The sequence below is a fragment of the Copadichromis virginalis genome, unplaced genomic scaffold, assembly GCF_057382275.1.
Source record: "Copadichromis virginalis isolate Kocher_CV1m ecotype Utaka unplaced genomic scaffold, C_Virginalis_male_GT1.1 unmapped_scaffold_1, whole genome shotgun sequence".
NCBI lineage: Eukaryota > Metazoa > Chordata > Actinopteri > Cichliformes > Cichlidae > Copadichromis > Copadichromis virginalis.
The window spans coordinates 9,824,834-9,885,781 of NW_028188589.1; the positions used below are offsets into that span (position 1 = coordinate 9,824,834).

A 60,948-nucleotide genomic window follows, 5' to 3' on the forward strand; every position below is an offset into this window, starting at 1 on the left:
AGAGGTGTAAATATTACAGCACTGTGTCAGAGTCACTGAGGCTGGAACACAGAAAAAGGAAGTAGATGTATTTATTTTTAGACTTTATTGCCTGGAACCACTTTAAAAAATACGCTTTGGGTCACAATTAACTGCAGAAAACCAGGAATCCACATATGAACATTATCTGTGCAGAGATTTATGCTTCTGAAGGTAAACAGTGAAAACTTGCAGCACTAAATGCACAGATAGCCAGGCGTTTCACATTTTGGGACCATCTGCCAGTTTTCATTTCTTAGGTATTGAAGAGCAGAAATGATTGAATTTTATTTACATGCTTAAAAATGTTTGCTTTTGAATATTATTTGAAGAATTACCCACACACTCAGGCACTGTGGGCCTGTTTCCCTTTGCACAACCGAGTGTTGGAAACGGGCCTTTTCTCTTTAAACTCTGAGGGGCTGTAACTTTGGCTTCTATTGGCAGATTTGCATGATTGACCCTCTTTTTAAAATAGTTTTAGCCCAGAGAATCAAGCTAACATCACTGTTTTTACGTCAGCTCACGTCACACGAGCTGTTTCAAGAAAAGTCATCCTGTCACACAGCAATGCCTACATGAATCACACCACTCTGCTTAAATAATAATAATAATGTTTAGTGAAGCAGGTGAAGCAAAGGGCTGCTTTTAATAGGCTGGGAGACCCAGGTGTGCTGCTTTAGCTGGTGAGCCTCTCATGCTAGCCTCCATCTATAAGCTGGGATCACAGGAGCACTGCAGTCCTGACTAGATCAAGGATTGTTATTCATGCAGGTGACAAAAGTTTACATTCACAGAGTCATAGGATTGAGCCTGGTTTGAAAAGCAGCTGTTTAATGCAGCTGCTTAGAGTTCACACACAGTAGAAGAATCAGACTTGAGTCACATTTCAAACACTGGAAAAATACTCAGCAAGTAACAATGAAAACAGCACAGACTCAGTATATCCTGTTCAGTCCTGTGTTTGATATGAATGTGCTGTTCAGAGAGGATCTCATGTCCTCTTTTACAAAGCCTTTGTTTCATGATGTTTGTGTATAAATGAATGTAGGTGTGTTTCTAAGTGTGAAGGAGCCCTGGGAGAAAAGACTGAAGCTTGTGCCAAAGAACAAACAGGAAAGAAAGATCAGCATTAATGAAGACGAGCACAGAAGGAGCCCAAGCACGTGTTGCTTTTTCAGATTTCTCTAAAAGTGTGTGTTCATTTGTTCCATCCTTCACAACAAACAACAGCTGACAGACACACATGCACTCTGTGTCACTTCACAGGGGCTGATGAAAGTGGACACAGTAAAGGGAGAGCTGGACCTGCTCTACACATCCTGCACTCTGTTAACAGACTTTATTCTGCAGCATCAACAGATAAAAATATATGAAGATATAGAAACGTTTAACATTGTGACTGTTCACGTTAGTGAAGCTGTTACTTTGCTGCCAGGTGGGAAAAGAAGCCTAAAGCTGAGTCTGATTAAACATCTGCTGCACCAGAGAGTTTCATGGCCCTGCTTTATCCTGTGCTTGCTGACCACCTCGTCCTGAAACCTCTTCATCATCCTCACAGTTGTGTGAAGAAAGAGGGAAGCAGGTGGAAACCATCTGTGCTGCTGTGTTCACTTGTGTGTGTGCGTCTATGGTCATATCTAATGTGTACCTACAGACAAACACAAACACCTGGCATTGCACAAGAGTCTCTATGGAGCAACCTGCAGATGTCAGAGATGTGATTAGAGGGTAAAGTGGACTAGTGAGAGCATCTATGTTGTTGTTGTCTGCTGGGGGACAGCATCAGCTCCAGAGATGCATCAGGATCAGCAAACTAATCTGCAAGGCTGCAAGTGTCACTGAAGGAGTTTGAGTCAGTGAGGGACTCAAACTCACACAGCTGGTCAAGAAGGCTCAGCAGCTGCTGTATTTCCTGAGGAGGCTGAGGAAATTTGGTATGTTGGCCAAGATCCTCAGCAGGTTCTACAGCTGCACTGTGGAGAGCAGCCTGACCAGCTGCATCACTGCATGGTACGGCAGCACTACTGCAAACCGCAAACGCCTGCAGAGAGTGATAACAACTGTGGAGAAGATCATCAGGACCCCGCTGCCCTCTCTGCAGAGCAGCTACCATCACAGAGTCCAGAGGAGAGACACACCTCTGCCCTCGAGACGAAGGTTCAGAAGTGTGAAATGTAGAACATCCAGACTCAACAACTCCATCTTCCCCACTGCTATCAGACTCCTGAACAGCTGACCGACCTCAAACTGCAGTTTGCACATCAGGTCACTTTGCACACTAAGTTCATTTTGCACATTAAACTCCATGTACATCCATGTACATCGACATCTGCAGACCACACGTGTCTTCAGTTACTTATTTGTACTTATTTGCAGTTATTTATCTTTTTATTTTATTTTTTTAAGTTATTTTTTATCCTTATTTTATCTTTTGATTTATTCTTATCTTGTTCTTTTAACCATTATCTAACTTGGCATTGTGCACGGTGTGTTTAGATTCAGTTTAAATTCAGGGACATGGAGCCCCTGTTGATCCTCTACCTAATCACACGAGCCACGGTGTGAGAACGGGTGTGGGTCACAATCAGCCAAGGTTTTGGGTGAACCCATTGTGAGATCTAGCCCCACCCCATCATGTGATTTCCTGTGATCAAATGTCCCAGGATGTGAGTGGGCGTTAAGACGTCCATGTCCCTCTTCAAGCAACTTAAAGAAGTCCAGACGCTTTTCTTTCCAAGCTCCTTCGACAACATCATTCATAGAACAGCTTCCAGCTTCTTTTGCTCGGCTACAGTTTGGATGGATTTGCAGATGCAACAAGACTAAAATGGTTAGGGTCAGGAGGTCAAAGGTCAGAGCTCCTGTGGGTCTGAGGGCGGCCTCACGCTGGAGAAGGATGAAGGAGTCTGACCTGAGCCAGTGTTGGACATGAACACATCAGCACTGCTGTCAGTGAGCCTAACGACAGCCGTTAGCATCATTTCAGTGTTTCAGTCATAAAAACACTTCCTGTCTCTGTGGTGGTTACAGTGACATCATGCAGTTTGTGCTTTGACCTCCAGAGGGCGACAAATCAGCACAGACAGAGAGCTCCATTCAAACTTTGCTGCCATCAGGAATAATTCTTCAAATATAATCATCAGTGTTTGAGCAGTTATGATATCAGGGACAATCTAGACATGTGTGACAATACTGAACATGTCACATGACACACCTCAAACATCATGTGATCCACTCTCAGTCTGCACTTTCATTCATGACTTCAACAGGTTGAAATGAGCTTTGAAGAAACATTCAGTGAAATAAATCTTTCATGGATTCATGTGAGCAGCAGATGAACTTTGTACCAACAACATCTTCAATAACAGAGTCTGAATGAAGCTCAGGTGTTGATGCTGCTCACTGATTGGACGCTTGGTTTCAGCTCTGCTCTCAGTCTTTACTGCACAGGTGAAGGTAGAAAGTGTGACTGGATCTATAGACTGGAAACAGAGAAACATGCTGAACATTTGAAGCTTTGCAGCAGAAATGTTCATGTTACAAATACAGCAGAGCTGATCTGGGATCAGTGTGTTCACACCTGCAGCTACAACAAGGTTTCATGTCTCCACACGTCAGCATGTGAACTTTACTCTGACTCAGTCTGAGCAGTCAGACGGCATATTTTTAAAGTTAACACATCAGCACACACAGAGCTGAGCCCCTCCCACCTGTGCTGAGTTTCAGGTGGAGTCCCGCCTCCTTCCAGGAAGCAGCTCACCTGTGTGTCCGTGTTTAGTGTCCAGGTGTGGAGTGGAGCTTGTTGTTGGTGTGTGAAGAAACTGTAAGTTTGCTTTGTTTCCTCCTTTAACAGTTTGTCTTTAGGAACTTTACTGTTTGTTCAGCTCGTGTTTGATTTCTTCACACAACAAACTGTGTGTGTTTGTATTTCCGGTCTCTCCATTAAAGTCAGTGTGTAATGTTTCCTGGCTAACATCAGCTGTGTGCAGCTTAGTTCAGCACAAATCTGCCGCTCCATAGTTCACGGTAACGGACTCACAGCTGGACCAACGAGGCCGAGTGTGTCCGCCACTCTGAGCTACGTTCGTGTTTGTGTACTTGTAGTTTGTACTTTGAGTTCACTCAGAGCCCACAGAGGACGCAGCGTACGTGATGACGTCACAGCCCTTTACCTCCTTTACTGTCACCGTGATTAATATTTACACACGAGACACCTGCAGAGCTCTGACGCTGAGCTAGCCACACAGCTGCTAACACTAAGCTAAAGCTAAGCTAACGCTAAGCTAACACTAAGCTAGCGCTAAGCTAGCGCTAAGCTAGCCAAGAACCCAGAGTGAGTTAAAGCTGAGTAAACACTGACCCCAGACCAGCACCGTGATAAAGTGAGCTGCTGCTGCTGAACTTGAACAGGTAACAAAGTGATGAGCAGTCAGGCTGCAGGTTTCTACCTGTTCATGTTTCTACAGTAGAATCACTTTGAAGTGTCTTTGTGCTGTTTCATCTTTGATTTGTGTTCATAAACACTCAGAGAAACATCACGTGACCTCATCAGGATCTGTGTTGGTGTGTGGGGCTGTACCTCAGCTTTATGTTGTTACATGCTCATTTGTTCATTTCACACAGTAACATCAAAGTAATGTTATGAGGAGTAATGAAGTAACGTACTCCATTACTTTTAATCAAAGTGTTCTGTGTAATATGTGTAATAATGACTGTTTTGAGTAATGACCAACACTGATCACAACACAGAGGAAATGCCTCCAACATGCACAAACATTTGAGCCACAACATGCAGTTAATGTGCACAAATGTCTTTGATATGCTGCTCAGTGATGGTGGTGACTGTCAGAGCAGAGCTACTGAGAATCAATAAGTAATATCAATGATGGGATCAGAATCACTAAATTCTTCTCATCCCTGTCAGTATCATACATGTGCTGTATAATGTGATAAATGTAGAGGTGCTGGCTGTTCTCTCACTCTGCTGTTTAGCTGTAAAGGACGCCTCCCTGCCTTTGTCTCATTCATGACCTTTAATAGTCTCTTCTAACATGCAGAGATCTGTATGATCTGTTTCATAGAGTCTAACCAGCCTGTACAGGTAACAACAACAGTCACTGCATCACTGACACACAAACGTCATCTCTGTCAATAACAACATTCATACATGGAATAAAAACACATCAGTGGATCATTGCTGGAGCTGATGTTTGTGCTCCTGGTGCAAAGGCTCTCAGTTTCCTCCTTGAAATAACATCAGTGGTGGGTCAGCGACATGCTTTCTTTCCCTCTCAGGTTTAAATATCTGGGACTCTCCACCGTTTGGTTTTAGAGCTGAAGAAGCTTCTCAGATGAAACGTCTTCCAGAAACTTAAAGACGTCTCTTTTCTCTCCAAGCTCCTTAGATCACATGACCTGGATGACTGAACCTACAGACATATTGACCTGGTTTCATGGTCACATGACAGGTCAGAGGTCAGCGACTGTAACTCAGTTCCTCCTGTTAATGTGAACTCACTGAGTGTTTGTGGTTTACCTCTCAGACTGACTGAAGATGATGATGGAGGAAGAGGAGGACAGAGCAGAGTCTGCAGGGTCCAGCTGTCCGTCTGTGAGGAGTGACTGGTCCAAAGATCTAAATCCAGACTTCAGTGGTGAACCTGGAGCAACGAGGTCAGAGAGCTGAACTCACTGAGTAACAGAAATAATTCTGCACTGACATTATAATCAGTGTTGACTCTGGTTGATTGTCTGACTGTGTTTGTGAGCTGAGAGGAAATGAAAATGAGTTTGTAACAAAAATCAGTTTTGTCCAGTTTTCCTGTAAAAAGCTGAACTCTAATCTAAGAGGATGTTACTGACAGGAAACAGCTGCATTATCTGCAGTCTGTGTGATCACAGCTGCTTCAATCATGTTTGTGTCTGCAGAGGTCAGAGGTCACAGTCTGCAGGGTCCAGCTGTCCGTCTGTGAGGAGTGACCGGTCCAAAGGAAACCCTCCACTCTTCAGTGGTGAACCTGGAGCAACGAGGTCAGAGAGCTGTGATGACTCCTTTACATGTTTGTGTTTCCTGGATAAATATGACCTGAAACATCCTCAGATTGTTACAAAGATTCATTAAAAAGAAAAGAATGAAAGAGAAAAGATCCAAATGTTCGACTTGGTCATTTGCTGTTTGAGGACAGTGATGCTCATATCTGTGGGGAAAGTGTGACCTGAGTGGGTTCATGTTTGTCTTTAAAGAACAGAGCTGCTCTGATTCTCTTTGTGTCTGATCTGTTAAACAGTCTGAGAGGTCACACAGAGACCCAGCAGCTAAAGCCTGGATCATACTGGCTGCTGTTACTCCATCAGGACAACACTGAACCACAGTGGTGTGGATGTAGTGGATAAATCCCACCATACTGATGCTCAGAGTTAACCACAGGGAACAAAACCAGATGTTACCTTCAGATTGTGACCTTTGGAGTGGACGATGCAGATTTCAATAGAGAATAAATGTTGTTGTTTTTCAGCTGTGAAGAAAGAATCTAATTTTCTGAACTTAAGAATTTATGATGCTGGAAACAACATGGAGACTATAACACAACATTTCCACTGTGTTCATAGAATGAATGTAAAACTGTCAGACATTCATTAAATATGCAAAATGTCTACAGAAGCATCAGAGGGTCAGACGTGAAGCACTCAGTGATTTTGATCAAATGACTCATCAGTTATTGATCTGTACTACACTGATCTACCACGTTAGTAAAGCTGGTGTTCTGGTGGTGGAGGGAGACTCGGATCATGTTCTGGTTTTGGAGCAGTGATCTGCTGATGGTTCAGTTTGATGAGCTTCTTCAAAATCATCCCTGACATCACCACTGAAAGGACGTCCATGAAAACAGACTGAAAATTACTGATATGTTCACAATCTGAGAGTTTAAAACTTGACAGACTTGATTCAGATGAAGTTATTTGAGCAGAAACTCCTGGATCTTTATCCTGTGTTGATCTAATCCTTCATGGTTCCTCCACAGAGTGGACCAGCAGAGCTCAGAGGTTCCCAGTGGTCAGTCTGCCCAGCAGCATCAAACACAGCTGGACTCCATATTTATGGTCTGTACATGTACAACAACTACTGTTACATCTGTTCTGTTCACAGTCGTCTCCATGCTGCTCTTTGTAGACCAGTGGATCGTCAGTGTGTCCAACATGGATCTGATGTTTGGCTCCATGATTTCAGTCTGATTGGCTCATTCATAAATATTCTGTTCCAGCTGCTGGAGGACAACATCATCACTTTTGTGAAGAACGAGCTGAAGAAGATCCAGAAGGTTCTGAGTCCAGATTACCCAGAATGCTTAGAGAGTCAGAGGAGCAGCAGCAGAGAGGCGTTTGTGAAGATCACAGTGGACTTCCTGAGGAGAATGAAGCAGGAGGAGCTGGCTGACCGTCTGCAGAGACGTAAGAGGATTTATCTAAAGATTTAAGCTGCTGGATAAATGAACATTTTCCAGAGATGGAAGATGGAGCAACATGTTTTAAAGATTAGTTCTTTTTGGAATTGAGTGTTTATTTTTCTTCTCATTCAGAACTTCAAGCTGCAGTTTGTCATCGTAACCTTAAATCCACCCTGAAGAAGAAGTTCCAGTGTGTGTTTGAGGGCATCGCTAAAGCAGGAAACCCAACCCTCCTGAATCAGATCTACACAGAGCTCTACATCACAGAGGGAGGGACTGCAGAGGTCAATGAGGAACATGAGGTCAGACAGATTGAAACCGCATCCAGGAAACCAGACAGACCAGAAACAACCATCAGACAAGAAGACATCTTTAAAGCCTCACCTGGAAGAGATGAACCAATCAGAACAGTGCTGACAAAGGGAGTGGCTGGCATTGGGAAAACAGTCTTAACACAGAAATACAGCCTGGACTGGGCTGAAGACAAAGCCAACCAGGACATCCAGTTCATATTTCCATTCACTTTCAGAGAGCTGAATGTGCTGAAAGAGGAAAAGTTCAGCTTGGTGGGACTTGTTCATCACTTCTTTACTGAAACCAAAGAAGCAGGAATCTGCAGCTTTGAAGACTTCCAGGTTGTGTTCATCTTTGATGGTCTGGATGAGTGTCGACTTCCTCTGGACTTCCACAAAACTACAATCCTAACTGACCCTAGAAAGTCCACCTCAGTGGATGTGCTGCTGATAAACCTCATCAGGGGGAAACTGCTTCCCTCTGCTCGCCTCTGGATAACCACACGACCTGCAGCAGCCAATCAGATCCCTCCTGACTGTGTTGGCATGGTGACAGAGGTCAGAGGGTTCACTGACCCACAGAAGGAGGAGTACTTCAGGAAGAGATTCAGAGATGAGGAGCAGGCCAGCAGGATCATCTCCCACATCAAGACATCACGAAGCCTCCACATCATGTGTCACATCCCAGTCTTCTGCTGGATCACTGCTACAGTTCTGGAGGATGTGCTGGAAACCAGAGAGGGAGGACAGCTGCCCAACACCCTGACTGAGATGTACATCCACTTCCTGGTGGTTCAGGCCAAAGTGAAGAAGGTCAAGTATGATGGAGGAGCTGAGACAGATCCACACTGGAGTCCAGAGAGCAGGAAGATGATGGAGTCTCTGGGAAAACTGGCTTTTGATCAGCTGCAGAAAGGAAACCTGATCTTCTATGAATCAGACCTGACAGAGTGTGGCATCGATATCAGAGCAGCCTCAGTGTACTCAGGAGTGTTCACACAGATCTTTAAAGAGGAGAGAGGACTGTACCAGGACAAGGTGTTCTGCTTCATCCATCTGAGTGTTCAGGAGTTTCTGGCTGCTCTTCATGTCCATCTGACCTTCATCAACTCTGGACTCAATCTGCTGGAAGAACAACAAACAACCTCCAAGAAATCTAAACTATTTAACAAACTAAAACGTCAATCTCTCCACCAGAGTGCTGTGAACAAGGCCTTACGGAGTCCAAATGGACACCTGGACCTGTTCCTCCGCTTCCTCCTGGGTCTTTCACTGCAGACCAATCAGACTCTCCTACGAGGTCTGCTGACACAGACAGGAAGCAGCTCACTGACCAATCAGGAAACAGTCCAGTACATCAAGAAGAAGCTCAGTGAGAATCTGTCTGCAGAGAAAAGCATCAATCTGATCCACTGTCTGAATGAACTGGATGATCGTTCTCTAGTGGAGGAGATCCAACAGTCCCTGAGATCAGGACGTCTCTCCACAGATAAACTGTCTCCTGCTCAGTGGTCAGCTCTGGTCTTCGTCTTACTGTCATCAGAAGAAGATCTGGATGTGTTTGACCTGAAGAAATACTCTGCTTCAGAGGAGGCTCTTCTGAGGCTGCTGCCAGTGGTCAAAGCCTCCAACAAAGCTCTGTGAGTACATTTGTACTCATGTCTTTACTTTTAACATCCAACTGTGTCAGTAATTTATTGCATGGTGGGTCCTGCATTAAAGAAAGCATTTGAATTACTCAGTGAATCCTGGCAGCCAGAGAAACATCCTTAGTTCCACTTTAAACTAAACTCTGCTTCGGTCTTCCACAGTGTGTTTGTTGTTTCTTTGTTGTTGTTGGCCTGCTCTCTCCTCTCACTCCAATCTGGTTGCAGCAGATGTTTGTCCCTCCCTGAACCTGCAGACTTGGGTGCAGCACCTCAGTTCATCTTCAGTCTGAAACCAGCTGTTGTAGCTATATCCCCTCAAGCACACCTTCCCTGGTTATCTCTGCTGTGGTTGCTATAAAATTTAATCTTGATTTTAAAAAAAAAGAACAAAAAACTTCAAGTCAGACTTGATGCCATTTGTTGGCAGCATGGTGCCTGTTTGTCTTTGATGATAAACTGCAGCACAGTCTAAAGCAAACCTTCTGACTTTATTGACTTTATGCATGTATATATTCTTCCTGTTCACCTTGGACACACAACAGCTCTCTGTTTGTTGTGATTGGATCTAGAACAGCCAACATATCCTAATCTAGATGATTTCTAAGGTGGTATCTGGGAGGAAAAGTTAAAATCAGCTTGGATGGCCTGTATTGTATGATGGCCTTGTTTGCACCACATTGATGGCCATGCAGGGTGGTTCACTCCTTGGGCAAGAAGACCGAGGAGTGAGCCACCCTTGGTCAAAGCTTGGTCATTCAGCTCACTGTTTTCCCCTTGTTGGTTGATGATAGTATTTTTTTTACCTGACTTATAGTCATCATTGTCTTCAAATTAACTCACACACTGCTGACTGCTGTAGCTTACCTGGCTGAGCAGGTGACCCATGCACTGAAGGTTAGAGTCGTGACTCCAGGGCCTGGTTTGAGTCTGCCCAAGACCATTTCCTGTGTTATTCTCCTCACTTCTCCCTCCCTTCCTGTCTTCTTTGTCCTGTACAGTGAAGACAAAAGGCCTCGAGTTCTGAAAACTCTTCCCCTTCATCATCTTCCATCTCTCTCATCTAAAATCTCCAGTATTCTCTGAGTAGAGAATCTTTTCACAATCTTGAATGATAAGGATCCAAGTGGGTAAAGTTATTTATTTGTTGTGTTCCTATTTGCAGCTGGGATAGATTAAGAAAAACTATCGGCTGCCCAAATTACATCCAGTTTAGAAGACAAACATTGAGTGAAGTGTTTGTTTCATCATCCTTCACAACTCATCAACCAGGTGTCACAAACTGCAGCAGGACAGTACAAAGCATGTCATACTGGATGGCTGCAACAACCAGAGTTTTACCTACCTTTGGTATTTCTTGACAGCATGAGCGTAATATTTACTGAACAGAGTCGTCTTCTGTAATCTTTTCAGATTCAGATTCAGATTCAGAACACTGTATTTATTTTCAAGGGGCAATTAGGATACTGAGCTTTCCAACCGTACATACAATACACAAACATCACATTGGGGAGACAGGTCAGGCTAGGTAGCTGGCCGGTCGGCCGCTAGAGCAGCGACCCGGAACCGAACAGCAGAAAATGCACAACATCAGGAAAGATGAGGAGAAAAAAGAACTCCTCCCAAACTGAGCTCCAACAGGGAGATCAGTTTGAGAACAGACAAAAAAAATGACCTTAGTGCAGAGCACATGAAAACTCTTAATGCGCCATAGAAACACATGACAAGCAACAGGGATGGGTAAAAGGTGAGAGACAGCCGGTGTAGACAGCGCATCCGGGCCTGCAGCATTTGCGCTGGTCCCCTCGACCCACCGTCTGCACCGGGAGGGGATAAGCATGCTTAGGATGGGAAGGAAAGTCTAAACACCGTCTGTTATCAGGGTGAGATTTGTTCAGCTCCAGCCTTGAGACCACAGCTGGCGCTGGTATGTTAGCCGCATGAGATGATGGTGGCTTTCTTTGGTGCGAACAACTGCATGTCAATTTCACAGCTGATCTAACAGTCCGTCAGTCATCTCTCAATCTCCCGTTGGAGAGCCACGAGCTTCTCCCAGAGGTTATCGGTTTTGTGCTCAAAGAGCAAAGTCTGAAAACTCACGACCGCCATGAGCTTCTTCAAGATCTTATCCGTGCTGCGTTCAATGAGCCCATTTTGAGAAGTCACGACCCGTCCCATTGTTTCAGTCACAGCGGGCAGCCTTGTGGGGGTTTGAACAGCTGATTCCGCTTTCTTTAATCTTCAATAAGCCAGGGCCAAGCCAGCTCAGATCAGCAAGAACCCTTTGCTGCTGTGAATGTCCGTGCTGCTATATTTCAGGATCAGGCTCTAAATGTACAAATGGATCTGAGAAGATTTCCAATCATGTTTCTACTAGATTTACAGTTTGTTTTCATGTCTTCTGACTCAGATGGTGGAGAAGGTGGCGCTTACAAGGAGTAAGTGCTGCTATAGAAGAAGAGTTGTGTTTTAATGAAGCTATTTACTTAACCAATAATTGTATTGCATGCTGGCATTAAAAATGTTTCATTTGACTGATTTAATTGTTTGTTTGTTTTCTTCCAGACTGAGTGGCTGTAACCTCTCAGAGAGAAGCTGTGATGCTCTGTCCTCAGTTCTCAACTCCCAGTCCTCTAGTCTGAAAGAGCTGGACCTGAGTAACAATGACCTGCGGGATTCAGGAGTGAAGCTTCTGTCTGCTGCACTGCAGAGTCCACATTGTACACTGGAAACTCTCAGGTCAGGATCCAAACATATCATTAAATGATATTATTGTATAAACAACCAAGCTTTATAGAATTGGCAGGTGAACTTTTCTTTATCTTTGGATTGCTTAGGAGATTCTTAATTACTGTCTGAACATTTTTTTACAGTCACATATTTTGTTTTAATGGTAAAACAGAATTATAGTTCAGTTCAATGAGCAGGTAGCTGTGAGATTCATAATAATGAGGTATATTTGTATTAGAGATGACTAAACTTGAACAGTAGCTGTGAGTTACTTTGTTTACTCATGTGTGCTGATGTTGTGAGTAATTTAAAGCTGAAGTAAACTTGTAATTAGTTTGATAGAGTTTCTGAAGTAAGTGTACTTGGAGACATTTATGTGTTTTCTAAAGTCCAGGAGCAGGAGGCTGTGTGTAGCATAGAGGAACCCAGACCTCAGCTTTGTCTCCTGGTTTCTGTTGCTGCTGTTAGTTTCCCCTCATCGTTCCCTTCATCAGTCTCCTCACTGTAACAAATCAAAGTGTTACTGTATAGATTCACGTCTGAATGTTGCCATGTGCTATTAAAACTGAAAGCGATGTTTCATACACCCACGTGGTTCAGTCACACAGTAACTGATGGTAAATAATGTTTGTGTTGAGCACATCGTACAGGTCAGCTGCTCCACACAGATCTCAGGTTTACATGCTGGAACAGTTTGTGATCATGAAGGATAAACCTCACTTCCTCTTTGTTTCATACAGATGTGACATGAACAATAACACATTCATGAAATCCTTTTAGGAACACAAACACTATTGTAGCTGGATAATATATTTAAATGTAGGACAATGTAGGGGATCATAAACGACAGTAATAACTAACCACCACCTCACCATTTGGGTATGTAGCTGCATGTTGACGGACAAAGTGTGGACTTTATACAAGTTTTTAAATTGTGTTGATCGGCCGCGTAAAACCAGAGTTATGATAAAATATCTGCAATGTTTGGTTTTCTTCCTGAATAGTATTGTTGTTTATAACAACGATAGTATTCAGTATTTATTGCAACAAACTTTGTTTGCAAAACTCAGTAACTTTTTTGAAGAAATAACTATATAATTAATTGCCCAACATTGGTCATTATATCCTGTATTTTGCAGACAGAGTTACAGACTCTCTCCCAGACCACAGACTCATAATACAAGTCAGAGCTTTATAAAAATAGAAAAAATAAAGTTGTGTTTTCAAAATTGGAGTTCAAGTTATTTTTACTTCCAATAGTGTTAACATGCTACAGGTCATGAACAAGGTTGTTTTTAATTTTCATTGTAAGTGGGCTAAAGAATCAGAATCAGAAAGGGGTTTATTGCCAAATGTTGAGCAGGTTTACAACATTAGGAAATTGCTGCGGTGCTTCAGTGCAAACATAGTGTCATAAATTGCGCTTAAATAGACATGAAAAAATTAAAAGTAAGAATAAGAATTAAAAGTGCTACGTAGAAAGATATGTGCATGAGATATACATGAGAATAAGAATTAGTTAATTAAAAGTAGTCTAACATAAATGTAAATGCTGTAATTTGATTACTTTAATAAACCATGTAACTTGGATGGATAAGATGCTGGCGTGACCACAGTGCACACGTCTGCTGTTGCTCACAGTGGTCCAAGGGACGCTCAGGGAGTTTGTGTGTTCGCTCAGACACATGAAACATTAGAGGGAACATTGGCGGTGACTGGCAGGGAAAAGGGGAATGATAAGACTTACTGTAAATATAATTATGTATGTATTGAAAAAGGAACAACTAAAATGTTCCAGCTGAAAAATGAAATCAGTTTCAGTTTATGAGCTCTGTTTGTTTTCTTTACAATTCCAACCTTTTATTTTGAAATGAGCTGCTCATTCCTGTTTAGAGTTGATGAGCTGATGTGGGTGAGAGGACTCAGGCAGCCTGACAGAGTTGATGTCCTGGGGCCTGTTCTTCGTACCTTGCTAAGTAAGTTAGCTGGATTTGATTGTTGACAATTTCGCGTGATCTTGGATCATTCGGTTCCCCGAAGCTCATCCGGGACTTGCTGTCATAGCAACAGAGCCGTAAGCGTAAACCTGCTCGGGAGCAGGTTTACTTTATGTAAACAGGATTAGATCGCGGCCACGCAGGTATGTCCACTTCATTTATACGAAAGCAACAGCGATATTCCACCACTGTTTCACCATAAATAAATAACATCAATGTAACTAAAGATAATGCAGCACTTGATCCTTTTATTGATGTCACACAGATACATACAGGTCATTCCCTAAAAAAGGGAAATGTACTATTAACATTCTATTACATGTATGTGATTATTGCAGATGTAATTCATATTTCAGAGTAGCAATTGTAAATTACTTCGTGTAATCAAGATGAGAGACCACGGCTATAAAAGCGAAGGTGGATTTGGGAAGTCTGTCGCAGCCATGTCCTGTCCGTTTACGCGAGCAGCCCATTGCGGAAGGTGCAAGATTGATAAGGAGAGTCCTCAGAATTCAGCGTATATTGCGGGACAGACAGGATCCTTTAGCTCAGCGCGACAGTGTGCTCATTGAGAGATATCGATATTCCCGTGAGGGTATTATTCACTTAACCAACTTGTTGACGAGGGGGTGCAGGACCACCGCCTGTCTTTTTTTTGCTCTGCCCTTTTCTTGGTTGCTGTTATGAACAAACAAACAGATTATTTCAGGGTCTCTTTCCAAGAGACGAAAAGCAATACAAGAGATAAATATTACCATTCTGTAGAATATTCTTATATTTCACTTTTACTTGTTCCCATGTTCTAGTGGGTCCTGTTGTGGCTCTAATGTGAAAGGGGATATAATATAACATATTTTAATATAATGTAATATAATATTGGATAATATAGTGTAATATAATAAATCTATAAATAAATAATAAAGTGACTGAATAGTGGTATTGTCATGCGCTTTGGGTGCCTTGGAAAGCGCTATATAAACCCAATCCATTATTATTATTATTATTATTATTATTATTATTATTATTATTATTATTATTAAATTACTTACGAGTTTAATTTGTCAGCAACTTTCTGCCAGCCCTCTCTCCTTGCTTTTGCAGCCTTTGCAGTGTTCCCTTGCGTTTTAATTAAACTCTGAAACTCCTGAAATCCCTCACTCAAGAGTTCTTGCTCTGCTGCCGGAAAATACCGAGCGCGCCCCTTCGACATTTTCGCCGACCAATCAGCGGGTTGCCGATCAATGTTTCTACTATCGATGCGTAGCCCTTTTTACGACACCCAGTGATGTCACATTACTGCGTCCAGCTGTACTAATCATCAACAACAGGTGTGTTCGGGGAACCGGATTAGCGAGCTCACGGTTAGCGCGATGGTTTGGTCTTGGATGTAGTAAGCGACGTACGAAGACCGGGCCCCTGGTCTTCCCTGCTTGTCCTGATATACATAAACATGAGTATCCTTGCAGGTCAGATCTCATCAGTCACAACTGTTAGTGCAGTTCTCCTCTAGATTGTAGTGCTTGTTAAACTAGGATGATTTTAGGAGCCTGGACCGCAGATCTAAGGGAAGATATGACTTGGAAAGACTAAACCAACCTATTAGAGGTGTTCGCACTAACATAGATAAATACTCAGATTTACACCTTTAGTGTCTCACAAAGGGTTGAAAAGTGAATGTGCACAGAGAGGTTGGTGGTGAGACGGGCACTTCCAGCACTGTAGATGTGTTCCAGCTCAGGCAGGCTGCAACCCCTGCAAGTTACAAGTACGAATTTTGACCCTATTTTTCTTCCTTTCATCTGATTGGTCAATGTCATGTCAATCACAAATGTAACTATCCAATCAGAGAACAGATGGGTTTGGCTGTCGGAGGGGCACTTTTTTGACCTGACGTTCCCGTCACAAGTGTCTTCTAAGTGAAGCTACCAGGTTCAGGTCCAGCTCTGTTTATCTGGAGCTGCAGTAAATGATCCGTCCTCACAAAGCAACACAGACACCAGATATGCAAACACAGCATCATACAACACAACCAAGAGATCCAAAGAATCATCTCTGCATTTCTGTGGCTGATGCTGCTGGAACGAAGCTGTTTGAAACCTTGTTGTTCTGCACTTTGGGACCTGAAGAGGAACCTGAACCTATGTGCAGAGGGTTCAACTCTGAGGATTCCTGTTCAGTTTTTTATTTCACACGGCAAAACTTGACAACTTTATGATAAATGTACGACTTCAATGTGAAAAATTCATTTTTTTCTCTTGTTTGTTTGAAGCTGCTTCCTGTTGGCTTCAGCTGTTTGGAGTTTCCATTTTCTAAACTTCTACATTCTGAACCTTCTTCAGCTCTGAACAGATGATGAAACACTGAATGATTTCAAGCTCACACTTTGTCTAATAAACTTACATCTTTCATTCTTCATACAGATTGTTTGGCTGTGGTGTGTCAGAGATCAGCTGTGATTATCTGGCAGCAGCGCTGAAGTCCAACCCCTCGTATCCCAGAGTGCTGGACCTGAGTGGAACCTACAACAACCTGCAGGATTCAGGAGTGAAGCAGCTGTGTGTTCTTCTGGAGAATCCACGATGTCGATTTGAAACTATGAGGTCAGTCACATGTTTTAGTTGTGCTGAGATGAATATGATGTGAAAGTTGTGCTGACACTGTGGATCAGTAGGCCCACACACCTCTATACAGGAAGTCTGGTTCTACTCTTTGTAGAACTTCTGATCCCTGATCCTCTGAGTCTGACTCAGTAGATAATGCAGAGTTCTGAGCTGATGTGGGTGAGAGGACTCAGGCAGCCTGACAGAGTTGATGTCCAGGTCTTCCCTGCTTGTCCTGATACACATAAACATGAGTTTCCTTGCAGGTCAGATCTCATCAGTCACACCTGTTAGTGCAGCTCTCCTCTAGATTGTAGTGCTTGTTAAACTAGGATGATTTTAGGAGCCTGTACCGCAGATCTAAGGGAAGATATGACTTGGAAAGACTAAACCAACCTATTAGAGGTGTTTGCCCTAACATAGATAAATACTCAGATTTACACCTTTAGTGTCTCACAAAGGGTTGAAAAGTGAATGTGCACAGAGAGGTTGGTGGTGAGACGGGCACTTCCAGCACTGTAGATGTGATCCAGCTCAGTGTTCGTGGAAATAATCCGGAGAGCAGGATTCCTTGATGAATGTTACATCTTCTTAAAGTTATAATCCACAGGGAAAACTGTGAAACTGTCGATCTGATATCTAGTCAACCAATCAGGTGTTTACATGCCCTTCACTGATCTCCAGCCCCACCTTATTATCAGTTTCTCTCTTTTACATCTGAATTATCTTCACTTCACATTTCAGTCAGTTCAGATTTCATTAGCACGTTCACTTTAGCATAATCCATTTTAATCCAAACACCTTTGTCTTTAAACTCTGTTTGTCAGTCACAGTATATCCAGTACAATCCTCTTTTTCACTGCGTCACACACATTCAGAGATCAGAGTGTCCTGTGTGTGCTCTCATTCACTCACACTCACTCTCATATGGCTGAAGTCTGTTTGTACACAGGCTAATCTGGGACTCTCCTCCATTTGACCCTAGAAATAAAGAAGCTTCTTGGATGAGAGGTGAAAGGCGAAACGTCTTCAAAAAATTTAAAGAAGTCCAGATGCCTTTTTTTCTAAGCTCTTTAGATAACTGCGATCCTTCACAAACTCCTCATCAGTGGGACTCTCAGAGCTACCAGCCCTTTGCTACAATCACAAAGCTCTTCATTGAAATCAATGATATCAAAGCTGGAATCAAGCTATAGCCATATACACTGGTAAAGACTTCTTATCTTGAAATAATATGCTGAAGTGGCAATGCAGAAATTGAAAATAGGTGGACGTGCTACCTATGCTATTAGTAGAATGGACATTGGCCTGCTGGCTAAGGAAGGCCCTGTCTCACATAGAGGTGAGAGAGGCCCCCCTCGAAGCCCCCTCTTTTATCGGGGCTTACTTAGGGTCATATCGGGGACCACACAGTTAGAAGTCTTTTTTTTTTCTTTTATTTTTCTTTGTCAAAATAAAGCTTATTTGTGTAGCTGTTTTATACAGCTTTAATGTTAATATTAACATTTGCTTATGTATGTTTAGGGAGTGGTCTGATGGTACATGTCGTTGTCACATTAATAATATTCAAATAGTAAGGGTATGCTTAAAGATATGGTAAAAATCATATCATATAATGTAAATGGCCTGTCGAATCCAATTAAACGTAATAAAATTTTAACTAAAATGAAGAAAGAACAAGTACAAATAGTGTATCTACAGGAAACCCATCTAGACTGTAAGGAGCATGAAAAACTGAAAAGAATGGGTTATACAACAGTTTTCTCCTCTTCCTATAAAACTGGACGAAGGAGAGGAGTGGCTATCCTGTTATCAAGCAAATTACTCTTTGAAAAAATATCTGAGATAAGTGATAAAGAGGGACGTTATATTTTGGTAAGAGGAAACATTGAGGGGAACCCAGACACGTTGTTAAATATATATGCACCCCCTGGAAGCGATATTTATTTCTTTAAGAAAATTATAGATGTGATGGTAACAGAGACAGTAGGTTTCCTAATTTGCGGAGGAGATTTAAATATACATCTACAACCAAAGCTAGATATTTCCAATAGAAAAGCACAGAATACTAAAACATTAATTAAGAATATAAATACATTGATGAAGGAGGTGGGACTAATTGATATATGGAGAGACTTGCATCCCTACCAAAGGGATTATACTTATTTTTCCTCACCGCACTCGTTATACACAAGAATAGATTATTTCACAAGTTTTGGGAAAAATAAAGATAAAATAAACACTTGTGCAATTGGAGCAATAGAGTTAAGCGATCATGCACCAGTATACCTGTCTGTTGATTTAAACGTGCAACCAAAACTCAATAATTGGAAATTAAATTCAAGCTTACTGAATGATCCTCACTTTAAAGGACAAATTAAGAAAGAGATTCACTTCTATATGGAAACTAATGACAATGGTGAGGTGTCTCGTCCTATACTGTGGGATGCCTTAAAAGCTGTCCTGAGAGGGAAAATTATAGCAATATCCTCTTATAAGAAAAAGATGAGAAATAAGAAATTAGAAGAGCTACAAAATAAGAATTAGAGAAAAGGCATGAAAGAAAAACATCTCAGGATATATTGGAGGAAATTAGGAAAACAAGAAATGAAATAAATGATTTGACCACATATGAAACTTAAAAAAGATTAATGTTTCTTAAACAAAGGTATATAAATACCTTTGTAAATACAAGATAATGTACGACGGACATTACAAATTATTAATCATATTCAAAAGAATAAAATAGAAGCAATGGTAATCAGTATCGATGCAGAAAAATCATTCGATTCAGTTAATTGGAACTTTCTTTACCGAGTCTTGCATACATTTGGCTTTCACGAAAATATAATTAAGACAATACAGGCACTTTATGATAACCCTACGGCAAGGATTAAAATTAATGGCTACCTATCAAATAGTATTAAGCTGCAAAGAGGAACAAGGCAGGGCTGTGCGTGCTCACCATTATTATTTGCGTTATATCTGGAACCATTGGCTCAATATATAAGACAAAATAAAGAAGTAGAAGGTATTAATATCCATGAAAAGGAGCATAAATTAGCCTGCTATGCAGATGATATTTTAATATTTTTGGGTCAACCATCAAACTCTTTACCTAAATTAATGCAATCATTTGAATACTTTGGTCGACTATCTGGATATAGGGTTAATATGAGTAAAACACAATTGCTTAAGTACAACTATATTCCATCAGAAGAAATTAAAAATAAGTATCAATTAGCATGGCAAACAGAGTACTTTAAATATCTAGGAGTCATAATACCTAAGGATCTTACAGAACTATTAGAACAAAATTATTTACCAATACAGAAAAAAATTAAGGAACATATAGCGAGATGGAATCTAATTCCATATTTAAGTTTATATTCGAGAATAGACTCAATTAAAATTAATATTCTTCCTAAATTATTATATTTATTTCAAACATTACCAATAGAAATTAACCAGAAACAGTTTAATGAATGGGATAAAATTTTGTCAAGATACATATGGCAAGGAAAAAGGCCCCGAATTAGATTTAAAACCCTACAACTTAACAAAGGAAAAGGGGGGTGGGGCTTACCTTCTCTTAGGGTATATTATTGGGCAGCACAATTAAGGCCTATGATATGCTGATGTAATCCTTCATATGACGCTCAATGGAAAGTTATTGAGGAGAGTCTGACCTCCATCCCCATATAAGCTATTATAGCAGACAGAAGCTTGCAAAATTTAATAAAAACTATTGAAAATCCATGGATCAAGTTGACTTTTAAAATTTGGGAAACAGTAATAAAAGAATATAAACTAGAAGAGGATATAGCAGTTCTTAAGTGGTGTGCATATGACACACATTTTGCTCCAAATAAATTGGACAACAGATTCAAAGATTGGACATATAAAGGATTAACAGCTTTATGTATGGTAATGGAGGAAGGCAGACTAATTAGTTTTGATAAAATGAAAGATAAATATTCATTAGAAACACAGGATTTTTATAGATGTCTACAGATGAGGCATTTTGTCAATAAAACGATAAAAGCTAAGGCTGAACTGAGTAAACAGCTGATAGACGTATTTAAAAGGGCAGTTCAAATAAAAATAGAGGTATTATAGGTGACCTCTATAAAGGATTAACAAATATGAAATTACACTCAACCTTGTATATCAAAACAAAATGGGAAATGGAGGGAGGAATAGAGATAAAGGAGGAAGAATGGACAACAATATGGGCATATCAATGGAAATGTAGCAGCTCACAGAGCTGGCGGGAATTTGGGTGGAAATGCCTGATAAGATATTTTATTACACCTCTCCAAAAATCTCACTATGAAGGTAACCCTCCCGCTTGCTGGAGAAATTGTGGAAATACAAATGCAAATCACTATCATATTTTCTGGGACTGTCATGTTATTAAAACTTATTGGAAGGGAATACATGCAGCAATACAAGAGACATTTGGAAGATATTTACCTTTGGAAAGTAAAACTCTACGTTTTGGACTTATGCCAGAAGGATGGACAAAGAACGATAAATACTTGTTTAATATTTTACTGGCAGCAGGCAAAAAAGCCATCACAAAAAAATGGCTTTCTTCAGAGAGCCCAGCTATGAACACGTGGATGAACATCACACTGGACATTTACAGAATGGAGAAAATGACAGCAGATGTGAACTACAAGAGGGAGCTGTTTGTATCACGATGGAAGAAATGGATGGACTACATTAGAAAACGCAGGCCAGTTTTTGCTTTTGCATTAGATTTTGACTTTGTTAACTACTAGAAGACTAGAGGAAAAATTAGTTACATTAATGGAAACAAAAACACACTCCCTATATTTATTTATTTATTTTTCTTTCCTTTTTCTTTTTCCTTATGCATTTTTTATTTATGTTGTTTGTTGTTTCCTGTTTTGCTTCTTTGTCTTTTCTTCTTCTTCTTCTGTCATTCTTATTGTATGGATATTTTAGTTGTTTAAATATAGAAAAAAAAGAAAAAAATATATGTACTGAAAGATAGCTGAAGTTGATGGTATTGTATAGTGATTCTAAAATGTCAATAAAAATAAAGAAGCGGGAATGAAATGAGTCCAAGTCTTCTGCTGATTCAGCATCACATTCATCTTTGCTCCTTGTTCTGCATCCCCACCATGGACTTCATTCCTTTCCAAGCCAGCCTTGAGTGTCCTTTATTCAGCTCATCCTCTGCTTTACTTTTACACCTGATTTTAGCTGCTTTTCTTCTCTCCCTCATAACAAGACAGCTTCTTCTGCCTGAGAACATGTTGGAGTGATTTACTAATCCAGGGCTGATTTTTGGGGAAAATAGTTCCCATTTTCAAAGTAATCCCCATTTTTCCCAGAATGAAATGTAAGTAGAAATAAATGATCTAAGTGAGAACATGAGCCTTTAAAAAGGCTCTTCTGAGGCTGCTGCCAGTGGTCAAAGCCTCCAACAAAGCTCTGTAAGTACATATGTGATCATAGCTTTAGCTTTTAAATGTTTATTCTAGTTAACACAGATCAGGTGGAACAACTCAAATAAAATATCAAAAATATTAAGTGGTCATCGGTACTCAGTTTGTTCAATACTGAATACAATGGAGCACAAATTGTCCACGTTTCTGAAATATTTCTGGGTGTAACTGTCACCAAAGTGCAATTTAGACCTGGCCTGTGGTTGTTATCTAAGTGATAATCATCAATTCTACTAAAACAAATACAAAATAAAGAAATTTGACACATTTTGTTGATATCAAAAGAACACTGAACAATTCAGTGTTGTTTTACTGCTGTTCTCTCTTCACTTCTTCTCCTCTGATTCTCTCCACATGTTGCTCTGCATCAGTGCTCAGTTTCCTGACAAAACAAGATGAAATATTGCTAAATATAATAGTATCTCATTACGCTTCAACATAAGTGTTTTATTTTTGTAATTGTTTATCTGTTATTTTTCAGACTGAGTCACTGTGACCTGTCAGAGAGAAGCTGTGAAGCTCTGGCCTCAGGTCTCAGCTCTCAGACCTCTAATCTGAGACAGCTGGACCTGAGTAACATCAACCTGAAGGATTCAGGCGTGAAGCTTCTGTCTGAAGGACTGAAGAGTCCACACTGTACACTGGAAACTCTCAGGTGAGATCAAGCATTTTTCTTTCATCAACTGACAGAATTAGCAGATTAATAATAAGGCAGTCCTCTAATAAGAGGAGAAGTGGAGGTGTTTTGAAGGGCAACGTACTCTTATGTTAACAAGACAGGAAGTAGTTCCTGGGAACTGCTTCCTTTGTTGTTGTCTAAGTAGAAACATGATGGTGAAACAGTGATGAGTTTGCAGAGGTGGATCCACAGCACACAACACAACAATGCTGTTGCGTGCTGAAAGCAGACTTCTCACAGATTCTGAGGCTGCAGGTTTCATCACTGTCCAACCAAAATTCACTGAACCAGCAGTAAATGAACGTCCAAAACTACACTTCATGTTTAAAAAACAGATGATCAGGGGGATTTGTGTTTACATCTTTTTTGTGTAATCTGTTCACCTGCTGTTTCAGCTGTTTGGTGGTTGTTGAGATGGTTTTGTGAACTTTTAGCTGAGATTCTGACGTTTCTGTAGATACCACACATGTCTAATTACTTTGTACAGCATGAATGGCCATAACGAGGTTTTTAACAGTAAGAAAAGTTGTAAAACTTCAGAAAATATAGTTAAAAGTCCAAAACCTTCTACGTCTGGTGGCTTGTGGTAAGGAGCAGATCAAACGAGTAAAGAATTACGTTATAATTATAAATGGCTTCAACAGCACATTCAGGTCTGTGAGACTCATTCAGACACTGAGCCGTGGCTCTGTGCTATGTAACGCTAAGTTATTTAAGGACTAGTTTATGTCAATGGATGAATTTACTGACTGACGCGCAGAAGAAATAGTTCTTTATGGAGCCCAGATGGTGTGAATGATGAGACCAAAAACTGCAATGTCTTGTACCAAAAATATATTGAATAAATAGGGGAAAGGGGAAATGGAACAAAATAATTAACACAACACACAACGTAAATGTCCACAATTAAATAATAAATCAGTGCTGTGATTTTTCTGTGCAAGAGTCCTTTTTTTGGTCCTTTTCTTTTTAAAGTTCACTTTTAAGGTATTCCTCCTTAGGGTCCAGCTTCATACAAGGGGGAAATATGTCCGTAATCCAAAGACGGCTAAGTGGGGGAAAAGAAAGAATGGTCCTACCGGCTCGCCACTTCAATATGAAGAAGATCAATTCAAAGAGGGAAAAAAAACCTGACCTGTAGGTCAGAAAAATGTCCATTAGCACATCAAGTTCAATTCAGTTTACCGGTAAAAAAATATGCTCTTCTGCAAGTCTAGGTAACAATGCAAATCATAAATCATCATCAATCAATGTAAAACAATTAAATCATTAATCATCTTGGCTACGTAGCTTAATCTATACAGTCCAGTAGCGTTCGCTACAAACAATACAAAAACAACAATAAAGGAAAACAACTGTCTAACAGACAGCATAGCCGAATTCAAGGCAACACATAACAATAATCTTTCAATCGCACTTTGTTTCAAAGTAAGCCCATTAACATGCTTAAGTAAATAAAAGTGTTCAAAAACAGCGGTTTTTGAACCGGAGTTCTGCTTGCGGTGGGAGCGCTGCCGCACAAAGTCATTTTTTAATCGCGAAAACGATCGGCTGGTTACTGACAACCAAAGGTTGAAAGATATTAAGGACACCGCTGAGTTTAAAGTTTAAAGATGAATTGAGGGGAGAAAACGCTTTGTTTTCCAACACCGTTCTAAATGCCATAAGCTCACAGCCACAGCAGGAGTCGAACCCGGAAGTATCCCTCCACAGCCGGTTTTCAGAGTTGCCGCGACGTGGGAGGAGCCAATCAGAAGAGGGACCTCAAATCAGCTGACGTGGGTCATGTGACAGGGAGTAGTTGATATGGGTTACAGCTACATGCACATATTTCTGCATCTCTGCCATTCAGACAAACTTTATATATAGTTTATTTTATGTAGTATTCAATACTGAACTGTACATTTAGTCTTTTTAAAGGCAGCAAGTTTTATTCAGTGTTTTCATAAAAGCCTTATTTCTATCCATTTACTGCTATTAGGAAGAACACGTGAGGTTTAAGACCTGGACCAGTTTGAAACCTTTTGTCCTCCACAGTGGAAAATGGGTGGAAATAAAAATGGGTCTCACTTTAGCCAGCTCCTAATTTTATCAGTTCTACTCTCAGCGTCTCCTGTATATCTCCTGTATAAATGTTGCACTCAGCTTTGTGGTCTCCAATATCACTGAAATGCAGCCAGATGCTGCTCATTTTGCCTTTTCACTCTTTCCTGACACGCTTGCATTTCAGTACAGCTCCCATTTCTCTGTGTACTAGTCTCTACCACTACCCTTGCTGTCTATGGGACATTTCCGTCCTCTTTCACATAATGGTATGATCCCAGTCTGTCTCTTAAAGTGTTTGGCCACATGGTTTGCTCATCAGAATAAAACCTCAGCCGTGCTCACATTGATTATCAGCAAGCCTGAAAATTCATCAATATTTGACATATGAAATTATCTCAATGGCTGGTTTTGGCCCACGGGCCATATGTTTGACACCCCTGGTTTACACAGTTTGGTATTCAATGTACAAGTGAGTTAGCTCTCAGCTAACTAGCAGACAAGCTAACTGCTGGGACTGCATCTTTCTAACCAGAGCGTCAGACACTCAGACTGGTTTCCTTTGTGGATGATGATGTGTTCTCACACTGATCCTTCATGCTGATGCTGCCATCCACCCACTGCTCCTGGATTCATCATCATCATCTCCATCAGCCCTCACAATACTCCACCTTCATCAGCTTCATGTTCAGCAGCCTGGATGGACAGTAATTCTTTCCATGGGTTATGGTGGGACATTGAGAGCTGAAGTCAAACAGCAGTGAGAATGAAAGACTGATTCATTTCTATTTAGTCTTGTGATGTGCAGCTTTGTTCAGAGCATTAAGGCCCAGCAAAGATCACTGAGGTCATAGAGTCCTGATGAAACCTGTGTGCTTATAGAAACTGAGACCAGATGAACCAGAATAGAAGGACATTAAAATGAAGTGTCAGCTACACAAAGGCAAAGCTATTCAGTTGTTGCTGTGAGTTATTTAAATGGAGGATGGAGTCAGACTTTAAGCTGCTGGACTCAGTCACTATATCCTGTTGTCCTCATAGAACCTGGACACACAGACTCACCTGTGACACAGTGACACACAGTGTGGGCTACACACACATTAGAAAGTGGATCAGTCACACTTGTGCAATCATTTGTTGTGCTGGGAAACCATGAACACTTTGAATCACATTAATGGCTTTGTTACAGCAACATTCAATCATGAGTTCAAAAGTAGTGTATTGTGTACTTATTTTAATAGTACTGCAGTATGAGAAGTGCAACAATCAGTGTGCAGAAACAGATCAGGTGCTTTCTAACAGCAGTGTTCCCTTTAACACAGCAGCAGTTCAAATATTTCTGTCAGTCTGAGCTGAAACATGAATCTAATCAAATATCAAATCAAAGTTCTTTGCCTCTGCCAGGACGTTAACATTTGATCTAGTTTTTTACAAAGTTCCCTCAGCGTCCAGAGCCACCAACATACCTTTGATCAACAGCAAGTGAACATTTATAAATGTGTGTTTGCAGAACAGGAAGCAGCAGAACTATTGTTCTGTTATCAGGCAGCAGCACAAACGCTCATCAGCTCATTTACTGTGCAGGACTTTGAGTGTGTGAAGTGTGTGTTTGTGCTGGATTTCCTTTGGAGAATCTCAGTCAGAAACAAGACAAAGAAAAACTCTTTCAACAGTCCAGGTTGAGTTGACAACATGAACTGCATTTATCTTCCTCTGACTGACATGTTCTTCCTCCTCTGCACCGAGCCAGCTGCTAAGACTCACAAGCTCATTGACATTTTCTGATGATAAAGAAACTCTCTTCTTCTGCACAATATGAGCAGCAACAGAGAAGAAGCTTTCACAGGTACAGATGTTGCAGCTGTGGCCAAGTACAGTGGGGCAAAAAAGTATTTAGTCAGCCACCGATTGTGCAAGTTCCCCCACTTAAACTTATGACAGAGGTCAGTAATTTGCACCAGAGGTACACGTCAACTGTGAGAGACAGAATGTGAAAAAAAAAATCCATGAATCCACATGTTAGGATTTGTAAAGAATTTATTCATAAATCAGGGTGGAAAATAAGTATTTGGTCAATAACAAAAATACAACTCAATACTTTGCAACATAACCTTTGTTGGCAATAACAGAGGTCAAACGTTTACTATAGGTCTTTACCAGGTTTGCACACACAGTAGCTGGTATTTTGGCCCATTCCTCCATGCAGATCTTCTCGAGAGCAGTGATGTTTTGGGGCTGTCGCCGAGCAACACGGACTTTCAACTCCCGCCACAGATTTTCTATGGGGTTGAGGTCTGGAGACTGGCAAGGCCACTCCAGGACTTTCAAATGCTTCTTACGGAGCCACTCCTTTGTTGCCCGGGCGGTGTGTTTTGGATCATTGTCATGTTGGAAGACCCAGCCTCGTTTCATCTTCAAAGTTCTCACTGATGGAAGGAGGTTTTGGCTCAAAATCTCACGATACACGGCCCCATTCATTCTGTCCTTAACACGGATCAGTCGTCCTGTCCCCTTGGCAGAAAAACAGCCCCATAGCATGATGTTTCCACCCCCATGCTTCACAGTAGGTATGGTGTTCTTGGGATGCAACTCAGTATTCTTCTTCCTCCAAACACGACGAGTTGAGTTTATACCAAAAAGTTCTACTTTGGTTTCATCTGACCACATGACATTCTCCCAATCCTCTGCTGTATCATCCATGTGCTCTCTGGCAAACTTCAGACGGGCCTGGACATGCACTGGCTTCAGCAGCGGAACACGTCTGGCACTGCGGGATTTGATTCCCTGCCGTTGTAGTGTGTTACTGATGGTGACCTTTGTTACTTTGGTCCCAGCTCTCTGCAGGTCATTCACCAGGTCCCCCCGTGTGGTTCTGGGATCTTTGCTCACCGTTCTCATGATCATTTTGACCCCACGGGATGAGATCTTGCGTGGAGCCCCAGATCGAGGGAGATTATCAGTGGTCTTGTATGTCTTCCATTTTCTGATGATTGCTCCCACAGTTGATTTTTTCACACCAAGCTGCTTGCCTATTGTAGATTCACTCTTCCCAGTCTGGTGCAGGTCTACAATACTTTTCCTGGTGTCCTTCGAAAGCTCTTTGGTCTTGGCCATGGCGGAGTTTGGAGTCTGACTGTTTGAGGCTGTGGACAGGTGTCTTTTATACAGATGATGAGTTCAAACAGGTGCCATTCATACAGGTAACGAGTGGGGGACAGAAAAGCTTCTTACAGAAGACGTTACAGGTCTGTGAGAGCCAGAGATTTTCCTTGTTTGAGGTGACCAAATACTTATTTTCCACCCTGATTTACAGATAAATTCTTTACAAATCCTACCATGTGAATTCATGGATTTTTTTTTCACATTCTGTCTCTCACAGTTGAAGTGTACCTCTGGTGCAAATTACTGACCTCTGTCATCATTTTAAGTGGGGGAACTTGCACAATCGGTGGCTGACTAAATACTTTTTTGCCCCACTGTACATGTGCTGCATGTTGGAGCAGCACTCTAATGGACAGGCCTCTGTACTGATGGTGGGCTCTGCTCTGTATCCACCACACTGTTCTCAGCTGAGTCTTCCTCCTGTTCACACTCTGATGAAGCACCAACAGGGCCAACTTCTTCTCTGGTGGCTCGGATGTTGTTGCTTCCACAGGTTTCCCTCCAACAACCCTCTGTTCCTGCAGTGAGTTCAGTAAGATCTGGGTAAACACTTGAGCTCCTTGAATCTGGCTCCAGCAGCAGTTTTCACATATACAATGTTGGCATTTTGCTTGCGTGTCTCAAGGTCTGTTCTGAATGTAGACTTGAATTTGACCACGTAGGCGGGGTCATCATCTGAGCTCTCCATCACCTGAGAGAGATGACAAAACACAGAATCACAGAGCATGAAACCAACGTTTCTCCTCCCAGAAGTTCAGTCACAGACCTGCAACAGAAACAAGAGTCAAAGATTCAAATGACGCAGAGCTTTCATTTACTTATATCCACAAACATGTCCTCTACATATTCATGCTGTATTTACACACACATACAGAGGCTGTTTGTCTCTCACACACAGACAGGACACTGAGAAATACATCATGTTAAATATACCTGCAGGCTTCCAGCTGTGCGCTTTGTCCCTGTCAGCTGTGATCGCCATGGCAACCTTGGTGTTGTGCGCGATGCAGGGGCGTGTTCAAAGGCAGACGTCTGGCAGCAGCATCATATTTGATGCACTATCTGTACTGAGTGTGCTGACTGTATTTCAAATGTCCCACTGCTGTGCAACATGAATCACATGTTCTGCACGTTTCTGTAACTCCCAGGTAACCATGGTTACCCAGCCACGCCCAGTAGTCTCCAGAGAGACCAACAGCTGGTTCATGTTGTAACGCCGTGGCTTTCGTAGTCTCTCCTTTTTCTACAGCTCATGTGTTCTTCTTGTGATGCTGCGTCTTGAGGCTCATACATGCCGTCATTTGTTGATCCTAAGAACGTTCCTCAGACCGACTTCTTCAACAACAGATAACTTTAGTTGTATCAACACTGCCTCCTGGAACAGTTTAAAATGAACATGTCAAAGATCTGTACCTGTCTCCATGTTTCTGTCCCCACCCCTTTCTTTCTGTCCTGGGTCATGTGAGCGCTGCAGTAGTATTAGGCCCACCCTCAATGCTCCCATTGGCTGAGACGCATAATGACGCCCATTTCAAGCCAGCACTGATCAACATCCCTCCTGTGACCCATGGCTTTTATATTCAGAGCCAGTGAGCACTTTCACAATAATCATGATTTTAAAAACTGTGATTAAAATAATTGCTGACGTTAATCAGTTAATGAGTTAACGAGATAATAACAGGTTAAGTTGCCCTAATAATTAGACTTTGGTGACAAACTGATGTGATCTCCATGTTTCCTTTGTTGGACTGTGGGCGAGTGTCAGAACTGAATGTACTGAGTAACATGTAGAGTTTAAACATGTGTCAGTTCCAGTTTTAGAGCTCTAAAGTGCAGCTATCATGTTAGGAATATGTTAGGAATAGACAGGAACACTGAGCACACTGAGGTCAAATCTTTATTTTACCACTCGCTGCATTCTTGATGTTCATGAATTCAGCAGGTTCATGATTGTCTGCAGCATTAATCTCATATTTCCATTAAAGTGTTGAATTTGACTGTTTGATGTTCTTTATGATCTCTGGCACCAGTTCATCTGTAGGCTGAGCTCAGTCCATCCAGTTAGTGAAATGATGTTTAAAGGTCTCCTTGTTCTGTGAGCGTGCACAGATCCTGAAGCAGGAAGCCTGGGTTACAGAGAAATGATCATCACTGTGATGATGCTCATCATCTCTGACTGGGATTTGAGGTTTTGTCAATGCAGCAAAGAAAGCCTGGCTATGTTGGACTGGGTGTGGAAGCAGCTCCCAGTTTGAGTTCAGGAGACAGACACCCTCTCTACTTTGAAGATCAGCTTCAAACTTTCCTTTTTGATAAAGCTTATAGTTCGAGCTGGATCAGGTGACCCTGAACCATCCCTTAGTTATGCTGCTATAGGCTCAGGCTGTTGGTGGACTTCCCATGATGCTCTGCTTTCTTCTCCCCTCTTTTCACTCCTGATGCTTTTATATGTCACTACTGCATGTCCTTAACTTTTGTCTCTCTGTTTTGTTCTTGTCTCTCTGAGCTCATCTCTTCCCTTTCCCCTCACCCTGCAACCAGTCATGGTAGATGCTCCTCCTGGAGCCTGTTTTCACTGGGAGGATCTTTGTGTCAAAGGGAGTTCTTCTTCCCACCATCACCAAGTGCTGCTCACAGTGGAGGCGGTCACCTTACACTGTTAAACAGCTTCAGATGACTGTTGTTGTCTGTTGGGTATTGTCACTTATAAATAAAGTTACATTGAATGGATGTAAATGGATAGATGTTATTGTGACAAAGAGAAAACAACTGTTGACAGATAGATTGTTGTTTTGTGTGTCTGCAGTCTGTCAGGATGTCTGATCACAGAGGAAGGCTGTACTTCTCTGGCCTCAGCTCTGAGCTCCAACCCCTCCCATCTGAGAGAGCTGGACCTGAGCTACAATCATCCAGGTCCCTCAGGAATGAAGCTGCTGTCGGCTGGACTGAAGGATCCAGGCTGGAGACTGGACACTCTCAGGTATGGAGAGAAAATCTGATAGAGGAGGAAGAGCTGGAAACATTTCCCGTGTCTTTCACTCACTTCCTGTTTGTTTCCTGCAGATGACACATGAACAATCACACATGCAAGAATATTTTCAGGGACAGACACACTAGTCTAGCTGGATAGTTCATGGATATTTATGTAGGGGTCTCCAAGGAGTCTGTTTGCAGGAACATTTAGGTCACAGGTGTACCTGATATAGATACCAGTGTACCTAATAAAGTGTCAGCTAACATTTGGAAATGGAAGCTTAAATAATGACAAACTGTACATTCACAGCTGAAGTCACAATAAATTTGTTCTCAAGTGCACATTTTTCTGTTATTGTTCTCAAACAACAGAATGAGAATGAAATATTGATTCTAACAGGGCCCATAAACAGCATTAGCTTAGTAGCATTAGCTTATCAGAGTTTCCATCATGGTCACACAAATCCTTAGCAGAGAAAAGTGGCCTACTTAGCAATAGCTGCTCAAGTTGTATAAAGAAAGGGAAAACAGTATTAGCATTAGCTGCTAATGGCAGCTTACTTAGCATAAACTCTTCACATCTTTATAATGCAAGGGAAAGGAGTCACTCATGGAAGCCTATTTAGCATTAACGTCTCACATCATTATAACACAAGGGAAAAGGGTATTAGCGTTAGCTACTAATGCTTATTCACCTCAAATTAGCTTTAGCTGCTAATGGTAGCCTACTTAGCATTAACTCCTCACTAATATAATGCTAATTCACATCAAATTAGCATTAGCTGCTCATATTGTTATAAGGAAAGAGAAAACGGTATTAGCATTAGCTACTAATAATTATTCAGCCCTAATTAGAATAAGCCTCTAAAAGCAGCCTACTTAGCATTAACTCCTCACATCGTTGTTACCCAACGGAAAAGAGTATTAGTATTAGCTACTATCATTTTTAATAAGTAAGAGAAAACAGTGTTAGCATTATTGAATAATGCTAATTCACACTAAATTAGAATTAGCTATTTACAAGAGCATACTTAGAATTAGCCGCTCACATTGTTAAAAAGTAAGGGAAAACAGTATTAGTATTAGCACATAATGCTAATTCACGTCAAAGTAGCATTAGTTAATAATGGCAGCCTACTTAGCATTAACTGCTCACTAATATAATGCTAATTCACATCAAATTAGAATTAGCTGCTCACATTGTTAAAAGGGAAGGGAAAACAATATTAGCATTAGCTGCTAATAATTATTCACCTAATTAGAGTTAGCCCCTAAAGGCAGCCTAGTTAGCATTAACTCCTGACATCGTTATAATGCAGGGGAAAAGGGTTACCATTATCAGATAATGCTAATTTACATCAAATTAACAATTGTTAATAATGGTAGACTTCGTATCATTAGCTGCTGTCATTCTTACAAAGCAAAGGAAAACAATATGAGCATTAGCTGCTAATGCTTTTTCATCTAAAATTAGCATTAGCCACTAATGGCAGCCTACTTAGCATTAACTCCTCACTAATATAATGCTAATTCACGTCAAATTAGCATTAGCTGCTAGCATCAGCCTACCTAGCACTAGTTGTTCACATTGTTAAAAGGGAAGAGAAAACGATATTAGCATTAGCTACTAATAATTATTCACCCCTAATTAGAATTAGCCGCTAATGGCAGTATACTTAGCATTAACTCCTCACATTGTTATAATGTAAGGGAAAAGAATTAGCATTATCTAATAATGTTGACCTTGGCCCACTGGAAAAGTTCAGAACTAAAGATTTAGGAGTGTTTCTCGATAGCTCTTTCTCATTTGAGAAACAAATGAACTCTGTTATTAAAACCAGCTGTAAGGTTTATATTGTTGATTGATGCTTAGAAATATTTACTCATATATGCTTAGAGTTGTATAATTGATTGCATGATGATAGAGGTTTGATCCTGAGTAGTCTGTAAAGACTCTGTGTGCCTTCCAGAGTGCTCTGGCATGCACACACCACTTGGGGCCATGAGAGAGGTCGTACCCTCTCTTACTGATTTATGGTGTAGGACAGAGGTCTCAAACTCAATTTAGCTGGTGTCCACTGCAGGCAGAGTCTGGGTGAGGCTGGGCCGCATTAGGTTTTCTACAAGAAAGGCATGGTTAAAAAATTCCAATCTTCTCAAATCTCTTTATTTTTATTTTTTAACACAAAATATGAAAAATAAATAAACAAATTAAGAATTAATAAGAAAATAAATCAATCTGTAATACATAAATAAAATAATAATAAGATGTTTTTAGTCAGTGAACTTGTGTGTTTCTTTCAGTCTTCTATATCTGCTGTATTTAGATTGAAATGTCTGTATTAACAGTTCTATAACCTTCTTCTGAACATGAATGGAACACTGTAGAAAATGAACTGTTCTTCTGAACATGGCTTCTCTTGCCTACTCCTTGCTGCTAGAGACCTGGCAGCGTTTCCTCTCGCATAGCCGAGCCAGATTTGGCCTGAGGGAGGAAGCAGTTGCGACCCTCAGTATGTCTTGAAGATGATCATCCGTAAGTCTGAACCTGTACTTGGACTTATTGAAGTTCAAAGTGGAGAAGAGCTTTTGGCACAAGTATGTGCTACCAAAAAGGCACATGGTCCGCTTGAACATTCGGGAAAGCCGAGGGAAACTAGGGCTCAAGTCTCTCAAAAATTGTCCAAGCTTGTCTGCTTTTCCACTCACCTCCCTGAACTTTGCTTTGAGTTCAGAGTTGCACTGCAGCTCAATGAGCTCCATTTGAAGCACAGAAGGGGCATCTTGCACATCAAAGGAGAAGGGGTCCGCAAAAATGTGAAAGGTGGCTCTGTGTGTCTTGAAGTCAGCAAATCTGTGATCAAATTCTTCCTGTAGCCTCAAAATGACATCAACATACTCGTCAGCACTGAATGGTGTGCCTGCATCCACGAGTGCTTTGCATGCTGGGAAATGGCAAAGGTTTGTCTGAGAGAGCTGAGCTTTCCAGAGCGCCAGTTTTGTGGAGAATGCTCTCACGTTGTCATAGGCAGCACTGACAAGTTGCCCCTGGCCTTGTAACGTCTTGTTCAGTACATTAAGCTCATGTGTCATATCAACAAGAAAAGCTGAGTCCATGAGCCATTTGGGATCAGTTAGCACAGGAACACTAACTCCATCCTTCTCCATGAAGGCTTCACTTCTGCTCTCAACTCAAAAAGTCTCTTTAATACATTTCCCCTGCTGAGCCAACGTACCTCAGTGAAGTCGAGCACATCCCCATATTCTGACTCCATTTCCTCTAAAAATTATTCTCTTTGGTTGCTTTCTTGGAGAAATCTTGCTGCCTCAGTAGATCTGTTTTAAGACTGGCAACCCGGTTCGCTCTCTCGTCTCCCTGGTATTTTGCATCCAGCTCAGCATGTCTAGTTGTGTAATGACGTTTCAAATTGTATTCCTTGTGCAGCGCAACTTTCTCTGTGCAAATAAGACAGGTCGGGGTGCCCCTGTGCTCAACAAAGAAATATTGCATTTCCCACTTTTCCTGAAATTGTCGGTGCTCATCACCAACCTTTCTCTTCACCGCAGGCTTTGAAAAAGACATGTTTGGGGCTATGTGACATTTATAATTCTACTTGGTGTCACTGTCGCATTGAAGTTTCAATCAAGCGTTTAGCCGACAGACGGGGAACGTCTCAACGCGTAGAGAACGTCATTTCTGCTTCTTTTTCTTGCAACCGTAGCACGGCGATCGGCAGATAAAAAGCCGGTAGCAGTCTCCTTTGTTTTTACGCTCGATGTTCATGTCTTTCATGACGACACGAACACCGTGGCGTTTGCAGATGGTAGAAAGTGCAGGGATAGCGAGCGCAAAACAGGCGACTGCTCACAGCGCCGGGCTGTTGTTACAGGAGAAAGAAGCGGAAATGACACCGTGACATATAACAAATAACATCAGCTGTTTCTGATGTTAGTTGTTTTGAGTGCTTTTACATTATATTGAAATATATGTAATGTTCATGTTTGCTGCAATGCAAACGCAGTGATGCAAATAAAAACATGGAGCCACAAATTACGGTGCGACCCTATAATTAGTCCGGGTTACCGGGGACTGTTGTTGCCGATGAACAGGTGTCGCTATGTGACTGCAGACTAAATTGGGCTGCATTGAGTTCATGACTTTTCTTTTATCCCGCCGCCTACGCATCACTGTGAGAGTTAATATGAGATCTCTCTCTGTGGAAAAATAACTTTAAATCCCACTGACGTGTGTATAAATCTATATACGTATAATGTCCCGCTGGGCAGCAACTTAAAAAAACAACTTTTTTTGAAGTGTTGTGAACGCAGCGCGCTGGGGCGAATGTCGGCGTTTGCCCAATAGAAAGGAGGAAGCCAGCCAGGCACAGGAAAGAAAGAAACACTCCAGGGCAACGCTGCTGGAACTTTGACTCATTGAGAAATGTTTCCCTGCTTGCATCAAGCCCGGCTGGTGTCCCCTGAGATCCATATCCCACCCTGATTGGTGGGTTAATTCAGCTCCGCCCACAACACTGTAAAGTGTCATACATTATCAAACTAACATTACATTTTCATATTAAGGTGGGGCCAAAAACTATCGTCCTGCGGGCCGCAATTGGCCCACGGGCCGCGAGTTTGAGACCCCTGGTGTAGGAGGACACCTGCTCTGTGTCTGGTTAAGTATAAGAGCCCTTTGTTAGGGGGACCGCTGGACTCTTAGCACCAGCTTTGGGGTCACAGGGTCACATCTGGAACACACACACACAGACACACACACACACACAGACAGACACACACACACACACAGACACACACAGACACACACACACACAGACAGACACACACAGACACACACAAACACACACACAGACACACACAGACACACACACACACAGACACACACAGACACACACACACACAGACACACACACACACAGACAGACACAGACACACACAGACACACAGACACACACACACACACAGACACACACACACACACACAGACACACGCACACACACACACACACACACACACACAGACACACGCACACAGACACACAGACACACAGACACAGACACACACACACAGACACACAGACACACACACACACACACACACACTATGCACAGACTGGTACTCTTTGTTCATACCTGTGTAAGACGTCATAATGAACTTGTGCATATTCATGTAAGCTCAATAAAGAGCAGTGTTACGAGGGAGCAGACGAGAGCGACTGAGGTCAAGTGAAGGAACGGCGCTGTCACAGTTCTCTCCCTCATCAATTGTCTGGTTCCAGCGGTGGGTCTGTGCTAGACGACCCATCACCAGCTTTTTCCACTGGTTACCAGTACGTGGTAGAATCCACTTCCAGATCTGGTTGTCTTTAAATCTGTGAATGGATTGGCTCCATCTTATCTCTCTTTAACAAAAGAATCCAAGTGGAGCCCTCAGGTCTGCAGATAAGCAGCTTCTGACCAGAACTAGACGTAAAAACAGAGGTGAGCTTTATCGATGGCTGCAGCCAAACTCTGGAACAGTCGCCCTTCACATCAGGTCGTCACCAACACTGGACATTTTTAAAAGCCGGTTGGAAACACATTTGTACTCTGTAGCTTTCAATCCTGACCAGTCTTTATAGTCATTACTGTGTATGTTTCCTATTTTCTCTCTACTCTGTGCAGCACTTTGGCTCAAGCTGTTTTTAAATGTGCTGATAAATAAATGTAGATTTCTTTGAATAAAACAGTGGAGCCGAGCTTTGAGCTCAGTGTGTAACAGTGTGTGTGTGAGAGCCATGTAATGTCCATGTGTGCATGCTGACTGTGCTGCTCTGACCCCCCTCCTCCTTTCAGGGTGGAGCCTGCTGGAGTCCGATGGTTGAGACCAGGTCTGAGGAAGTGTAAGTGTGTTTTTAATGGGATTCATGAAAACAAAGCAGCACACATTCAACCATCTTCATCATGTCAGGAGTCATCATCAAAGTGTCAATCAATGAACAGATGATGGATCAATAACTGCAGCTGGATTGTGTTTGTTCTCTCCATCAGATTCCTGTCAACTCACAATCGACACAAACACAGTGAACACAGAGCTCCAACTGTCTGACAACAACAGGAAGGTGACACGTGTGGAGGAGGTTCAGTCATATCCTGATCATCCAGACAGATTTGATGGTTGGGAACAGCTGCTGTGTAGAAATGGTCTGACTGGTCGCTGTTACTGGGAGGTCGAGTGGAGAGGAGGCGTTGATATATCAGTGAGTTACAGAAGCATCAGAAGGAAAGGAGGCAGTGCTGACTGTGTGTTTGGATACAATGATCAGTCCTGGAGTCTGATCTGCTCTGATGATGGTCCTCATTCTGTCTGTCACAATAACAGACTAACATCCATCTCCTCCTCCTCCTCCTCCTCCTCCTCTGTCTCTAACAGAGCAGCAGTGTATGTGGACTGTCCTGCTGGCACTCTGTCCTTCTACAGAGTCTCCTCTGACACTCTGATCCACCTCCACACCTTCAACACCACATTCACTCAAACTCTTTATCCTGGGTTTACAGTCGGTCGTGGTTCCTCAGTGTCCCTGTGCTGAGTGGAGTGTAAAGAGTGTCTCCTGTTACAGAAACACTCTGACTGTTGAACAGATAGTTCAGTCTGTACATGTCTGTCTCTTTCACTCACAAACACGTTTTCAGATTCATGGATTCAATCAGTTGATGTTTGAAACTCTTCTAAATGATTCCTTGTAAACTTCTTCAGTCACAAACAAACAGGAAGTGATGTCACATGTGTTCCTGTCCACACAGCAGAATGAGTCTATTGCTGACAGTGATGTACAAACAGAGTGAGCATTTCTGAGGCCCAAAATAAACTGAGTAGTTCACTGAATGAACAATGGACTGTGAGCTCAGTTCCTTCATCATTAGTATGGATTATATATGTATATGTATTATATTAGTATCATATATATCAGGTGCTGCTGCTTTCAGTCATTGTGCAAATGTGCTGTTTGTAAGCTTGTAAAGCTGCAGTCAGCTGAGACTGAAGAAGTCACCTGATCAGTGAGCAAACGTTTCTGAAAACGTCCAGATGAACAGAATCAACCTTTTGGGATCAGCCAGCAATGCAGCATCATTGTTGTTCAGCTTCAGAGGTTTGCAGGAATGAACTGATGACCAGAAACAGCTGCAAAGTCCAAGAAAATACCAGCTGGAGTTCAGCTGCATTTGAAGAAGTCAAAGAAAAGTAAGGATGGCAAAGGGTGACGTTTTCTTCCAAAGAGCTGCAAACATGGTCGACGCCTCATTAGAAGAATCATCTGGACATTTGTGAGGAACTCTAACCAAGAAAGCAACGTCACACAGATCCAACAGACAGTTTCCATGACTGCAAGTGTTGAGTGGAAAAATGCTACATTGCATTATTGCATCCTCTCACCACAGGAGGCGCTGTTGGCACCACTGATTGCTGATCAGCTGTTCTCTGATGATCTGATTGATACTGTGAATAACGGGACTCACTGAACTCTGTGACACAGTGAAGATTACAGAGTTTAACTTCAACATCTGACTGACGTCACACAGACAGAAGGATGAACCAGTGAGGCACAGAACACAGTTACTGGAGATACTGGATCAGCTCCATGTGAACCTCTGATGGAGAAGCTGCTGAGCCAGAGAAACATCAGGACATGACAGCAGCTGCACTTATCTAACAACATGTAGCAGAGCTGATCTATGTTAGAGGATCTATCACAGCAGCTGAAGCCAAAGTCCAACACTGGATACCAGCTGAGCCTGTGCTGAGTGTAGTGTTACAGGAAAAGGGCAGAAACACTGGTAGCTCCCAGTGATGCTGACTGGGGCACAGAGCTGAATGATGCAGCATCAGGACACTGTTTCAGTCTGACTGACAGAGAAACCTGTAGCTGTATCTACATGTGAGGCAGAGGCCACACAAGCAGCTTTCTATGTTTCACAGTGACTGAGATCTTCAGTGGGGGTGGACATGCTCCTGTACAGACCTCTGAGGAGAACCAAGGTGCAGTCAAAGAGTCCAGTCTGTCCTCACAGATGTGAACATGTGCTTTCATCAGGTCTGCTGTCAGCTAGCAGGCTCACATCAGAATCACTGTTCCTGAAAAACACAGTCTGTGTGACATCATCAGTCAGCTGATGGTCCCAGATCTGAATGGTTTCTGTCTCTACTGAGGAAGTCAGAGAATATCACTGAGGTGTGGATCAGGTCTGAGTGAGCTGTGGAGGGACAGCTTTAAACAGTCCACAGGTCTCACGTCCTGCTCAGTCTGGTAGCAGATACCTCGTATTGTTCCAGATGTGCTGACATCAGCAGCAGCACAGCTGTGTGATACCATGAATCTCAGTTATTGATCCAACACACAGTAAATACAAAGATCAGGATTTCTGAGAGTAATCATTATGAGTCTGAACACATGATCACTGAATGTTAGTCTCCACAATAATAAGCTAACACAAGCAAACACAGCTTTCAGCTCTTATTTTGAAACTGGCTTATTTAGAGAGCTGTGATGTGAGCGTGCCTGGCTCTGAGGCACTTGGGTCAGCCTCTGTTGTTTAGAAGTGTTACAGACTGTGAATGACACAGACCTGTCAGTTTCCATGTTTGTCTGTAACACAGCTCAGGGCTCCATGCTGAACGCATCCATCCAGTGTTATTGATCCAGGACTGATACCAGCATTGGGATCAATACTACAACACACAATCACATGTGTCCACGTGATGTGTTTGACCAGCTTTATTCATTAATGATCAATCAGCTTATTTACTGCATCTGAGTCCAGCTTCATTTAAATGATCCAACCATGAAAATGACATCAGTCCTACAGAAGCACTTCATGCTAACAGGAAGTCATTTATTAAGGTGGAATAACACAGAGACACAACCACTCACAGCTAACCTGACCCCACTAACTGCATGTGTTTGGACTGTGGGAGGAAGCCGGAGTACCGGAGAGGACGCACACAAACACGGGAGAACATGAAGCTCTGAAACAAAGATGGTGGATTTGACCTCAGGACCAGGCAGGGTTACGGGGGTCATGACCCCCCAATAATAGATCCAGCTACACTGAAACTGTCAATTTCATTTACTTTTCCTGTTTTAAAGCTATCAGGCTGCTTTGTGGCTCACTCAATACTAAACTAAGATACTTTCAGTGTGAATCATTTGCAGGAACACAGGCAGGATTTAAAGTGCAGAACTTTACAGTCTCTGTCTCAAAGTTGGTCTGAACATGCTAACAGCTCTTTGTTTTTTTCAGTTTTCACTGGTTTGATGTAATGAAAGAAATTTTAAAGAAGCAGACGATTGTTGTTATTTTAGTTCTATAGTTTCATAAATCGTGGTGTGGATCTAAGTCAACATTCAGAATAAATAAGATAATACAGCACTTTGATGGTTGCCTTTGTATTTTCCCAGCAGTGCTCAGGTTGGTTCTCGGCTACATTTACATACAGATGTTAATGTGTTCAGCAGCTGGACTCATCTGAGGAAGGAACCTTGGAAAGGTGCTCAGTGCACAACTGCATCACTAATTTTATGTAAGACCCTGTGTTTTATTGTATTTATATATTTGTAACATTTGACTTAAACACTTTTGGGAAGGATGAAAATGTTTTCAGGAGGAAGTTTTTCCTTCTGTCCGACTGCAGTACACACAACACTGCGTCTCCCCCCATTATCACACTTCCTCAGGCTGGTGATGAGCGCCCCCTGGTGTCAGTGTTGATGACGTCATGCACAGTGAAACATAAACGGTGTCTGTTAATAAAAAATCATGTGTCCATTTTCATGTTTGCATCATGTTTCTGTAAAATCATCAGCTGTTTCTGAACCTTCTTCATTGTTTGACTCATTCCAACAGCTGTGAGCTGTGATGGAGTCAGAGCAGCTTCATCACTGATGTTCAGGTGAAGCTGAACTTAATAAACTGTAGAAATGATCAGGATTCAGGTTGGATGTGTAAAACACTTCTGTGTGAGGTCGCAGTGCTTCATATGTGTGTGTGGGCTGAAGCACACACGTGTGAGTCCTCAGAGGTTTCACACACATCACTGCACACACTTATAATCCTAGTTTAAGCTTGTGGATCATATCGGACACATCAGCAGCTCTTTGGAGACAAAGATTTGAGATTTAAGATGAGTCATAGTCTTTCTATCCATGGTAGCTTCCACTGCTGAGGCTCGGGAAACATGAAGAGGATAATTAAGAGCAAGCATCAGCTCTGTCTCATCTAACTACACAGTATTATGATCATGCACTTATGTCTCAAACTAAGACACAATGAGACAAAATGAGTTCTGTGAGTCTTTAGATTATCAGTAAATTCTGGTGACAGTTTGACGCTCAGTGGAGCCATTTTTGGTTTGTGATGAGTGTTTTGTGAGCTTCTGTTTTGTGAATCGCTCTTTGTAATTTAGAAGATGGTGCAGAAATGTGCGCGCCCTTATCTGAGAGGACACGGAGAGAGTGTCGCAGACTCGAGGTGAGGAGATAAACCTCGGAGCTGGATGGCCTGCACGTTACCCATGTGCATCTTTTCAGTGACATCAAGTGAACCCATAATAAGCATTTCTATGTCTTAGACATCATGTCCATTTCTAATGAGAGATTATTTTTAAATGAGGGAAACCTGGTCTAACAACACGCTTCCAACAGAGCTAAAGGTTCACCACAGTGAGACGGTGGGACTCTGATAAGAACTGAAACACTGTGTATGAACAGCTGAGACAAAACTATATATAAACACTCATTTATTCCAGTTTAGTTTACAATGATTTTAAAGTAATGTGGAACGATTCATGTTCATGAGCTGTTACAAACACAACTATTGATTTGTCTATATATGGTCGGACTACAAGGCTCGTGTTGAGGCTCTTGGAATAATGTGTGAATTACAGCAAGAAATGATGGTTTCCCATTTTACCAAAGTGGAATAAAATCACCACAGCAAAGAAATAATGTTATTGTCTGCAGCTAAAATATATGGTGAACATGGTTTTATAATAATGTGCAAACACAACCTCACTCTGCTCTATACGAGGAGCCAACCACAGCTGTCCGGGTCTTCATCCACCACCTCCACCATCTTTGCTCATCATCATTCACTTAATTGCTGATTGGTTTAAATCAAACTCCATTACAGGTTCAACTCCATCATATAACAGCATGTTGACTTTGGATCTGGTGTGCAGTGCCACCTTAAAAGATGAGGAAACTAAGAGATTACAAAAAAAGAAGTGGAGGAGTTAAAGAGCTGCAGCAGATTAACAGTTTCTGACAGTCATGTGTTAGAAAGAGGACGATTAGATGAGCTGAGGGATCCATCTACTGCTCAGTGAAGCCTCATCAGAAACAGTCTCAGTGGAAGGATGGCTCTATTGTTAAGGAAGGACACAGGCAGAAAGACTGGCGTCTGTCACACAGGAACTGGACTGAAAATCAGCTGCACATATTCATCAGTATGTGCAAACATATTATAGGTGTGGAATTCAGGACAGTACCATCAGAAGTTGATCCACTGTGCAAATGTCTGATTGGCAGTGGCTTCATTTTTCACTATGAACAAACTGCTAATGCAGCATCACAGGACGTCAGCCATGGATTGGCCTCCCCAGACCTCAACATTACTGAAACATCTTAACAGAGGATGGAAACAAAGGGAACCAACATCCAAGAAAAGAGCTGCTGCTGAAAACTTCCTCACAGAAAACACAAACAAGCTTGACTAAGAGACTCCAGGCTGTGCTGAATTATAAAGGTGGACTGACCTCCAGGGTCCTTAGTATCATATAAGCTCAGTTTGTGTCTTATATACTTTCCATTTATATAACAAAATATATAGAAAGGAGGGTGGTTTAAGATGTGTGTAGAGTTTTATTCATTATCTTTAGACAAACAAAGAAAGCACCATCCATTCGTCTCCAGTCTGTATGAAAAACAGGGGAAAGGTCAAATTAAACCTTTGAAATTCCTTTCACAATAAATCCATAAATAAACAAAATAAAACATAGAAAAGTGTTTAAACCCACTTTTCCATAAAGCTGTCAATAGGAAATGTTCCAGTAAACATGTCTGTGTTTCTGCTGTTTTCCTTTCATGCGTCCACAGCTGACAGGTAACCCTATTGGAGTCGCCATAGTGACGGGTGGCGTCTCAGCTTCAGCGTGTTGATGGGCACAGCCACGGTTACCACAGCTGGAGTCGGTGTACGGCGAGCTGTGAGAGGACAGAGATGGAGAACGCACATTTAACTCTTTAACAGGAGATACGTTACGACTAACAGACGACTGCTGTCTACATGATGTCTTTGCAGCCCTTATGCTACATGTTACACAACTTTTCTTCATGCCAACAAGACTGAGGTGCCACATAGTCGACACATACAGCTGATTATGATGCATGTTTTACTATTGCTATGTTCACATCATCTGCTTGGCTTTATTACTGAAAGCCTGGAGATCCTCTGACGTGTGCATGGCTGATGTGAAGTATGATTAGTCCTACATGACATCAACAACAGAGGCAATGAAAGCTTTGTTGTTAACAGGTTGTAGGTAAAGTCAAATGTCTACTTCTACACTTGTGTTGGGTAAAGTTCTTCTCACTGCAGCAGATTTATATCTGTGCTTTCACAGGGCGTGATGTGGAGCTCAGCGCTGAGGTGCAGGTCTCCTTGGAGACGGCATCCTGGCTGAAATATTATCATGCTTCCAAAACATTTCAGCTTTTATTTTGAAAGAAACAAGACTTGAAAACGAATCCCCTTCTTCCTCTTTGTCTTTGTTCTTCAGAGGAGTGTCACCTGGACAAACTCAGGGCTGTTCTAGAGCCTTTGTTATTATTTGACTCCATAGAAATATTGTTGGGATTCAGAGATTCTTTTATTGCTGCCATATAATTTCCCTTATGAAGAATGTATTAATAACATGTTTTACAGTATCAGTAATATTTCCTGCAGGGTTTATATTGCATTGAATATGTCTGTCATCACATTGACCTTTCTATTTTTATAGGTTGAGTTCATTTTATACACAATGCATAAATGTGCTTGGTTAGAGTTGATGTTCCATTCTAGAAGGTTTTAAGCTTCACTGGTGAGAGTGTCCAGATGATTCATGCTGAGGGAAACTAGAACATAGAAGGATAACTGCAATGCATGCTTACAGTACATATAATACATATAATCTAGGAATAGGCCTGAGCAGAGGCCCCAATGTTTCCAGCTTCTTGTTGCAAACCTGTTGCATTTTATTCTACTTGGTAACAGATGAGCAGAGTCAATAATTAGCCTCAGAGACCCTGAGGGCTTAAGATTATTACCTTGTATGGAAGGTGTTATAGAAAAGAGAAGTTCTATGTCTGCTTATAGCTATTAAAAGATGTACAAGACGTACGATTAACTGTGACTAAGGTCTGGAACCTATTCTAATCTGTCATTGACGCCATGGGGGGGGGGGGGGGGGGCGTGTACCCCACTGCTTTATAAGTATCCACATTATGTATTTTGGTCAGAAGACATATGTTGATGTTTTCTCCGGGCTGTTAATACACTCATCGTTTGATTGCACTTTCCCGGAGCCTCCGTCGTTTGTTGTCTGGTCTAAAGTTGATCGATCTGGCAACAGGGTGGACATGCTCCTGTACAGACCTCTGAGGAGAACCAAGGTGCAGTCAAAGAGTCCAGTCTGTCCTCACAGATGTGAACATGTGGTTTCATCAGGTCTGCTGTCAGCTAGCAGGCTCACATCAGAATCACTGTTCCTGAAAAACACAGTCTGTGACATCATCAGTCAGCTGATCGTCCCAGATCTGAATGGTCATCAAATCATAGCAAATACATAGAAACAGAATAATGTGTTAAATAATGCAAAAGAAGAAGAAGAAGTAAACACATATGGGACAAATGGAGACCATTGCAGCTCATCCACCAGTGGGGTAAAAAGAGCAACCAAGAAAGTGGCAGCCTGCACGGCCACAGATGTGCTGGAGGAGCTAGAAGCTCTACCCATGGAGAAACTCCTGGAGAACCTTGCTAAGCCTAACAGGGGACAGGTACTTCTGCCCAACCTGGCAGCCACAAAGTGAACTCATTTAGGTAAAGATAACCACATGCACCTAACCAGCCTGCACCAGCCTGACATTTCTTCCTCCTAAGTAAAAACCAATGGATGGATTGAACTTAGAGTCTCAGCTCAGTTTTCTATTTTGACCACCTACACCCCAAGATACTCTTTTAAAAAGTGTTGTTTTCAGATCCCTTTGAAGTTCATAAAGGGCCTGTTCATTTTCATTCAGATGTTTTATTACATAAATGTTACTGTTTTCTTTTGATTTATGCTCCCACTACACTGCACCTCTACAAACAACAATGCCACGGACTGTCAGCTGCTTTTACATGCTGTGAACATGAGTAGGTTTGATCAGAGTTTCAATTATCAAAGAAAAGACAAACTGAGCAAAAAGAAGGAAAAAAAGACCAACTTCTTCCCAACTGACAAGAAAAATACTCGTCATGTTTTCATAATAAAGGATCAGGCTCCCCATTTATGACAGCTTGGACCAATAATGTATGTTACACTGATGCTACTGTAGAGACAGGGTCAACATCTCTATTTAAATATAATTAATATACAAAACACAATAAAAGTTATACATGAATTATTCATTATTTTTACTATTGATAAAATTCATGTATACTAATCAAAGTTATACATGAGTAACGACATTATTAATAATGATTAATAATAATAATTCTAATGCCAACATGATGACTGTTCATAGCTCCTGCTTTGAAATACTGAACTTAAACATTGACCTGATGAAAGATCACAATTCACAGTGGCCCACTGTCAGAATCATTCTGAATATAAACTCATCGAGTTAATCTGAACCTTTCTCAAATGTGCTGTGAATAAATGCTGCTGCAAGCCACTGTGGGAAAGCTGTGTTATTATCATGGAAACATCTGTGACACATTCACAGAGGACGAGGACACAAAGGGACGACACGCAGAGGCTGTGTTAAAGTCAAAAATCCAAATCTTTAGTCCTAAACAGGCAGTGGTTACAAACAGGAAGACGAGCAGTCCATTAAACAGTCTACAGGGTCAAACATACAGAGAATTCAAACAGCTATTAAAAACAAATAACTGGACACTGAAAAACTTCAGTGATGTGTGAGGCACCAAAGGGAAGCAGCTGAGTATATTCAATGAATTCTCTTCAAATACAAAGACAGAAACTCCTACAGGCAGCATGCAAACTGAGCAGGATACACAAAGATCAGAGATTACAAAAGAAATCAGAAAAGGATTTCAAACTTACTGAGAGCAAGGCCTCTGTTACAAATCTGTCTAATAGAAAAACATGCTGTACAGATACAATACGCTCAGTGTTCATGGTCATTTAAAAACTGGCTCTACCTGAACCACTTCAATATTTTATGAAGTCACTGAGTCGACCATTTCTACAGTTTGTTTCCTTCATTGCAGTTAGAGTGCGGCTGGTAAGGATGAAAACACACACAGAGCGTAAATTGTCTTTGTTAGTAACAAACGTCAGCAAAGAAAAGACAAAACACACAAACACTCTCATGATATTCATGAATCATTAGAAAGCATCCAAACATTCTGCTCGTGGACTTTTACAGTCTTATTTGCACTCGCTCATCTTCATAATCATCCTGATCAATACATGACAGGGGAGGCTTTGAGGTAGGCGGGGCTCTCTGCTGATGTCAGCATGAAAGGCAGGACCAGCGTCTGCCACATGTTGGTGAAACATCACAGTACACTGGCGTGGTTTCCTTTCCAGATGTTGGACGTTTGACACTTCAACGTTGAGGCCAACAAGAAGACACAGTTTTGGGTCGGGTTGCTGCAGGGTTTCTAACTGAGCAAAAGCAGAAGCACACAGACCAACAGGGATCAGATGCTGAGTGTTAGAGGAACATCTGTGCTGATCACTGAATGCTGCTGTGGTCTCTTGTTGAAGTTGGCTGGTGGGACAGTCTAATAGTGATATCCTGCCCATCGGAGGAACACTTTTAAAAACACATGCAATACTTTGTTTGTATTACAGTCACAGTTTATGTTATTTTTGTCCTTTAAAAGTGTTGCTGTACTATAAAGTCCTATAATTTGAGGCTAAAATGGCTCAGAGAGTCTCTCTCTCAGAGGATCTCCTTTGAAAGTGGAGACGGCTTTATCCGCTGATCCACGTCACTTTACCTGGATGTTTTCTTTGAAGCTGGATGAAGACTCCTCTCCCTCACTCCTGCTGCAGCTGTGTGGTCCAGTTGGCCTCTGAGGTCACAGTCAACATCTGTAGCAGAAGAGGGGAAATAAAAGTCCAGGTTACCAAAACTGGGAGCTTTTCCAAAATAGAGCGTAACTGGACTTTTTCAGCCTTACAGGCAGATAGTCGTCTGAAGCTGCAGCTTTTTAGCTTTTTCCAATCTCTGCTCTCGGCTTTCTTTGAGAACATGTCTGCTTTCTTGGCATGGGTCTGTCTGCTGTTGGTGAAGAGACTAAATCCACATACTCGCTACTAAGATCTCCTCAAGTAGTCTCAACCAGATTACAGTTTAAGAGTAAATGTCTCCTGAGAGTTTCACCTTGGGGAGATGCTGTCTTGCTAACATGCAATCATGAGCATTAATCTATGAGGTGAAAAAGTCATTTTAAAAGCTCCAGCCACAAGTTTTATTTCATCTGTGTTTTGGTCAGAGTCCCATCAGACCTCCAGAATGGTGTCAGAGTGTTTTCTATCCATGTGATGAGCACAGGCCTCAGGTCCAGACCTCCACGGGCACCATAGCCTCTTTGGAGCTAATAGGTGCAAGAAGGTTTTGTTGGGATAGGAACTGAAGAGGAAACTGACGAGGAAGGCAAGGATCTTCTTCAGCTCCTCCGAGCCGGGACCTCTTTGTGTAGGCCAGCATTGGCCAGGTAGCCCTCCAGCATCGCTGGATGGCCGACAGTGGAAAACCTAGAGGAGTAGGAGAGAAACAGCAGCTTGGAGCATGTCTTTATACTGTTTAGTTTTTAGAGCCACAGACTTTCTTTTAATGTCATTGTTCAGGATCTATGACTGATTATGTATTTATTGTATTCCTCCATGACTGTGTGACAGCAAGTGGAAAAAACCAGCTTCACCTTTGTTGATATGCTTGTAATTTTAATATTGATTAAATGGCCATGAAATAATAGAAAGCTCATATATGAAAATGTATTTTAAGAAGTAAGATGTTAATCTGAGTACAAAGGAGTACACTCACCTTCTGGTAGATGGAGGTGTAGCGAGCGCTGGTGAACATCCAGGCCTCCTCGTAGAACTGATCACTGATTGGATCCAAAACATCGATGGAGGATCTGTGTAAGCGCTGAGGATCGTCCTGATGGACAGAACAGAAGGAGAGTGAGACAAGTGAAGATATACTAAACAACACTGTGACATGAACTGAGCCACACACAGTTTGATTCACAGGTGATTGACACATTATTTGACCACGAGCAATCTTTTCTGGTTTGACGCCGTCTTTGTAGCCAGAAACCAGCTCTCTCCTCGGCTTCCTCCACTACACGCTTCCCCCACGCCAGTCTCCTCCGTCACTATAAAGGGGAGAGTCATGAGCTCCATCACCCTCACCTGTGCCGTCCAACGTCCCGCCACCAGCCTCCACTGCAGCAGGCCAGAGACCACACCCCTGCCGCAATAAGTAAAAGTATATCCTTGCTGTACCCTTAATGCTAAATGTGCTAAATTAACTGCTGCCTTTGCCCCTTTGGGATTATTCTTATGTCACTGGGATGTTGACCTTTGACCTTCACATTAGAGAGATGGGCAGACATAATTAGTGTATGAATTTTAAAGTAACAGGTAATAAAGAGAGTGTAGTAAATGTAGTCAGGTTTATTACTCTGTATCACACATGAGTGCCCGAGGGAGGCGGGGCTGACTGGGGAGACACAGGAAACAGAGAGACAGGGCTGACTCGACATGAAACGATGAAACGTGGGACACGGGAACAGAAACTAAACACAGGCTGAAATGAACACTGAGGGAGGGAGAACTAAGATTACTGAGAGCCTGATAAATAAGAAGAACATGTCATGGTTCGGATTTTGAGGAAGAGACTACGACTGCATGGTCTCAGTTGATGTCAGAATAGTGATTTTTATTATACATATGTACATATGGGGAAGATGAGCATCACAAGCCTTTTGAGCCGATCTCCCCCGAACAACCACGTCACAAGGTTTTTATTACAATGATGACGTCAAGTCACATGATAAGTATCAGTCAGTTCTCAGAACTCAGAAAGTTCCCCCTATATGGCCTCCAGATGTTTCCACTCAGTCCAGCACTCAGAGAAAACCAGTGTGTGTGTGGTGTGTATATCTATTGTTAGTGTGTGTGTGTCAAACAGGGACCATGTCCTGAGACGCCCTCACAGTTAGATATTACTGGAAATGATAACAGGGTGGGCCCACTCAAACAGTTCTCCCTACATGGACTTCAAATGCTACTTTTAGAGAAAAACAAGTGTGTATTACATTGTACATTTTGTGAAAGTGTATCTATCAGAAAAACTGTCCTCAGACGACCCTCCTATTATTACTAAGTGTGAGTGTAAACGTGCATGTGTTATACAAGTGCGTGCATGTGGTTACAGGCCGGCGTACGTGCAGAACTGAACGCAGACAGGCCAAGTACTGATCATCTGTGTGCATTAATATTTGGTCAAAGTAACCTAGATGTGATTCAAAGATTATTCTGTCAACTGATTCAACAATGGTAAATGATTAGTCAATGATAGCTGATTATAAGAATACAAAATAAAATATCTCCTGGTCACAAACAAAAACCAAGAAAAACAAGAGTCAAAGAAAAGCAAAAACACAAAGCATTGGGCCAGGACCCACTGCTGTGACATTTATATGTGATAAAAACATTAAAAACTGCTCAGATGTTGAAATCTTTCTACGTATACTTTAGGTTCAGCTCTCCAGCCTGGCATTTGGTTAAGCATGATTCAAACATTTGATTTTGTTTAACTGGTTTTAATTATAGTTACTTTTTGTGAACATTTGTTGCAGCATTTAAAAATACATCATTTATTTTCAAACTTTTATTTGATTTAGAGCATCATATTTGACCAACGTAAATGTTTTAATTTCATATAAAATAACTGAAGCAGTGAACTAAATATCTGAAATCTTTCCTTCCTTAAAAGTTATAATCCTACTTAAGTTATAGTGCAAACGCTTAAGCAACAAATATACTTGATGCTAATTAATTAATATTTCCCTTTGATGTTGCAACTATGCGGTCACTTCTGTCTTTAAACAAAATAATATTTTCCAGTTACAGAAATCATAAAGTCCAAACTAAAGTGCTACTGTTGCTATATGCATTTTATATAAATCATGGATGATGGTCCTGACATGAAGGAAGAGAAAGTTACAGGTTGCATCCTTTGACTTTGTCTCCGTGCCTTTGGGCGATTTTCAGAAGGACAGATGTTTCTGTTCAATTCTTAAATCAATTTTTTCAAACACAAACACTATTTTAAAGCTTCTAGAGAGTAAAATATTCATGATAATTATAATAACAATAATAAAAACAAAAGCTCTCAGATCCATCAAACCAAGCAGCAGAAAGAACAATAACTGAAGAGAAAACTTTAACCTTGTAGACTTCATTATGTTCCAGCTGCTCTACAGACGCTGTGACCTCGAACTTAAGCAGGTCGTAACGTATGTGCAGCTCAATAACTTCATAATCAGACCCTGTGGTATTTAGGCAGCAGAACAACTAAGAATAACAACTACAAATAATGTTTTTAGGTTTCTGTTGTACTGCAAGGTTCTGTACAGGAGAACCAAACCAAGAGCAAATATTACGTCTCATTTACACCTGAGCACGAAGAGCCATCAACATTTAGCAAATTGAATCATCTTTGTTTAGATGCAAGAAGAATCATATAGAAATGAAAAAGTAGAAATAGAAATCCAGAGCAAAGATATCCTCTAATTCAGCGTAGCACATGTGCAGCTGCTGCGATTCACGTAAGCATTCGGCTCGTCGCTGTTGCAGATTTTTCTCTCGCTGTTCTGGCTCACAGCGCTGCAAACACAAAAATAAATATCCCCAAAGGTGTGAAAGGGAGCTAATTAGTAAGAGTATTGTTACTCTCCGCAGGAGTAGTCCAGCAGTAGAAATCAGTCCAATAACAAGGTGTGTAACATCTTGCCATCATTGCCTCCTCCTGTGTCTTATGTTTTACGGAGTCGTGGCTCTGTGAGGACATCCCGGACTGCGCGCTCAAGCTGGAGGGCTTTCATCTGCTGCGCGCGGACCTCTCTCTCTCTGGTAAGTGCGCAGGCAGCTCAGTGCGCACTCGCGGAGCAGATTCTCCACATGGAGCGGACATTCCCGGACTCTCTCATCATTGCTCTTGGGGACTTTAACAAAGCCAATCTGAGCCATGAGCTTCTGAAATATAAGCAGTATATTAAATGCCCGACCAGAGAGGAGAGGACATTAGACCACTGCTACAGCACGATCAGCGGGGCCTATCGCGCGGTGCCCCGTGCTTCACTCGGACTTTCTGACCACGTCATGATCCACCCAATCCCCGCGTACAGACAGAGGCTGAAGCTCTCCAAACCTGTCGTGAGGACCAAAAAACTGTGGAGGAGCTTCGCACGTGTTTGGAGTCTACAGACTGGGACACATTGAAGGCTGCTTCTAACAGCTTGGACGAGTTTACGGACACTGTCACCTCCTATATCCACTTCTGTGAGGACAGCATTGTGCCATCACGCACCAGGGTGAGTTATAACAATGACAAACCCTGGTTTACTCCTAAACTCAAAAAGCTGTGGCTGGAAAAGAGAAAGGCGTTCAGAAGCGGAGACAGGGACTGCTACAGAGAGGCCAAGTACAGGTTCACTAAAGAAGTGGACATTGCTAAACATCAGCACTCTGAGAAGATGCAGCAGCAGATCTCAGAGAATGACTCGGCCTCTGTGTGGAAAGGTTTTAGGAATATCACAAACTACAAGCCTAAAACCCCCCACTCCACTGATGACTTGCTCTTAGCCAACACCCTTAACAACTTTTACTGCCGTTTTGACGAGCCATCAGGCAGCCTTCACACCTCCAACGGCCCCAACAATAGAGGCACTTTGGACACTAATTCCCCCACCTCTCCCCCCTCCATAGAGCCATCACCACCTTCAAACTGTTCACCTACAACACCCCCCTCCTCACCCCACACAAAAGAGGATTTCACACCGCCTCCTCCCACCACAACTCTTCATATTCATGAAGCAGATGTGAGGAAGCAGTTTAAGAGTCTGAATGCTCGAAAAGCTCCCGGCCCAGACGGTGTGTCTCCTGCCACCCTCAGACACTGTGCAAACGAGCTGGCCCCAGTGTTTTCTGGCATTTTCAACTCCTCACTGCAGGCATGTCATGTGCCTGCCTGCTTCAAGTCCTCTACCATAATCCCTGTCCCCAAGAAACCTAGGATCACTGGACTAAATGACTACCGACCCGTGGCTCTGACATCTGTGGTCATGAAGTCATTTGAGCGCCTGGTTCTCTCCCATCTCAAGACCCTCACGGCCCCCCTCCTGGACCCCCTGCAGTTTGCATACAGAGCCAACAGGTCTGTAGATGACGCCATCAACATGGCCCTACACTTCATCCTGCAGCATCTGGACTCCCCAGGAACCTACGCCAGGATCCTGTTTGTGGACTTCAGCTCTGCCTTCAACACCATCCTTCCAGACCATCTCCGAGGCAAGCTTTCCCAGATGAATGTGCCTGATCCCATCTGCCGGTGGATCACTGACTTCCTGACGGACAGGAAGCAGCATGTGAGGCTGGGGAAGAATGTCTCGGACTCCCGGACCATCAGCACCGGCTCCCCTCAGGGCTGTGTTCTTTCTCCTCTGCTCTTCTCCCTGTACACCAACTGCTGCACCTCCACCCACCAGTCTGTCAAGCTAATCAAGTTTGCAGATGACACCACCGTTATTGGGCTCATCTCGGACGGGGATGAGTCTGCCTACAGGAGGGAGGTTGAACGTCTGGTGTCCTGGTGCAGCCACAACAACCTGGTGCTGAATGCCCAGAAGACAGTGGAGATTATTGTGGACTTCAGGAAGCACACAGCCCCACTCCCCCCCATCATCCTGTCTGACACCCCCATCACCTCTGTGGACTCATTCCGCTTCCTGGGTACCACCATCACCCAGGACCTGAAGTGGGAGCCCACCATCACCTCCGTCATCAAGAAAGCCCAGCAGAGGATGTACTTCCTGAGGCAGCTGAAGAAATTCAACCTGCCAACACGGACGATGATGCAATTCTACACTGCAATCATCGAGTCCATCCTCACCTCCTCCATCACCGTGTGGTACGCTGGAGCCACTATCAGGGACAAACAGAGACTGCAGCGTGTTGTGCGCTCTGCTGAGAAGGTGATTGGCTGCAGACTCCCATCTCTGCAGGACCTGTACACCTCCAGGACATTGCGGCGTGCAGCTCGGATCTCAGCTGACCCTTCTCACCCTGGACACAGTCTGTTTGACCTGCTCCCCTCAGGAGGAGGCTCCGGTCCATTTGCACCAGAACCTCTCGCCACAAGAACAGTTTCTTCCCCTCTGCTGTTGGACACATGAACAATAACCACATGATTGTCCCCGCCACTAACACATGACCCTACGCTGTGTCACTGCATCATTCCATGTTTGGCACTGATCACCACCTGCACTCATGTATATATCTTTCTACGTAGCACTTTTAATTCTTATTCTTACTTTTATTTATTTATTTATTTATTTTCATGTCTATTTAAGTGCAATTTTTTTATGACAGTATGTTTGCACTGAAGCACCGCAGCAATTTCCTAATGTTGTAAACCTGCTCAACATTTGGTAATAAAACCCTTTCTGATTCTGATTCTGATCTAGCAGGGTGACAGAAAAACCCAGGGTAACTTCTAAGGACCTCAACGTCTCTCTCACATTGTGTTTTTTAAACATGCTTCCATTTGTCACTTCAGTCTTTACTCTGAAATACAGGAAGAGAAATCATGGCTGAAACAATTTCTCATGAAACCAGGGGTGTGGTCCAACAGTCAGTTTGGTGAGGAAGGTTCCTAACTGAGAGAAGTGACCCAGAAGTATCTGTGTAGCAGCCACAATGAATCCAGATCATGAGCTTTATTAACTGATCAAAGTCTCTTCTTTCATCTTCTGTATCATTCAGTTTGCATTGGTAATGCCCATTATTGTAATGCTTTTTTAAGACCAGCAAAACTTTATTTCACTTTGGGTTAGCTGGGATAAGTGATGGATGGAGGGAATTTTACTTCAGCCACAGAAATCCTAAACAGGAAGGAGGAGCAGAGTTACAGTGGATCACTATCCAGCAGGGAAACAAGGTTTATTTCAATTTCTTGGCCATGAGTGAGATTTACTGAGTGGGCAAATTAGGGAGACGACACCATCAGATCCCGAGCCCTCCATGTGTTAATCAAGAGACGGCTGCTGTGCTACATCCATAAATAATGAATAAATTAGGAGCTAAAGCTGAAAGGACAGTTTATTTGTACCATCAGTGAAGATATTTTACATTTGAATTTTTTATTTAACATTTGCAAGATTCAATAACATAAAGAACCTGAACAAGAAAACATTTATGTGGATCAAAATACATTAAAACAAAAACTTTATAATAGGAAACAGAGTTTTCAACCAACTGATGAAAAGAAAGCTAACCACTTGACATGAACACTACAGTAGGACAGTTTTGAAAGCTTAAAATGGAACTAGGGGAAGAGTTTGATTCACAGCTGCCTCATCAGATTTTTACAGGAGATTCTATCTGAACTCTGTGGAGCCTGATCTCAAGCTTTTTGAGTCCGACACAGAAACCAGAGGATCTTTCTGTGTCTTCAGATTCACTGTGATCCAGTGATGGGAGTGATTTCAGCCCTGAGTGATCGCGCTGATGTTTGCACAGAGCAGACAATGAGGTGAATGTTTGGGCACATTGGTAACAGTGAAACAGTTTATTAGTAACATGGGATCGTTTGTGTGCAGAGTATGAACTGAGATTCCTGAAGCTCTTGTCACACTGGTCACAGCTGTAGTTTCCTTCCATGTGTGCACGTTCATGAATGTTACGACTACCTGAATGTGAGAAGCTTCTCTCACAGTGTCTGCACTTGTGTGGTTTCTCTCCTGTGTGGACTCGTTTGTGTGTTTTAAGCTGACCTGCAGTGGTGAAGGATGACCCACACTGATCACAGAGGTGCTTTTTAACCCCACTGTGAATCAGTTCATGTTGTTTTAAGTGATTTGTTTTGGTGAAGCTTCTCCCACATTCTTTGCAGTATTTCAGTTTGTCTCCAGTGTGTCTACGTTGATGTACTTTTAGGGTCTTTTGCTGACTGAAAGTTTTTCCACAGAGGTCACAATGAAAGTCTTTCCCACCACCACAGTGATGACAGGGTTGAGAACTGGATCCATCTGTGTCGCTCTGCTTCTAAACAAAGACACAAAGACAGTGTAAGTCAGTCCTTCAACATTTGTATCCTGATTTCGCCTGAAATAAAGAGCATCTCTGCAGACGTCCAACTACATTTGACTGTTTCAGTTAACACACTCAGTTTACTGGGCTGCAATAACTACAATACTACCACCATAATACTACAGTAATACTAAAATCATAACTGAAAGGAAAATCTGAATAATCACTCAGAGCTGCTTTTCCATGCAGTAGAATTGCTAACATGCTAACACAGTTTAATGAGCAGAGTTGTTCCAAACAGTCAGGCTAAAATGACAAGATAACAATATAAATACATACCTCACAGTAGCTGCACTTGTAGAGTCTCTTTCTGGTGTGGATCTGTTGGTGTCGTCTCAGGTGATGTGGAGTTTTAAAAGTCTTCTCACACAGGTCACATTGATAAGGTCTCTCCTCAGTGTGGGTAAACATGTGTCGTTGTAAGTGTGCGTCTGTTGTAAAGTATTTGCCACACTGTTCACAGCAGTACACATCATGTCTGGTGTGAATGCGTAGGTGTGTATTTCGGTACCCTCTCTGGCTGAAGGTTTTTCCACAGATGTCACAGCTGTATGCCTTAATTCCAGAGTGGGTAACTAGATGACTCTGTAAGTGGCTACTTTGAGTAAAAGCTCTGCCACACTGATCACAGCTGTACGCTTTAACTCCACTGTGGATGAGTTGGTGTTCTTTTAGGGAACGCTTGAAGGAAAAAGACTTTCCACACAAGTCACAGCTGAACGGTCTCTCTCCAGTGTGGATGACCTGATGCTGTTTTAGTGAAGCCGTCACAGTAAAACCCTTCCCACAGTCGTCACAGCTGTATGGCTTAATTCCAGAGTGGGTAACTAGATGACTCTGTAAGCTGCTACTGCGAGTAAAAGCTCTGCCACACTGATCACAGCTGTACGCTTTAACTCCACTGTGGACGAGTTGGTGTTCTTTTAGGTGACCCTTCAAGGAAAAAGACTTTCCACACTCGTCACAGCTGAACGGTCTCTCTCCAGTGTGGATGACCTGATGCCGTTTTAGTTTAGCCCTCACAGTAAAACCCTTCCCACACTTGTCACAGCTGTATGGCTTAATTTCAGAGTGGGTAACTAGATGACTCTGTAAGCTTCTACTGCGAGTAAAAGCTCTGCCACACTGATCACAGCTGTACGCTTTAACTCCACTGTGGATGAGTTGGTGTTCTTTTAGGTGACCCTTCAAGGAAAAAGACTTTCCACACTCGTCACAGCTGTATGCCTTAATTCCAGAGTGGGTAACTAGATGACTCTGTAAGTGGCTACTGTGAGTAAAAGCTCTGCCACACTGATCACAGCTGTACGCTTTAACTCCACTGTGGATGAGTTGGTGTGTTTTTAGGTAACCCTTCCTGGAAAAAGACTTTCCACACAAGTCACAGCTGAACGGTCTCTCTCCAGTGTGGATGACCTGATGCCGTTTTAGTGAAGCCTTCAGAGTAAACTCCATCCCACACTCGTCACAGGTGTGTTTTTTCTCTCCCTTTCTTCTGTGAGGTTTGTCGGCCTCCTGAGAGCGCTGACTTCTGGCTCCATGTTGGTCCTGCAGTGACAGAGATACAAACAGAGGCAGTGAGTGAAATGCAGTCGTGGAACAAACTCAACCTTCAAACTCCATTAACACTAGTTTTAAACCTGAAGGTGGAGCGTGGCACCAAACACCTTAAAGGTCTCTTATCCCCACCTGCTGGTAGTTCTAACACATTACATCCAACCTGCTGTTAAAGATAATTCATGACTGTTCAAACACTAAAATCATGCACGCACACACACACACACACACACACACACACACACACACACACACACACACACACACACACACACACACACACACACACACTATTTTATAATTTAGATTATTTTGTTGTTTCCTATTACATATTTCTATAATTTGTATAGATTTATACAGAATTATTCAGTGATAATAAATCCTATGTTTGTTTATTCTAAAGGAACCCCGTTAGCTTCCACAACAGATGTTGCTCGTCTTCCGTCAAATACTCACATAAAATATTACACAATAAAGTGGATTCAAGATATCCACATAATTTCACTCTTACATCCACAGTGAGGTTTCACAATTGTTCAAATATAAGCAATCAATAATAATAATAATATCAATAACATTGAGGCACATTACACAAATTTCAAAAACAAATCATGTCTTACAATATTTACAACAACTAAAAGCTCTGTAAATCGGCTTTTAAGTCTTCATTGAAGTTTTGAATAATTCTCTAATTTTTTAAGGCAACTTATTCCACTTAAAAGTTGCTCTAAATGTAACAGTTTTACAAAACGTTACTTTTAACTCGAGCATTTACTAAATTGCAGTTTGTTGAAAACTGTGTAATATGATGATGTATTTCATCTGGATACTGCAGCTGAGCAGAATAAATGTGGTGTGTTTAACAGAATTGCTTTCTTTAGAACTACAAGTAAGCCATAGAATATTTTAGCCTGTACAGGAAGCCAAGAAAGGTTATTATGCATTTTATCAATATTAGTATAGTATGAACATCTTCACACTAATCTGGACGCCTTATTCTGGACTAACTGAAGTCTGTTAAGATCTGTCTTATTAGCTGCTGACCAAATGATTGAACAATACTCCAGATGAGACATTACTAGTGCATTAATGACATCTTTCATAATGAAGAAGTGATACACAAAGAGCATTTCATAGCCATAGCTATGCCTTGTCGGCAGAGTTATGTGACATTAGTGATGTTTGTACTTTCAGCGTTAACTTGGTTTTAAAGCCTTTAAAATATACGCCGTTCAATAGTCGACCTTCATCTGACAGAGAATGTGATGATTTTGTGGATAATTAAAGTCAGTCATATATCCACAAACACAACAAGCTGAAAGTCAGTGATGCTGCTCGGTTTGCAGTCCTGAACATCACGGCACAAGCAGGATTCACTGCACTGTTAATGTTAGCTGTGTTATATTGCTGCCTCTGTTCGGTGGTGTCGAGCCAAACGCACTTTAACGTGTGTTTGAACGAGCTGACGGTTCACTCGTTAAGCTGAAAGAAAGATGCTTTAATCACAGCAGTCACACATGTGTCCACTGCACCATCTGGAACTCTTCTTGTTTACACTCGTAATAACACAAACACTAAATCCTGCTTCTCTGGTGCTGTTGTGTAGCAGTGTGTACACCTGAGACTGTCACCTGTGTCTGTCCTGCACTCTCTCTCTGTTTCTTTCTCTCTGATTGTGGAATAAAAGTATGAACATGTGTTTATAAGTTACACTTGTGTCTGAATCCTGCAGCTTATCACACATTTGATTTCCATGTGTGACGACTGCAAGTGTCCAGAGTGAGGACAGACTGAGGGAGCCACTGCTGCACATCATCTGTGAGGCTTTGCAGCCCTGATGATCCACCAGGACAAACTCAGCAGTGTGTGAGGAAGAGGAGGAGGAAGAGCCAGCAGCAGCTGACAGATGGAGAGAATAGACAGACTGTTCCCTGTTTGTGAAGGACTGCTAGGAAAGTTTAACATAACTGTCTGTGCTGAATCAGTCTTATTAGGTAATGTTCAAATAATGTGATCATCCCAGTGTTTTCAGTGTGGGAGAAAGTACTCAGGGCCTTCAAGTTACACACTATGAAAGGCAGCAACAAGTTTAATGTTCAGAAACCTAAAGTCTGTATCAGCAGCAGAATGGAATTAAAAATAAATGTTGGTTTCAGTTCTATGAAGCTTTGAGTATTTTGGATCAGTAGCTGCTGTGTTTGTTGCATCATATTGCTGTAATTGTTTATATGCTTTATGTATATTTCAGTAAAATCATAATTCACGTCGGCAGTAATGACACCCGGTTACGCCAATCGGAGGTCACTATAATCAATATTGAATCTGTGTGAAACGTTGCCAAAACAATGTCGGACTCTGTAGTTTTCTCTGGTCCCCTCCCCAATCAGACCAGGAGTGACATGTTTAGCCGCATGTTCTCCTTAAATTGCTGGCTGTCTGATTGGTGTCCCAGAAACGATGTGGGCTTCATAGATAATTGGCAAACCTTCTGGAGGAAACCTGGTCTTGTTTGGAGAGACGGCATCCATCCCACTTTGGATGGAGCAGCTCTCATTTCTAGAAATATGGACAAATTTATTAAACCCCCCAAAATATGACTATCCAGAGTTGGGACCAGGAAGCAGAGTTGCAGTCTTACACGGCTCTCTGCAGCTTCTCTCCTCCTGCTACCCCCCCCAAAAACCCGTCTCCATAGAGACTGTGTCAGCTCCCAAAAAGACAAAAAACAAACTAAAAACCAGCAACAAACAACTTAAACATAAACAATTACAAAGAAAGAACAATACAGTATCCACATCTGAACCAAAGAGTAAAACAGTGAAATGTGGATTATTAAACATTAGGTCTCTCTCCTCCAAGTCTCTGTTAGTACATGACTTAATAATTGATCAACAAATTGATTTAACTTCCATGTAGATGCTAAAAATGACAGCCTCAACATGGCATTTAATCTGTTATTAGACTCAATTGGTTTCTCTCAAAATGTAAAAGAACCCACCCACCACTTTAATCACACTCTAGATCTTGTTTTAACATATGGCATCGAACCTGAACATTTAACAGTGTTTCCTGAAAACCCTCTCCTGTCTGATCATTTCCTGATAACATTTACTTTTACAATAATTGATTACACAGCGGTGAAGAGTAGACTTTTTCAAAGTAGATGTCTTTCTGAAAGCGCTGTAACTAAGTTTAAGAATATAATCCACCCACTGTTATCATCTCCAATGCCCTGTACCAACACAGAGCAGAGCAGCTATCTGAACGCTACCCCAACAGAGGTCGATTTTCTTGTTAATAATTTCACCTCCTCACTACGTACGACTCTGGATACTGTAGCTCCTGTGAAAACTAAGGTCTCTAATCAGAAGTACGTGACTCCGTGGTATAATTCTCAAACACTTACCCTAAAGCAGATGACTCGTAAGCTGGAGAGGAAATGGCGTGTCACAAATTTAGAGGATCATCATTTAGCCTGGAGAAATAGTTTGTTGCTTTATAAGAAAGCCCTCCGCAAAGCCAGAACATCTTACTATTCATCACTGATTGAAGAAAATAAGAACAACCCCAGGTTTCTCTTCAGCTCTGTAGCCAGGCTGACAAAAAGTCAGAGCTCTTTTGAGCCAACCATCCCTTTAACGTTAACTAGTAATGACTTCATGAACTTCTT

The 60,948-nt window shown here is 42.0% G+C and overlaps 1 protein-coding gene and 4 long non-coding RNA genes across 5 annotated transcripts; 2 read left to right on the forward strand and 3 right to left on the reverse strand.

Annotated features, from left to right (window-relative positions):
• The first annotated feature begins 3,782 nt into the window (after nt 1-3,782).
• On the forward strand, nt 3,783-6,143 carry LOC146679790 (uncharacterized). The gene is made up of 3 exons (XR_014918531.1): nt 3,783-3,844; nt 5,565-5,694; nt 5,950-6,143. It is a non-coding gene; the product is annotated as an uncharacterized LOC146679790 (long non-coding RNA).
• Nucleotides 6,144-7,618: 1,475 nt separating this feature from the next.
• LOC146679791 (protein NLRC3-like) lies at nt 7,619-9,403 on the forward strand (the record flags this gene model as incomplete). Its single annotated transcript, XM_085450434.1, has 1 exon — nt 7,619-9,403. A coding segment is annotated over one exon (1,785 nt), but the record flags the coding sequence as incomplete, so codon positions are not given.
• Nucleotides 9,404-23,710: 14,307 nt separating this feature from the next.
• On the reverse strand, nt 23,711-24,738 carry LOC146679792 (uncharacterized). The gene is made up of 2 exons (XR_014918608.1): nt 24,484-24,738; nt 23,711-24,026 (listed from the first exon to the last, which is right to left on the reverse strand). It is a non-coding gene; the product is annotated as an uncharacterized LOC146679792 (long non-coding RNA).
• Nucleotides 24,739-42,860: 18,122 nt separating this feature from the next.
• LOC146679793 (uncharacterized) lies at nt 42,861-44,014 on the reverse strand. The gene is made up of 2 exons (XR_014918519.1): nt 43,140-44,014; nt 42,861-43,036 (listed from the first exon to the last, which is right to left on the reverse strand). It is a non-coding gene; the product is annotated as an uncharacterized LOC146679793 (long non-coding RNA).
• Nucleotides 44,015-54,713: 10,699 nt separating this feature from the next.
• LOC146679794 (uncharacterized) lies at nt 54,714-56,271 on the reverse strand. Its single transcript, XR_014918588.1, has 2 exons — nt 56,001-56,271; nt 54,714-55,676 (listed from the first exon to the last, which is right to left on the reverse strand). It is a non-coding gene; the product is annotated as an uncharacterized LOC146679794 (long non-coding RNA).
• Between the last annotated feature and the right edge of the window lie 4,677 nt (nt 56,272-60,948).